Source organism: Cervus canadensis, chromosome 1 (genome assembly GCF_019320065.1).
Source record: "Cervus canadensis isolate Bull #8, Minnesota chromosome 1, ASM1932006v1, whole genome shotgun sequence".
Taxonomy (NCBI): domain Eukaryota; kingdom Metazoa; phylum Chordata; class Mammalia; order Artiodactyla; family Cervidae; genus Cervus; species Cervus canadensis.
The window spans coordinates 6,204,672-6,273,255 of NC_057386.1; the positions used below are offsets into that span (position 1 = coordinate 6,204,672).

At 49.8% G+C, this 68,584-nt stretch overlaps 5 protein-coding genes across 8 annotated transcripts; all 5 read right to left on the reverse strand.

Annotated features, from left to right (window-relative positions):
* Positions 1–1,416: 1,416 nt before the first annotated feature.
* LOC122433947 (protein CD300H-like) lies at positions 1,417–5,007 on the reverse strand. 2 transcript variants are annotated; one of them, XM_043457089.1, is made up of 4 exons: positions 4,704–5,007; positions 3,913–4,236; positions 2,895–3,020; positions 1,417–1,682 (listed from the first exon to the last, which is right to left on the reverse strand). In XM_043457089.1, the coding sequence occupies exons 1-4, from the start codon at positions 4,762–4,764 to the stop codon at positions 1,540–1,542; spliced, it is 654 nt and encodes a 217-aa protein (XP_043313024.1). In that variant the 5' UTR covers positions 4,765–5,007; the 3' UTR covers positions 1,417–1,539. The 2 variants fall into 2 exon arrangements, with proteins under 2 accessions (XP_043313024.1, XP_043313089.1); XM_043457154.1 differs by having other exon boundaries at positions 1,417–1,728.
* Positions 5,008–7,312: 2,305 nt separating this feature from the next.
* Positions 7,313–12,537, reverse strand: LOC122433864 (CMRF35-like molecule 6). 2 transcript variants are annotated; one of them, XM_043456965.1, is made up of 4 exons: positions 12,195–12,537; positions 11,601–11,720; positions 9,534–9,657; positions 7,313–8,231 (listed from the first exon to the last, which is right to left on the reverse strand). In XM_043456965.1, exons 1-4 carry the CDS (start codon positions 12,253–12,255, stop codon positions 8,078–8,080), a joined length of 459 nt encoding a protein of 152 aa, XP_043312900.1. In that variant the 5' UTR covers positions 12,256–12,537; the 3' UTR covers positions 7,313–8,077. The 2 variants fall into 2 exon arrangements, with proteins under 2 accessions (XP_043312900.1, XP_043312808.1); XM_043456873.1 differs by having other exon boundaries at positions 11,391–11,720; positions 12,195–12,520.
* Positions 12,538–15,692: 3,155 nt separating this feature from the next.
* LOC122434135 (CMRF35-like molecule 6) lies at positions 15,693–21,201 on the reverse strand. The gene is made up of 4 exons (XM_043457359.1): positions 20,497–21,201; positions 19,732–20,061; positions 17,873–17,996; positions 15,693–16,570 (listed from the first exon to the last, which is right to left on the reverse strand). The coding sequence occupies exons 1-4, from the start codon at positions 20,555–20,557 to the stop codon at positions 16,423–16,425; spliced, it is 663 nt and encodes a 220-aa protein (XP_043313294.1). The 5' UTR covers positions 20,558–21,201; the 3' UTR covers positions 15,693–16,422.
* A 6,347-nt stretch (positions 21,202–27,548) lies between these two features.
* LOC122434308 (protein CD300H-like) lies at positions 27,549–35,648 on the reverse strand. 2 transcript variants are annotated; one of them, XM_043457623.1, is made up of 4 exons: positions 34,974–35,648; positions 31,692–31,911; positions 30,055–30,109; positions 27,549–27,794 (listed from the first exon to the last, which is right to left on the reverse strand). In XM_043457623.1, the coding sequence occupies exons 1-4, from the start codon at positions 34,998–35,000 to the stop codon at positions 27,722–27,724; spliced, it is 375 nt and encodes a 124-aa protein (XP_043313558.1). In that variant the 5' UTR covers positions 35,001–35,648; the 3' UTR covers positions 27,549–27,721. The 2 variants fall into 2 exon arrangements, with proteins under 2 accessions (XP_043313558.1, XP_043313470.1); XM_043457535.1 differs by having other exon boundaries at positions 27,549–28,268.
* Positions 35,649–52,428: 16,780 nt separating this feature from the next.
* Positions 52,429–60,592, reverse strand: CD300LD (CD300 molecule like family member d). Its single transcript, XM_043457462.1, has 4 exons — positions 60,428–60,592; positions 56,930–57,259; positions 55,505–55,607; positions 52,429–53,428 (listed from the first exon to the last, which is right to left on the reverse strand). The coding sequence occupies exons 1-4, from the start codon at positions 60,480–60,482 to the stop codon at positions 53,293–53,295; spliced, it is 624 nt and encodes a 207-aa protein (XP_043313397.1). The 5' UTR covers positions 60,483–60,592; the 3' UTR covers positions 52,429–53,292.
* Between the last annotated feature and the right edge of the window lie 7,992 nt (positions 60,593–68,584).

The window sequence follows — 68,584 nt, forward strand, 5'->3', positions numbered from 1 at the left end:
CCTGATGCGAAGAGCTGACTCATTGGAAAAGACCATGATGCTGGGAAAGGTTGAGGGCAGGAAGAGAAGGGGGTGACAGAGGATGAGATGGTTGGATGGCATCACCAATTTAATGGACATGAACTTGGGCGAACTCAGGGAGGTGGTGAGGGACAGGGAGGCCTGGTGTGCTGCAGTCCACGGAGCCGTAAAGAGTTGGGCATGACTGGATGACTCAACAACAACATGCAAAGCATTATACAAAAATCCAGTACTTTTCATGATAAGCTAGGAATGGAAAGATATCTATAAGGAAACATTCTGCAAACATTAAAACCAGTGGTAGGGACTTCTCTGGGGATCCAGTGGGTAGTACTCCACGCTTTCAATGCCAAAAGTAAAAGTCGCTCAGTCACGTCTGACTCTTTGTGACCCCACGGACTATACAGTTCATGGAATGCTCCAGGCCAGAATACTGGAGTGGGTAGCCGTTTCCTCCTCCAGGGGATCTTCCCAACCCAGAGATCAAACCCAGGTCTCCCGCATTGCAGGCGGATTCTTTACCAGCTGAGCCACGAGGGAAGTCCCACAAGCCTCAGGGCATGGCCAAAGGGAAAAAAGGCAAATCATGAAAAGGCCTCCCATTAAAAGCAGGAGAAAGACCAGGATGTTCATAAAGGCTCCTGAAAACCTAAAGAGAAGAACGACCATATCACCTGGTCATCCCACTTCCAGGCATGTATCAAAAGGAAGTGAAAACGGTCTCGAAGAATATCCACACACCCACATCACTGCAATAACCGAGATATGGAAACAAACCGAAATGTCTAACAGCAGATGAGGCAGACATGGTGCAGACACGGTGAAATTGATGCCATACATCAGTTATATCTAAAAATACCCGGAAAAAATGAAAATAGAGTGATCTTGGGGACTGCTAAAAATATATGAATGAAAAAAAAATATATGAATGCTCTGAGGGGAGGATAAATTAGGAGTTTGAGGTTAACATATACATACTACTATACATATTGAATAAAATAGTTAATCGACAAAGACCTACTGTATAGCACAGGGGCCTCTAGTCAATACTCTGGAACAACCTCTATGGGAGAAGAATCTAAAAAATGGATATATGTGTACGTATGTATAACAGAATCATTTTACTGTACACCTAAAACTAACACAACATTGTAACTCAACTCTATTCCATTATAAAACAAACATTAAATTAAATTGACAAAGAAGATGCTGGGTTGACAAACCTATATGTGTATATACATACACACTCTGGAAAATCATATGCATATATATGGTAAAACCATGAAGAAAGGAGATGATGAATGTAAAATCCAGAGTTTAAAGGAGGAACTTAGGGCTTCAAAAGTTTTAACGATGTCTATTACTTAAGCTGCAAGATAGACACTCAAGAGTTACAGAGTATTCCTGGTTTAAAGAGTAGGCATTTATTAGGTATATTCTTTTGTTTGCATGATACATTGCAAGAAAAAGTTTCCCAAAAGTTCCCCGAGTGTTCTGAGAGCAACACTGGCACTGAATTTATTGGTCAGAAGTCATTTCCATCCAGCAGAGGGGGCTGTGACCCTGGGCAGTCATAGCAACAGATGTCACCAGTTCTCGGAGCTGCTCAAGGGCCTGTGGACCCAGAGGACGGCACCGAGCAGGCCCAGGAGCAGCGGCACCTTCAGGAAGACCGGGAGCAGGAAGTGGGCGCTGCCCAGCCGGGGCCTGTGGGGGACACGGGGACAGACAGTGAGCAGCATCCTCAGGGGAGGCCCTGGGCTCTCCACGCCCGCCCCCCAGAGCGGAGGCCACGACAACCCACATGAAGATCACCCCTCGACAGGGCAGCCCCCCTCTAAGGACCCCTGCTCCCCTTCTCTCTGCTGAACAATTCCCCGTGAGAATTAGGCCTGTGAGCAGGAGGGTGGACGTCGCCGTGAGAATCTCATGAGGGAGACCAGGGATCCCGGCGGGATCTGGGCAGGAGGAGGATTCCTTCCGAGGCCCTCCGCACGTGGGGTTACCCTATCTGGCGTACAGTAATCAGTCGTGGGGTTATTTGTTTGTTGTCTCCTCTCCTATAAACAGCGTTTTCCACGAAGGAAGGGACTGTTTGTTTTATTCACAGGGAGAAACTCGTACCAGGCTGATACCTCTGAAGATCAGCAGTTAAACATCTGCCGTATACTCTAATATGAAATAAAAATTAAATTTAAAAAAAGTCATATGGTGAACATTAAAAAGGTGACGTAGTAGTTGACGGATGAATGAATGACTCCCTGAGCTCTTCTGCCCTTGGAGGCTGGGGTTCTTTGACGGGATGACACGTCTGACCAGGGTTCAAGGTGGGGAGGGGACACAGTGATGCCCAGAGCTTCTGCCACCTGCTCTGCCCTGGACCGGGTCCCGCAGCCTCCTTTTATGGGACATTTACACTCACTTTTCTCTCTCCCTGGAGCCTTATTTCTGCAGAAACCTGAATGCCAGGCTCCCCAGATCCTGCAGGTCTCCCCTCAAAGGATTCAGCCAAGCATCCCTGATTATCATGTATTAAATAGCAAATCTAATCATCTTCCCACACACACTCTCACCAAACCCCAGTGACTGGTATTGCTCCATAGTACTCATCACAAACCACCATATTTACATAGGAACTCAGTGTGGACTGGCCCAGGGCGTGACTTCCCCCTTAGAGCACAGTTCTCATCAGAGTAGGATCCTGTCCGGGTGGTCTTACCTGCATCCACAGCAGAGCACCAGCACCAGGACCTTCACAATCAGGTGTAGGAATAAACGAGGGGCCCGGAGATGGAAGACCAAATCCCCCACCTGTCCCCTCACCCAAAGGAGAAACCACCCAGGTGCCCTGTCCTGGGACGTGGGCCCCTTACCGAGGAGGGTGGCCGGGATCGGGGGTCTCCTGACTGGATGCGGTGCTCCAGGGAGCACCGCAGGCAGGGTCGTGGGAGAGCCTGGGGAGCCTGTGGGCCTCTCGGCGCTGGTGGCTGCAGCAGGGGCTGAGAGAGAAGCACAAGGCAGGCCCTGTCTCCTTCCCCTGGTTCCCACACGCCGGCCCGATGTGGCTGTGACTCACACAGTCAGGGTCACTCAGGCCACCTGATCAGATGTGCTGTGTCCACCGCTCCCCATGGTCTCACCCAGGGCTGACCAGCACCCTGGGCCCCCCTCCCCCCAGCCTTCAGATGCACCTTGGCCAGGTGGGCACGGTCAGATGCAGAGTGGAGAAAAAGAGGGAGAAACAGGCTTAGCCCGGCAGGGCCGGAGGAAGTCCCCCAGAGCGACTGAGGGAGCCCCGCTCAGGTCGGGGGCACCTTTTTTGCACTTTCCTTGGGGTTACAAGAAAAGCCCCAGAACCCCGGGAGGTCCTTCCAGAACACTGTAGGGTCATTGGTGGCCTCTGGGCCAGCACAAGGGCAGAGTGTGTATTGGATCGTGGTGGAGAAGCCCGCCGCAGGTGCGGGCTCTGGAGCAGGTCCCACCCCTGGGCTCAGCGGGCAGGCCCATCTCAAGTCCTCAGGGCCCCGGGGTCAAGGCCGGCCTGTACGCAGTGGGGCCTTGTGAGAGTGCGCCCCCCGTAGGCGGGACCCTGCACAGGCCAGAAAGAGACACGGGCCTCTTGAGAGTGGATGTGCCCTTGTGAGGACAGCAGGCAGCCTGGACCCCAGAGCGGGATGCCTGCCAGCCTGTGAAGCAGGAATGTGCATGAATGTCTCCACTTGGAGACAGAGATGTGCATGTGTGCAAACAAACATGTCCCAAGACACCACCCAGACAAAGGCTCTCTGCCCACCCGCTCTGGGTCATCCTGGCCCAGCTTTTCTGTCCCACTTCCTTCCTGAGGGTCCGGGTGACCAGCCTGGTGCTGGAGTGAGGGTGGAGGATGCTCACCTGGGGTCACAGACACCTCCACCTGGAAGGTGGGGTCAAATGAAAGTGGCATATCGATCCCACATCCATACGTTCCCGCATCCTCCTCTCTGAGGCTCTCCAAGGTCACTGTGAAGGTGAGGCTTGCAGGATGGTCTCTGATGGACATGCGGCCCTCCCTCACTTCTCTTGATGACCCTCCAGTCTCCACAGTATTCCACAAACAGGGGGCTTTGCACCAGAATTTGATGTTTTGCTTGAATTCCTCCCGGTACCGACACTCCACGCTCAGTGATCCCCCCACGATGCCCGTCAGTCTGCTGGGGCCACTCAGGGAAAAACAGCCTGGAAAACACAGTCGGGTCCGGCTTTCAACAGGTGGGCCTGGGTCAGAAGAGCCCCGGATGCGGGTCCCTCAGCTGCCCATGCGGTCTGGAGGAGGCCAAGGCAGAAAGGGAGCCTTTCTCAGACCTAGGGGAGGAAGACGGAGCTCCCTTCACACCGAGGAAGGGTGTCCTCAGAGACAGAAGAGCCCAGGATGGGAACACCTCCGTGTGTGTGTCTGTGTGTGTGTGTGTGTGTGTGCGGTGCCCCAGGAGGTCACCTCTGACTGTGACCATTGAGGTGTGACCATCACAGGTGGCCCCCTCCCACCAGCACAGTGGACCAGCCTCACCTGCTTCACGCCCTGAACCCTCCTGCTCGCTGCTGAGACAGGCGGCGGCCCCTCCTGGGACCTTCGCACCCCTCCTCCCCTCACCCAGCTCCAGCCCTGCCCCCTCCCCTCCCCCAGGAAGGGCTCAGCCGCGCACCTGGGACCTGGAGCAGCAGCAGAGCTGAAGGCAGCCACCCGGCCCTGCCCCTCGGGGTCATTTCCCCAGCAGGGATGTCACCTGCAGCAGTGCCAGGCCCCGGGCAGGGACAGGGTCAGGCCTCCTCAGAGCAGTCCCTCCCCATCCCCACTTCCCCTCCTCTGGGCCTCTCTGCTTCCTGGTTCCATCCCGGATCAGGTCAGAGGGTCCAGGGGGCATGGGGCAGGAAGCTTAGGGGGAGGGGCACACGGCTGTTCCCAGCAAGGACCCGCTTCCTCAGCTCCGCTCAGCCCAGCGACTAGACACGTGCAGGACCGCTTGATCGGGGAGGCTGCCCCCTCCTCGCCCAACGCACAGTAGGTCCTCTTTCGGTCTCACACGCCCATCCACAGCAGGGACAAGCGGGTTCCTCTTCGTGGCACATCCCCGCCCTCTTCGATACGTCATTTTGTTCTGGTCAGGATGGGAAGTCTGAGGGTGGATGTCATGCTCATCCACCCTCCCCAGTCCTGGTGGTGACCAAGCGGTCACTGTCTCCCCATCTGCAGCTTTAGGCGACCACAAGCCTCTGCACCCACAGTAACCAAAGTCCTCTTCCTACCCTGCAAATCTGCCCCGTGATCCCAGACAACCTCCTACATCCCATCCTGGCTCTGGTTCCCGCCAGGGTACACATCCCTCAGACTGGGGCTGCCCCCGTCTCGGGCCCCTCGCTGCCCACCAAACACAGAACAGCGGTTCCCAGCCTTCCCTGACCCCTTTTTCACGCTCTGCCTCTGGGCAGAGGCTACTCCCCGTTGAGAAGCAGAGAGAGACTGAGGACGGACAGGAGCCAGAGGAGAAGACGCTGGGTGGAGGGGTGAGGAGCTGGGGACCTGAGGGCTGAGAGGAGCCTCCTCCCCCGTCAGTGGCACACAGGGGGCGGTTGTACAACAGGGGCCCGAGGGCAGACTGCCGGGCTTCTCCTGGATCCACGATGAGCAGGGGCCTCTTCACGGTGCAGAGATGAGGGAGGGACCTGCCCACAGAGAGGAGACACACCGCCCCTCCTCACTCACAATGGCATTCTCATGTGACATGCAGGGCCATCGAGTCATATCTTCCTGGGCAGTGGGATGGGGCTAATGGGGAACTGCAGTCCTGCCCTCGGGTAGGTTTTCTCAGCTTCTCAAGATTGTCTGCAGAAACCAGGGTCTCCCATCCCTTCCATGTGGGTCTTAACTCTCCCCACTTCCCGGGCATGGGCAGTGGACCTGGGTCCCAGTTCACAGCTGGAGAGATGCAGTAGAGATGGGTCACTCTGCTTGACCGATCACTGATCACCCCAGCGACTCCTGCCCTTCTCCAGATGAAGCCCCCGTGTTCTGACCAGGCCTCTCCCACAACTCGTGGCAGCATGCAGAGGCCCAGAACTCAGCCACCTCATCCTGACTCCAGATCCACCCCCAGGCTGCCCCTATCCCCACATTGGGCCTCATCCAGACCCTTGGACCCCTATTCCTCCTCCTGACCCACAGCCAACACCCTTGACTGTACAACTTCCCTGACCCTCCCAGTTGAGTTTGGTTCTCTTGTTGTGTGTCCCATTGGACCATTTGAGACCCCCTCTTGGATTGATCTCCTGGGATTTGTGGCTCCCTGTGTGTCTCCATCTGGGCTGTGGCCCCATGAGCTGATGTCACCTTCTTGCCTGAAGCCCACTGTCTTTCCAGCATAGCCTGTGGCAATTCAGCTAAGGGATCAATGACTGAATTCATCTCTCAGGACTCCCCTGCTTTCAGGAAACTAACTTCTCCGACCTTGATTTTCCTTTTTCTACTCAGGCTGGTGAACATGACTGGACCATGATTCTTGGAGAACTTGGCATCAGTGGACCCTGCAAGCATCTGCCCTCTGCTCTGCCCTGGATCCGCATCTAAGATGCTCCCAAGGCAGGACGTTTGCACCCACAGTTCCCTTTTCCTGAGGACACTTCGTCCAGGTGCCCACAGGGCTCACTGCATTACTTTCTTCTGGACTTGGTTAAAGATCACCCTCTTCACGAGGATGATAGGACTCATCCCTTTCTGTCTTACCAATAGCATCTCTTCTTATCTTGTGTTACTAAAGATACCCTTCAATGTGGACTTGGCCATTTCTGCATGTCTGCATACCTGTACTATTGTGTCTGTTATTTCTCTCTGTCCACCAACTGGAATGTGAGCAACAAAAGCTGAGCTCTTCCTTCTGTTTAATCATGGTTGGAAGCAATGCCTAGGTTATTGGTTACTACTTTGGTCCTCTCCCCATATATTTGCTGCATGACAAGTTGGTGCAATTGCCCAGGTCCTGGCTGCTTCAGACAGATGAGTCAAGATTATAACCTGCCTCTCAGACATTTTTGGTGCAGGCAAGTTCATCACAATGCAATTTGAACTGAAACTGTGGGAAGCCTACCCAGGTCTTTGCCTCTACAAGTCGTGGAGACTAAGCTAATGAATAGAAGACTCACTCATGGCCCCTCAATCGATTTAAAAACTTGAACCAGGTTTGTAACCACAGACCTTGAATGATGGGGTGAGGGTGGGGCTTGAGTTACCTTTGAACAGGAGAAAGGAAGGATTCTGTGATAGTTGCATAAATTTCATACTGTTATTTTCTACCAGCCATCCACAAAGGACCTAAACACACTAACCAGTTTGACTGGGCATGGGGAAGGGAATAATCTGATTTTCCATGCAATGCTGGATTCTGTTCTGAATTGACACCAATTGGAGAATCCCACATGGTCCTTCGGTCCATTGGACAGAACAGTGGGGTGTGAAGGTTCGTGCAGAATGGAGTCTTGATTCAGGTCCCGTGCATGCTGGCCCTGTGGACCATCGACTTTCTGCATTGTTGTTCCCTGAGCTTTAGAATGCCTAATTAAATAGACACAATCAGCAACTGGAGGATTCCCCACAGTGGATCCGAGACCTGTGGAGGGTGGATGATCATGTGGAGGGAGGGAGACCTATGGAGGGTGGGTGATTATGTGGGAAACCATGGAACTGCCTGGATCCATCGAAACAGATCCAAAAGCAAGGTTCCCACACTCCTGGGGTTTGAAGACTGCAGAGAGGGCCCCTGAGAGTTCAGTGAATGAGTGATGCTCCGCAGATGAGCTGGAAGCTCTGAACTGGTTATTGATCTGTGGTCACAGTTCAGAAGCACCTATTGAGGAGGTGTGCTTTTGGTTTCAGAGAATGATGGGCAAGGAAAGAAAGCTACAAGGAAATCCACAAAGACAGTATTCTGAGAGAGTGGTAAAGTGTGATACAGGACAGATGGACAGGAGTTCGTTTCCATCCAGTGGTCCGACTGCATCATCGAAGAGGACACGATGAACATGAGGGCTACTGGTTCTCATAAATGGACCGACTCTGCCTGTCTCTGTCTGCAGAGCTCCTCAGAGGCCTGTGGACCCAGAGGACGGCACCGAGCATGCCCAGGAGCAGGGGCACCTTCAGGAAGACCAGGAGCAGGAAGTGGACACTGCCCAGCAGGGACCTGTGGGGAACACGGGGACAAACAGTGAGCAGCATCTTCAGGGAGACCGTGGGCTCACCACCTTGTTTGGCCCGCATCCAGGTTCTGTGGCCTCAAGAATCTAAACAAGGATCAACCTGACACAGAGCAGCCCCACTTCAAGGACTTCTGGACCCTGATCTTCAAGAATTGCCCCTGAGACTTAGGACTGTGGGCATAAGGGTGGATGTGGCTATGAGAATCATGTGAGGGAGACCAGAGATCCAAGGGGGACCTGGGCCTTAGGAGGGTTTCTATCTGAGCCCTCCTCATGGGGGCTTCCCCAGAGGCCCAGAGGGTAAAGAATCTGCCTGCGATGCAGGAGAGACCCGGGTTGGATTCAGGGTCAGGAAGATCCCCTCAAGAAGAGAATGGCTACCCACTCCAGTATTCCTGCCTGGAGAATCCCATGGACAGAGGAGCCTGGTGGGCTAGAGTCCGTGGGGGTCACAGAGTCAGACATGACGGAAACATCTAAGACACTCCTCATGTGTGGGATTTGCGGTCGAGGGTACAGAACCCAATACTAGGAGACTTGGTTGATGTCTGCTAGCCAGTAGAGCATCACCTTCTTGAGCACAGGGAACCTTCTGTCTTATTCAGTGAGTAGCCAGTACCTGCCCAGGGTCTCCAAAGCTCCAGTCCTTAAAAGCCCTTGGCTGGTGAAAGAGTGACCCCCTCAGCTCTGCACCCTCAGAGGCCAGGTCTCTTCAGCAAGATGATATTGATGAGCAGGCTCCAGGTCACAGAGGTTCATCCACACCCAGAGCATCTGCTTCCTGCCCTGCTCTGGGCTGGGGGCCTTTGGTTCACCCTGTTCCTCCGTGTGCCTGGGGCCTTATTTCTGAGGATCCCGGCATACCTGACCCCCCAGATCCTGCGGGCGTCCACTCAAGTGTCTGGAATCAGTTAGGTGCCCTCTCATCATTGTGTGTTAACTAGCAAACTCCACCACCCTCCCACACATGCTGGCCCATCACCCAGGAGACATTGTCCTCCAAGCAATCATCAGCAGGTGGTGTATTTATACCACCGACATGTCGATCTGTTCATCATGTGAGTCCCCTCTTAGAACACGACTCTGTCAGGGCAGGACTGGGTCTGTGTGCTTTGCTGCTGCATCCCAAGTCAACGAGAGATCCAGGCACTTAGTAGGACCCTTACTGATTGTTACAGAATTTGTTGAATAAATTAGGGTCTTTGGTGAAGGGAGACTTGTCTACTACTCCCTGGGCTCACCGAGAAATCACCCAGGAGAGATGTCCTGGGATGGGGGTTCCTTACCGATGAGCTTGGCCGGGATCAGGGGCCTCCGGCCCAGACACGGTGCTCCAGGTGGGCACTGGCAGGGTCGTGGGAGACTCCGGGGTGCTTGTGGACCTCTCGGGGCTGGTGGTTGTCATAGTGACTGAGGGAGAAACACAAGTCAGGCCCCGTTTCGTCCCCTGGGTGCCCCTCTCCGTCCCGGTGTGGTTCTGACTCACAATCAAGGTCACTCACGCCATCTGGATGGACGTGCTGTGTCCACCACCCCCGTGGCCACACCCAGGCCTGACCAACACCCTGGGCCCCCCCCCGCCCCTCTCCAGATGACCCCACCAAGATGGGCACTGGCAGAGGCACATGGCCCTGCTCCCCTGGGGATCTGAGAGTGTAGAGAGGGCACTTGGCTCCAGGTCACCCCAGCCACAGACACACCTCTGTCCTCCTGGCCCACCCTGCCAGGGGACAAACGCAGTGACCCGTATTCTTTAGGGATTAACACAGAGAGACGGGGTGGACAGTGACGGGCAAGGGGAGAGGCTGGAGCGAAGCTCAGATGGAAAGTCCTGCAGCTGAGTCTGAGCTGAATCAGGAGACCCCGTGTCCCTGTCAGCCAGGCCCAGGGCCCCAGGTGGTCCTCTCCGTGAGAGGGCATGATGGAAAGATCTAGAGAAATACCGACCTGGTGGACCCCATGAAATGTGGCCTCTCCTGAGGTTAGTGGACAAAGCCCTTCCCCGACACATCCCGCGGAAACAATCAACTTTCGCTTCCGTTCTTGTAAAGAGAAACACACAAAGGAAACCTCCCTCGTGAGAGAGAAGCAGGGGCCAGCAGGAAGGAGCTCGGGGAGCCGGGGGCGACGTCAGAGCAAGCAGTCAGGAGAGAAAGCATGTGTGTGGACAGAGGATCGTGGCTGGCTTCTTAGGAAACCAGAGCAGCCTTCTGTTATTGAAGACTTATTGGGGCTTCCCTGGTGGTCCAGTGGCAAAGAATCTGCCTCCCACTGCAGGGGAAGGGGGTTCGATCCTTGGTCTGGGAAGATCCCACACGCCACTAGGCATGCACAATGCCTGAGCCTGTGCTCTAGAGCCCATGCTCCGCAGCAGGAGATGCCACCGAGCGAGAAGCCCGAGCGCCGCAGCAAAGAGCATCCCATGTTCACTGAAGCCGGAGAAGGCCCGCGTGCAGCAGTCAAGACCCAGCAGGGCCAAAGAGAAAGAAAGGAAAGTTTAAGGATTCATTTGCGGCACATGGTGGTCTACTGAGGGCCATAACACCTCCTAAGAGCCCTCTTCCTCATCCTTCTTTGCCTAACGGGCTCCTCTGGGTTTCCTCCTTGGGTACCAGGTGCCAGAGGAAGAGGGAGAGGCAAGGTCAGGCTGGAGCGGGGAGGGGTCTCCAAAGCATCCAGAGCCCCACGTGGGCTCCGGGACCCTGCCTCCCCCCTCTCGCAGCTGCTGCAGATCCCCAGGACCACCAGGGTGAGGCTGGGGCCCCAGGAGCCCTCCACGACACTGCAATGTCCTCTGCTGGCCCTGCTGGTCCCTGCCCCCTAGGGCTCGCCAGAGAGGTTCAGGAAGAGACACAGGGTCACCTTCAGAGTGGACCTGACCCTTGTGAGGTCAGAAAGGCAGCAGGCCCCCAGATTCAGGGCGTCTCCCCCTCCCCTTCCACCCAAGAGAGCTTCAGGTGTGAGGGTGTGTCGGGGTAGACACAGAGGAGGTCTCGAAGAACCAGAGGTGGACTTTTGCCTGACGACCAGTCAGAGCCTGGGTCCTGACCACCTATCCCAGAACACCCTCTGCTCCAGGTGCTCCCTGAGGGTCAGGGTCCCAGGTACGGTCAGCATCCCTAGAGCTGATGTCACAGGCTCACCTGGGACCACAGACACCTCCACCTGGAAGGTGGGGTCAAATGAAAGTGGCATATCGATCCCACATCCATACATTCCCGCATCCTCCTCTCTGAGGCTCTCCAAGGTCACTGTGAAGGTGAGGTTTGCAGGACGGTCTCTGATGGACACGCGGCCCCTCCTCACTTCTCTCTCTGACTCTCTGGTCTCCACGATCTTCCACAATAACGTACACGGGAATTTGCACCAGTATTTGGAATTGTTTATGAATTCCTCCTGGTACCGACACTCCACGTTCAGGGATCCTCCCACGATGCCCGTCAGTCTGCGGGGGCCGCTCAAGGACAAACAGCCTGGAAAACAGTCGGGTCCAGCTTTCATCAGGAGGGCCTGGGTCAGAAGAGTCCCAGATGCGGGTCCCTCAGCTGCCCATGTGGTCTGGAGTAGGCCAAGGCAGAAAGGGAGCCTTCCTCAGACCAGGGGAGGAATATGGGGAGGAGCTCTTTCCTCACCGAGAAGAGGGTGTCCTCGGAGACAGAAGAGCCCAGATGGGAACACCTCCGTGTTATGTGTGTGTGTGTGTGTGTGTGTGTGTGTGTGTGGTGCCCCAGAAGGTCATCTCTGACTGTGACCTTTGAGGTGTGACCATCACAGGCGGCCCCTCCCACCAACACAGTGGACCAGCCTCACCTGCTTCACACCCTGAACCCTCCTGCTCACTGCTGAGACAGGTGGCGGCCCCTCCTGGGACCTTCACCTCCCCTCCTCCCCTCACCCAGCTCCAGCCCTGCCCCCTCCCCTCCCCCAGGAAGGGCTCAGCCGCTCACCTGGGACCTGGAGCAGCAGCAGAGCTGAAGGCAGCCACCCGGCCCTGCCCCTCGGGGTCATTTCCCCAGCAGGGATGGCACCTGCAGCAGCGCCAGGCCCCGGGCAGGGACAGGGTCAGGCCTCCTCAGAGCAGTCCCTCCCCATCCCTACTTCTGCTTCTCTGGACCTCTCTGCTTCCTGGTGCTGTCTGTCCTTGGTCAGATCAGATGGGTCAAGGGTCAGGGGACAGGAAGCTTAGTGGGAGGGGAACACGCCTGGTCCGGTGCAAGGACCTGCTGCCCTCAGCTCCTCTAAATCAGGGACTGGACACGTGCAGGGTCTCTCCATCGGGGAGGCTGCCCCCTCCTCACCCAACCCACAGCTGGTCCTCTCTCCATCCCACATGCCCCCCCTGCCCCACGCCCCTCCCACCTCCTACGGTCAGGGACAAGCTGGGTTCCTCCTTCCAGGAATGTCTCCACCCTTTGTGACACATTCTCTTGTGGTCGGGGGTGGATTTCATACTCATCATCCTGTCTGTCTTTGTTGTTGTTGTTTATTCACTAAGCGGTGTCCAACTCTTTGTGTTCCCATGGACTGTAGCACGCCAGCCTTCACTGCCCTTCACTATCTCCCAGTATTTCCTCCAACTCATGGCTATCGAGTCGAAGATTCCATCCAACCATCTCATCCTCTATCACGTTTTCTCCTCTTGCCTTCATTCTTTCCCAGCATTATGGTCTTTTCCAATGAGTCGACTCTTTGTATCAGGTGGCCAAAGTATTGGAGCTTCAGCTTCAGCATCAGTCCTTTCAATGAATATTCAGGGTTGATTTCTTGTAGGTTTGACTGGTTTGATCTCCTTACTGTTGGAGGGACTCTCAAGAGTCTTGTCCAGCACCACAATTCAAAAGCACCAATTCTATGCCACTCGGCCTTCTTTATGGTCCAGCTCTCATATCCATACATCTGTACTGGAAAAATCGTATAGTTTTGACTGTATGAACCTTTCTTGGCTAAGTAATGACTCTGCTTTTAAATATGTTGTCTAAGTTTGTCATAGCTTTTCTTCTAAAGAGCAAGCATCTTTTATTTTCATGGCTGCAGTCACTGTCTTTAGTGATTTTGGAGCCCAAGAAAAAAAGTCTATCTCTGTGTCTATTGTTTCCCCATCTATTTGCTATGAAGTGATAGAATGGGATGCCATGATTTTAGTTTTTGGAATGTTGAATTTTAAGCCAGCTCTTTCATTTCCCTTTTTCACCATCAAGAGGCCCTTCAGTTCCTCTTCACTTTCTGCCTTTGGAGTGGTGTCATCTGCATATCTCAGGTTATTGACATTTCTCCTGGCAATCTTGATTCCAACTTGTGATTCATCCAGCCTGGCATTTTGCATGATGTATTGGTCCTGGTATTGACCGGAGAGGTCTCTCTGTTCCAACCTGAAGCTCGTGGCAACCATGAGACTCTGCCCCCACAAGACCCCAAAGTCCACTTCCTGCCTTACAAATTGGCCCTATGACCCCAGAAAACTTGCTATGTCCCATCTTGACTCTGGTTCCCCCCAGTGTACACATCCCTCGGGCTGTGGCTCCCCCCATCTCGGGCCCCTCGCTGCCCACATTAGACACAGATCAGCTGTTCCCAGCCTTCCTTGACCCCTTCTTCACGCTCCGCCTCTGGGCAGAGGCTACTCCCCGTTGAGAAGCAGAGAGAGACTGAGGACGGACAGGAGCCAGAGGAGAAGACGCTGCATGGAGGGGTGAGGAGCTGGGGACCTGAGGGCTGAGAGGAGCCTCCTCCCCCGTCAGTGGCACACAGGGGGCGGTTGTACAACAGGGGTCCGAGGGCAGACTGCCGGGCCTCTCCTGGATCCACGATGAGCAGGGGCCACTTCACGGTGCAGAGATGAGGGAGGGACCTGCCCACAGAGAGGAGACACCGCCCCTCCTCACTCACAATGGCTCGCTCACATGATGTGCAGGGGCATCAGTCATATCTTCCTGGGCAGTTGGATGGGGATAACAGGGGGCTGCAGTCCTTCTCTCGGGTAGGTTTTCTCAGCTTCTCAAGATTGTCTGCAGAAACCAGGGTCTCCCATCCCTTCCATGTGGGTCTTAACTCTCCCCACTTCCCGGGCATGGGCAGTGGACCTGGGCCCCAGGGCACAGCTGGAGAGATGCAGTAGAGATGGGTCACTCGGCTTGACTGATCACTGATCACCCCAGTGACTCCTGCCCTTCTCCAGATGAAGCCCCCGTGTTCTGACCAGGCCTCTCCCACAACTCGTGGCAGCACGCAGAGGCCCAGAACTCAGCCACCTCATCCTGACTCCAGATCCACCCCCAGGCTGCCCCTATCCCCACATTGGGCCTCATCCAGACCCTTGGACCCCTATTCCTCCTCCTGACCCACAGCCAACACCCTTGACTGTACAACTTCCCTGACCCTCCCAGCTGAGTTTGGTTCTCTTGTTGTGTGTCCCATTGGACCATTTGAGACCCCCTCTTGGACTGATCTCCTGGGATTTGTGGCTCCCTGTGTGTCTCCATCTGGGCTGTGGCCCCATGAGCTGATGTCACCTTCTTGCCTGAAGCCCACTGTCTTTCCAGCATAGCCTGTGGCAATTCAGCTAAGGGATCAATGACTGAATTCATCTCTCAGGACTCCCCTGCTTTCAGGAAACTAACTTCTCCAATCCTGCTTTTCCTTTTTCTACTCAGGCTGGTGAACACGACTGGACCGTGATTCTTGGAGAACTTGGCACCAGTGGACCCTGCAAGCATCTGCCCTCTGCTCTCCCCTGCATCCGCATCTAAGATGCTCCCAAGGCAGGACGTTTGCACCCACAGTTCCCTTTGCCTGAGGACACTTCGTCCAGGTGCCCACAGGGCTCACTGCATTCCTTTCTTCTGGACTTGGTTAAACATCACCCTCTTCACGAGGATGATAGGACTCATCCCTTACTGTCTTACCAATAGCACCTCCTCTTATCTTGTGTTACTAAAGATACCCTTCAATGTGGACTAGGACATTTCTGCATGTCTGCATACCTGTACTATTGTGTCTGTTATTTCTCTCTGTCCACCAACTGGAATGTGAGCAACAAAAGCTGAGCTCTTCCTTCTGTTTAATCATGGTTGAGGTAATGCCTAGGTTATTGGTTACTACTTTGGTTCTCTCTCCATATATTTGCTGCATGAAAAGTGGGCACAATTGCCCAGGACCTGGCTGCTTCAAACAGATGAGTCAGGATGATAACCTGCCTCTCAGAGATCTTTGGTGCTGGCAAGTTCATCACAATGCAGTTTGAACTGAAAAACTGTGGGAAGCCTACCCAGGTCTTTGGCCGTACAAGTCGTGGAGACTAAGCTATTGAATACAAGTCTCACTCATGGCCCCTCAATCGATTTAAAAACTTGAACCAGGTCTATAACCACAGACATTGAATGATGGGGTGACAGTGGGGCTTGAGTTACCTTTGAACAGGAGGAAGGAAGGATTCTGTGATAGTTGCATAAATTTCATACTGTTATTTTCTACCAGCCATCCACAAAGGACATAAACACACTAACCAGTTTGACTGGGCATGGGGAAGGGAATAATCTGGTTTTCCATGCAATGCTGGATTCTGTTCTGAACTGACACCAATTGGAGAATCCCACATGGTCCTTCGGGCCATTAGACAGAACAGTGGGGTGTGAAGGTTCGTGCAGAATGGAGTCTTGATTCAGGTCCCGTGCATGCTGGCTCCGTGGACTGTCGACTCTCTGCATTGTTGTTTCCTGAGTTTAGAATGCCTAATTAAATAGACATATTCAGCAACTGGAAGTTTCCCCACAGTGGATCCGAGACCTGTGGAGGGTGGGTGATTATGGTAGCATGGATCATGTGGGAAAGCATGGAACTGCCTGGATCCATCAAAACAGATCCAAAAGCCAGATTCCCACACTCCTGGGGTTTGAAGCCTGCAGAGAGGGCACCTGAGAATTCAGTGCATGACTGATGCTCTGCGGATGAGTTGGAAGCTCTGAACTCAATATTGATCTGTGGTCACAGTTCAGAAGCACCTATTGAGGAGGTACTCTTTAGCTTTTAGAGAATCATGGGCAAGGAAAGAAAGCTACAAGGAAATCCACAGAGTATTCTAGAGAGAGACGGAGGGTGATACAGGACAGATGGGTCAGAAGATCATTTCCATCCAGTGGTCCGACTGCATCATCGAAGAGGACACGATGAACACTGGGGCTACTGGTTCTCATAAATGGACTGACTCCACCTGTATGCAGAGCTCCTCAGAGGCCTGTTGACCCATAGAATGGCACCGAGCAGGCCCAGGAGCAGGGGCACCTTCAGGAAGACCAGGAGCAGGAAGTGGATGCTGCCCAGCAGGGACCTGTGGGGAACACGGGGACAGACAGTGAGCAGCATCCTCAGGGAGGCCCTGGGCTCTCCACCTTGCTTGGCCCGCATCCAGGTTCTGTGGCCTCAAGAATCTAAACAAGGATCAACCTGACACAGAGCAGCCCCACTTGAAGGACTTCTGGACCCTGATCTTCAAGAATTGCCCCTGAGACTTAGGACTGTGGGCATAAGGGTGGATGTGGCTATGAGAATCATGTGAGGGAGACCAGAGATCCAAGGGGGACCTGGGCCTTAGGAGGGTTTCTATCCGAGCCCTCCTCATGGGGGCTTCCCCAGAGGCCCAGAGGGTAAAGAATCTGCCTGCGATGCAGGAGAGACCCGGGTTGGATTCAGGGTCAGGAAGATCCCCTCAAGAAGAGAATGGCTACCCACTCCAGTATTCCTGCCTGGAGAATCCCATGGACAGAGGAATCTGGTGGGCTAGAGTCCGTGGGGGTCACAGAGTCAGACATGACGGAAACATCTAAGACACTCCTCATGTGGGGGATTTGCGGTCGAGGGTACAGAACCCAATACTGGGAGACTTGGTTGATGTCTGCTAGCCAGTAGAGCATCACCTTCTTGAGCACAGGGAACCTTCTGTCTTATTCAGTGAGTAGCCGGTACCTGCCCAGGGTCTCCAAAGCTCCAGTCCTTAAAAGCCCTTGGCTGGTGAAAGAGTGACCCCCTCAGCTCTGCACCCTCAGAGGCCAGGTCTCTTCAGCAAGATGATATTGATGAGCAGGCTCCAGGGCACAGAGGTTCATCCACACCCAGAGCATCTGCTTCCTGCCCTGCCCCTGGCTGGGGGCCTTTGGTTCACCCTGTCCCTCCGTGTGCCTGGGGCCTTATTTCTGAGGATCCCGGCATACCTGGCCCCCCAGATCCTGCGGGCGTCCACTCAAGTGTCTGGAATCAGTTAGGTGCTCTCTCATCATTGTGTGTTAACTAGCAAACTCCACCACCCTCCCACACATGCTGGCCCATCATCCAGGTGACATTGTCCTGCAAGCAATCATCAGTAGGTGGTGTATTTATACCACCGATGTGTCGATCTGTTCATCATGTGAGTCCCCTCTTAGAACACGACTCTGTCAGGGCAGGACTGGGTCTGTGCACTTTGCTGCTGCATCTCAAGTCAACGAGAGCTCCAGGCACTTAGTAGGACCCTTACTGCTTGTTACAGAATTTGTTGAATAAATTAGGGTCTTTGGTGAAGGGACACTTGCCTATTACTCCCTGGGCTCACCGAGAAATCACCCAGGAGAGATGTCCTGGGATGGGGGTCCCTTACCGATGAGCTTGGCCGGGATCAGGGGCCTCCGGCCCAGACACGGTGCTCCAGGTGGGCACTGGCAGGGTCGTGGGAGACTCTGGGGTGCTTGTGGACCTCTTGGGGCTGGTGGTTGTCATAGTGACTGAGGGAGAAACACAAGTCAGGCCCCGTTTCATCCCCTGGGTGCCCCCTCTCCATCCCAGTGTGGCTCTGACTCACTGTCAAGGTCACTCATGCCATCTGGATGGACGTGCTGTGTCCACCACCCCCGTGGCCACACCCAGGCCTGACCAACACCCTGGGCACCCCCCTGCCCCTCTCCAGATGACCCCACCAAGATGGGCACTGGCAGAGGCACATGGCCCTGCTCCCCTGGGGATCTGAGCGTGTAGAGAGGGCACTTGGCTCCAGGTCACCCCAGCCACAGACACACCTCTGTCCTCCTGGCCCACCCTGCCAGGGGACAAACGCGGTGACCCGTATTCTTTAGGGATTAACACAGAGAGATTGGGTGGACAGTGACGGGCAAGGGGAGAGGCTGGAGCGGAGCTGAGATGGAAAGTCCTGCAGCTGAGTCTGAGCTGAATCAGGAGACCCCGTGTCCCTGTCAGCCAGGCCCAGGGCCCCAGGCGGTCCTCTCCGTGAGAGGGCATGATGGAAAGATCTAGAGAAATACCGACCTGGTGGACCCCATGAAATGTGGCCTCTCCTGAGGTTAGTGGACAAAGCCCTTCCCCAACACACCCCGCGGAAACAGTAAACTTTCAGTTCCGTTCTTGTAAAGAGAAACACACAAAGGAAACCTCCCTCGTGAGAGAGAAGCAGGGGCCAGCAGGAAGGAGCTCGGGGAGCAGGGGGCGACGTCAGAGCAAGCAGTCAGGAGAGAAAGCATGTGTGTGGACAGAGGATCGTGGCTGGCTTCTTAGGAAACCAGAGCAGCCTTCTGTTATTGAAGACTTATTGGGGCTTCCCTGGTGGTCCAGTGGCAAAGAATCTGCCTCCCACTGCAGGGGACGGGGGTTCGATCCTTGGTCTGGGAAGATCCCACACGCCACTAGGCATGCACAATGCCTGAGCCTGTGCTCTAGAGCCCATGCTCCGCAGCAGGAGATGCCACCGAGCGAGAAGCCCGAGCGCCGCAGCAAAGAGCATCCCATGCTCACTGCAGCTGGAGAAGGCCCGCGTGCCGCAGCCAAGACCCAGCAGGGCCAAAGAGAAAGAAAGGAAAGTTTAAGAATTCATTTGCGGCACGTGGCGGTCTACTGAGAGCCATAACACCTCCTAAGAGCCCTCTTCCTCATCCTTCTTTGCCTAACAGGCTCCTCTGGGTTTCCTCCTTGGGTACCAGGTGCCAGAGGAAGAGGGAGAGGCAAGGTCAGGCTGGAGCAGGGAGGTGTCTCCAAAGCATCCAGAGCCCCACGTGGGCTCCAGGACTCTGCCTCCCCCTTCTCGAGGCTGCTGCAGATCCCCAGGACCACCAGGGTGAGGCTGGGGCCCCAGGAGCCCTCCACGACACTGCAATGTCCTCTGCTGGCCCTGCTGGTCCCCACCCCCGAGGGCTGGCCAGAGAGGTCCAGGAAGAGTCACAGGGTCACCTTCAGAGTGGACCTGACCCTTGTGAGGTCAGAAAGGCAGCAGGCCTCCAGATTCAGGGCGTCTCCTCCTCCCCTTCCACCCAAGAGAGCTTCAGGTGTGAGGGTGTGTCAGGGCTGGACACAGAGGAGGTCTCGAAGAACCAGAGGTGCACATGTGTCTGCCGACCACTCAGAGCCTGGGTCCTGACCACCGATCCCAGGACACCCTCCGCTCCAGGTCCTCCCTGAGGGTCAAGGTCCCAGGTACGGTCAGCAGCCCTAGAGCTGACGTCACAGGCTCACCTGGGATCACAGACACCACCACCTGGAAGGTGGGGTCAACTGAAAACGGTACATAGATCCCACATCCGTACGTTCCCGCATCCTCCTCTCTGAGGCTCTTTAAGGTCACTGTGAAGGTGAGGCTCGCAGGTCGGTCTCTGATGGACACGCGGCCCCTCCTCACTTCTCTCTCTGACTCTCTGGTCTCCACAATCTTCCATGGTGACACACACGGGTGTTTGCACCAGTATTTGATGTTGTCTACCAATGCCTCCTGGTACCGACACTCCACGCTCAGGGATCCCCCCACGATGCCTGTCACACTTCGGGGACCACTCAGGGACAAACAGCCTGGAAAACACAAACGAGTCCAACTCCATCAGGTGAGTCTGGGTCTGGGGAGCTCTGGATGCGGGTCCCTCAAGGGCCTGTGAGGTCTGGAGGAGGCCAAGGCAGGAGGCAGGCCCTTCCTCAGACCTAGGGGAGGAAGACGGGGGAAGGAGGCCCCTCCTCACAGAGGAGAGGGATCCATGGAGACAGGATGGGAAAAACTGTGTGTGGGGCCCCAAGAGGACATCTCTGACTGTGACTGTTGAGGTGTGACCATCACAGGTGCCCCCTCCCACCAACACAGTGGACCAGCCTCACCTGCTTCGCGCCCTGAACCCTCTTGCTCGCTTCTGAGACAGGCAGCGGCCCCTCCTGGGACCTTTGCCCCGCTCCCCCCGGCTCACCCAGCTCCAGCCCTGCCCCCTCCCCTCCCCCAGGAAGGGCTCAGCCGCTCACCTGGGACCTGGAGCAGCAGCAGAGCTGAAGGCAGCCACCCGGCCCTGCCCCTCGGGGTCATTTCCCCAGCATGGATGGCACCTGCAGCAGCGCCAGGCCCTGGGCAGGGACAGGGTCAGGCCTCCTCAGGGGATTCCCTCTCGGTGCCCACTTCTCCTCTTCGCCTCTCCACTCCTTGTCCAGCCCTGTCCCTGTTCCCCACAGTCCTCCTGGCGGCCGGCGCTGAGCCGCGCGCAGAAAGCTCGGGGTAAGGAGCAGAAGGATGTGCAACGCCCGCCGGTGACCCCCGGCTCCTCTCTGTCTGGTGACTGGACGTCCGCGGAAGCCTTCCGAGGATGAGTGGCCCACTCAGCTCAGCCCACAGCTGCCCTCTGCGGGTCTCACATGCGCCCCCCCCCAACAGCTGGGCCATGCTGGGCTGTCTCCGAGGCGCGTCCCCACCCTTGGTGATGCATCATTTCCTCTGTGGTCAGGGTGGATGGCTCCGGGGGCAGGTGCCAGGTTCCTGCATCCTCTGTGGCCTGGGTGGTGACCACAGCAGGTCTGTGTCCCGCCGACCTGCATATCCAGGCACCCATGAGAGCACCGCCCCATGGAGCCTCAGGCTCCTCTTCAGTCAACCTCAGATGGTCCCAGGAGGTCCTGTCGGGTCCGAGCGCAAATCCCACAGCCCAGGGCTTCCCTCCGGGTGTGCATCCTGGATCCCCGACACAGATGGAGAGCCGCTGACCCCACCCCTCCACGTTCCTCACTGTTTCCTCTTCTTTTGAGAGTGGACTGAATCGTGAGCCTCAGGACAGAGAGCTGAGTGTAAGCGAGGGCAGTTCAGTGGTGAAAGACGCTCAGGGGGAAGCTGGGACCCCAGGAATCAGGGGCCCTTTACCCTCCACCCAGTGGCGTGGAGGGGGCGGCTATACATCATGCGGGTGGTCTGCCCGAAGACACCGGAGCTGGCCTCTCCTTTGAGCTCGCAGTGATGAGCAGAGATGCCGAGAGCGGGGGTGGTCCTTCCCAGGAGGTGGGCAGGCAGGTCTGTCCTCACTCAGAGTGACTCATCTCATGACGTGATGGTTTAGGGTCAGTTACCCCTGGGATTGACAGGGAGGTCGGTCCAGGTGCAGAGTCATCTCACCCACCTTATGTGTTTCTCGACCTTGTCCTGCACAAGCCAGGTCTACTGATTTCCTCCTAAACACTTTCTTCCCAGATCTGTTCCTCTTCTAGACTTTCTTATCAAGATCAGAGGCCACAATATTCCTGGAACCCAAATCCTGTAGTCCTTGATTTCTCTAACCCTCTCTTTCTCCCTCCTTTCCCCTGGTATTATAATAGCCTTCTCTCCCTACAACACTGTGATTACAGCTGTCTCCATCTCAATCCTCTTCACGCCCTTTCTGTTTGTATGTTATGCCTCGATAAAAGAATTTAAGCACCAGTTAAAAAGAATAAAATAGAGCCGTGTGCAACAATATGAACGGACCTATAGAACGTCACACGGAGTGAAGTAAGTCAGACAGGGAAAGACAAATATCATACGATATCATACATGGAGTCCAGTTTTTTAAAAATGATATAAAGACACTATTAACGAAACAGAAACAGACTCGCAGATTTCAGGAAAAAATTATGGTTTACCAAAGGAAAAATGTGGATGGGGATAGAGATATGTTAGGAGTTTGAGCTTAACAAACACATAGTACTCTACATAAAATGGATAGCCAACAAGGATTTACTGTGAAAAATAGGGAACTCTGCTCAGCATTCTATAATAACCTATATGGGAAAAGGATCTGAAAATGAGTACATGTGTGTGTGTAATTGAATCACGTTGCTATACACTTGAAACCAACATGACATTGTAAATCAAATAAACTCTAATAAACCTTTTTAAAAAGAATTTAAAAACCAAAACATGGAAATAAAAAAGTAATGAACACACATGCAAAATCAAAATGTGAAATTATACTTCGGAACGTTTGCTAGATTTTTTTTGGGGGGGGGAGGGAATTGATCATTTACTGGCCTTTTTCATGTAGTAAAGAGTGTATCGCTAAACCTCACCTCTCTCAGCTACCCTTCCCACAAACCAGAAGGTAAACAAACTGCATGTGTGCATGTTCAGTCGCTCAGTCGTGTCTGACTCTTCACAACCCCCTGAATTGCAGCCCACCGGGCCCTCCTTTCCATGGGATTTCCCAGGCAAGAATACTGGAGTGGGTTGCCATTTTCTTCTCCAGGGGGTCTTCCTGACCCAGGGATCAAAGCCGCATCTCCTGCATTGGCAGGCGGATTCTTCACCCCTGTGCTACCTGGAAAGCCTGAACAAACTGACCAGAAGCATATCATAAGTGATGGTGACAAGGCCCGAACCCAGGTTTCCCTGGCACAGCGGCCCAAGTGTCTCCTCACCATCTGGTGACTCTGAAGGGGAAACAGCCAGCAGCCAGCAAGAGGCAGAAGCACAGTCATCAGACCCAGGAAGCAGAACGCGAGGTTTGTTGGTCACCAGGGTAACCTCAATTGAGAAACCTGATCTGGACTATTTCTTACACCTTCTCCACCCACCAAGATCTCTCCCTTCTCGCTAACTTCCCCTGGGTATCTTCCTTTCCAGAAAAACATTTCTTGAGATGAAAGCAGTTTCTGCTGGCTCCTGGCTGTGCTGATTGGTTAGAAGAATCAACATGGGCAATGACAACAGTAATTCAGGAAACGCATCTGGTTTTCTGTAGGGGTTCCTGTTGTGATGGGTAATTTTATGCATCTACCCGAATGGCCACAGAGTGCCCGGATTGAACAGTGCTGGAGGTGTGTGCGAGGACGTTTCGCAGGGAGATCAGCGTGGGAAGGGGCGGACTCAGTGAAGCAGGTTGCCCCTGACCAATGTAGGTTGCCGTTGTGTAGCTGTGTCCAACTCTTTGCAACCCCACGGACTGCAGCACGCCAGGCTCCTCTGTCCTTCACTGTCTCCCAAAGTTTGCTCAGATTCATGGCCACTGAGTTGGTAAGGCCATCCAACCATCTCATCCTCTGCTGCCTCCTTCTCCTTTTGCCTCCAATCTTCCCCAGCATCAGGATCTTTCCCGATGAGTAGGCTCTCCGCATCAGGTGGCCAAAGTATTGCAGCTTCAGCGTCAGCATCTGTTCTTCCAGTGAATATCCAGGGTTGACTTCTTTTAGGAAAGACTGGTTGGATCTCATCTCATCTCCCAGTGTAGGCGGGCATCCTTTAGTCGGTCCGATGAAGTTAGCCTGACGGGTGGAGGAACAAGGTCTTCAGCCCTTCCTGCCTGGTTGCTTCCTATCCTTGGCACTTCTGCTTCTCAAACTTTTGAACTTGGCGTGAATCATACAGACAGCAGACGGCGGTATTCCCAGGTGAGCCAATTCCTTATAATACATCTCTTCATATGCAAACACCTTCTATTGTTCCGTTTCTCTAGAGAGTGTTGACCAACTTAGGTGTGTATCTGGCCCTGCGGGAATTTCCTTCTTCAACTCTCAAGTCTGCACATGAAGACCTAACTCAGAAAGATTTCCTGTGAGGAACTAATACAGAGATCCCAAACCTCTATGAGGGAAACAAAGCTGATACTCCTGATCCACTCCCCTCCAAAGAAAGGCAATTACTTGGCTTTAAGCTCAGGCTGTAAAAAATCCGCCTGCAATGCGGGAGACCTGGGTTTGATCCCTGGGTTGGGAAGATCCCCTGGAGGAGGGCATGGCAACCCTCCTACAGAGCGACACCCCCAACACACAGACATCCCCCGGAGCTGACGAACTGTTTGTGTTTCAGAGGGCTGCTAGAGAGGCATGTAGAGCAAAAAGCCTAAAATGTCAAGTGGAGCATTAAATAGCATGGGAATCAACCAGAGTGAACTTGATTGGGACAGAGTAAAGGGACAAAGTAGGTGATTAAATAGTTACCCCAATAGGGGTTGGAAGTAGAAAATAAATGGGTGGTGGGTGCGTGAAACCACGAAAGTCGCTCAGTCATTGCAAAGTTGCAAAGTCAGACTCTTTGCAACCCCATGGACTATACAGTCCATGGAATTCTCCAGGCCAGAACACTGGAGTGGGTAGCCTTTCCCTTCTCCAGGGGATCTTCCCAACCCAGGGGTCCGAACTTAGGCCTCCCACATTGAAGGTGGATTCTTTGCCAGCTGGGCTGCAAGTCTTGTAAGTTGATGATTCCTCATGAAAGCAGGTTTGCTTAACCACAAAACCAAGCAGGCTTGCTCAGCAACAAAACCATGCAACAGAAGCACAAGACATGCCTCCCCAAAATAAAATGGTGGTGGCATGAGCCCCACATCCTGTCCAGTGAGTTCAGTAATTAATGCTTTCTGCACACATAGAAAACAATAATTTGTGGACCTAGCTTGACTGTGTGGGGACAAGAAAACTCCACTAAATCTGGAGGAGGAGCTGATGATGGAAACACTACATTTACTCGAGAAAAACAAAGTTCTTCTCCTCCTCCCCACTTTTCCTTTGATTACAAAACTGTAACCCAGTAAGTTCTCGGGTGTGATATCTCTCAGCCACCCTTTTGTAAGCCTCACAAGCATCCTATTCTAATAAATCATTTCTTATCTATCACTTTGCTGTCACTGAATTCTTTGCATTGAGACATAAAGGACTGTGGTACCAGAGCTCTTCAGAGCTCCCTGGATGACATCTAACGGTTTCATATTGGGTCTCTCTTTCACCAGGGAAAAATATAATTAAACTAATAAAAAGTTCTGTGCTTAGTCGCTCAGTTATGTCCGACTGTTTGAGACCCCATGGGTCTCAAACCAGGTTCCTCTGTCCATGGTGATTCTCCAGGCAAGAATACTAGAGTAGGTTGCTATACCCGCCTTCAGGGGATCTTCCCAGCCCAGGGATCGAACCCAGATCTCCTGCATTACAGGCAGATTCTTTACCGCCTGAGCTTAAAGCCAAGTCATTGCCTTTCTTCGAAGGGGAGTGGATCAGGAGTATCAGCTTTATTTCCTTCTGGGTTTCAGGGTCTCTTCAAGCTCCACAGAAACCTGGGGAATAAGATAGATACTTTATAAAATAAAGCTTTTTATTTTATAAAAGTTCTTAGAGTCTTAAAAAAAGGAGAGATGCCAAAAGAGGATTATAAAAATTGCAGTGTATTTTAAATGCACCAAGTTCACAAACTGACTTTCTGTTACACAAATGGCCATAAAGTAGAATTAATTGGGCTATAAAATGACTTCTGGATTAAAACTTAATCTGCTGATGCAAGCTCGTGTGCCTGAGGCACAGTGAGGCCAAACAAACTGAAACGTCGGAGGAAAGGAAGTTTCATTGCAAGAAGAGGAGGCTCATACCCTAGAAAGCCTTGAGCTCCCTGAAAGACTTCAGCAAAGCATTTTTAAAAGCCAGCTTGAGGGAGGTGGTCGCAGGGTCCCCCATGATCCTCTGATCGGCTGATGAGGGAGCAGAGGGTGTCACAGGGGTTCCGTCTACCCGTCCTGAGGACCAGGAGGCCTGGGGCCAGGTGCTCATGGTCATCAAGCAGTCAACATCTTCCCTTTGGTGGGGGGTTTTCATCCCTGCAAAACAGCTCAGGAACTGTGCATCAAATACTGTTACGTAGATACTTCAGAGAGGAGCTGAAGCAGGGCATAAGGGGGAAGGCCTGACCACCCCACACACACCCCAACCCCGGGAAGGCCCCATAGGGTCCTGCTCACTTACACATCTACCGGTGGTTTGATAGGAATAGCAGCTTCCCTCACTCACGGGTAATACAAGGAAACTGACAGTCGTCACCACTTCGAGTTCCAAGAGAGCAGACACGTTTAGCAGGGGGCGCTGGGTCTCTCCACTCCTCCCAGAGAGGAAGACGTCCAGAAGAGCAGTTAGGGAGCGGCTGCTCAGGGAAGCTGTAGTCCCGGACTGGAATCAGACGTGTCCTCATCTTTCTTACCTGGGTCTAGCCCCTCCCTGGGGAACGGGTCTTTAGGACCTTGATCAACTCCAGTCCGAACTACCCACTGGCCCCAGAGCCCTGGTTGCCCCTTGAGCTCTGGCCCTGGAACCCCTGGATGTCTAGGTCCGTGTCTGGTCGGTCCCAGGGTGGGGAGGTCACCCCTACTCAGACACCTCAGGCTGACGAGAGGGAAGGGGCGGTAGGACTCAGTCTGGAGAGGAACGGCTGTCAGGATGCAATGGGTCTTGTTCTGATGCTCAGGGTGGCCAGGATCAGATTCAGCAGCTGAGAGGCAATCCCGTTGGAGCAGAATTGTTCGTATGTCCTTGAAGGAGTGAAGCCCTGCAAGAGGCCACTAGCACCACCTGGTGGTGGGATGAAGAACTGCCTCAAGTGTGCCCTGGTGTGTGCCGACTTGCCTCAGTCGTGTCTGAGCCCACCAGGCTCCTCTGTCCATGGGATTCTCCAGACAAGAATACTGGACTGGATTGCTGTGCCCTCCCCCAGGGGATCTTCCCAACCCAGGGATCAAACCTGCATCTCTTATGTCTCCTGCATTGCAGGCGGTCTTTACCACTAGCACCACCTGGGAAGCCCGAGTGGTTACCTTCTACTTTTGCCCTTGAGGTCAGGAAATAGAGATGCCACATCCACCCAGCAAGGCTTCCGACTGACCTGGGGCTCAGACACGGGGGATGGGCCCCAACAAGGTAAACTATACCTCTACCCAAGCTCCCACCTCCCAGAGAGCAAGAGGCTCTATTTTATGGAGACTGTTTTTGATGCTGGCTGACTTAGAGGGGATCACCCGGCTGGAGAGAGAGGGTCGTCCCAGCCCCTGCTCCTTCTTGACCCAGGCCTTTGCCTCTGTCCAGCCCGTCCACATCCCCCACCAGCCAGAGGCTCTCATCCGAAAGGTCGTCTCTGCCCTCCTGTCACCCCACCCTCTGAATTCGGGTCTGTTTTTTTTTCCTCTATGAGACTTTGTGTGTGTGTGTGTGTGTGTGAACCATTTTTAAAGTGCTTATTGAATTTGTTACAACATTGCTTCTGTTGTTTATGTTTTGGTTTTTTGGCCATGAGGCATGTGGAATCTTAGTTTCCTGACCAGGGATCAAACCCACAGTCCCTGTATTGAAAGGCGAAGTCTTAACCACTGGACCACCGGAGAAGTCCCCACAATGCTTATTATAAACCAGTGTTATATCTTTATTTTTTAAAAAACTTCCATTAGAATATAAACCCATGTTTTAATGATTGCTCTCTCCACGACACCTAGGAACATGCCAGGCTCTTTGTATTTGTATTTGGTGAGTGAATGAAGAAATGAAGAGTTGAGAATCTATACCTGGGGGAAAGAAACGCAGGTGGGTGAGATGGCAGAAAATCAGGCCCTGGGGTCCCCTGACGAGCGGTGCTGTGCCTGGGGCTCCCTCCTAGGGAATGAGGGGTTCTGGGTGCCCTTGTGAAATGCTCTCCCAGGTTCTCCCCAGCCAAGCACCAGGCAGGTAAATATCATATAGACACTTGTATATGTGATATATTTCATTAAACTTTTTTAAGTTTTTTTTTTTAATCGAGTCTCTGGCTATAAGGTGAAAAGCGACATGAAGTTCAAGGTCAGAAGTTCTCTAGTCTGCTCTGGACAGTATATTGATGGCGAGGGGGCAAGGCTGCAGATTGTCTTGGTCAGACTGGTTCTGTCTCCCCACAAATTGCCCGCTGAGTCCTGTTGACCCAGAGGAGGGCACTGAGCAGGCCCAGGAGCAGGGGCACCTTCGGGAAGACCAGGAGCAGGAAGTGGGCGCTGCCCAGCCGGGGCTTGTGGGAGGATGTGGCGACCCGTGGTGAGTTTCTGCTTTAACAGGAGGCCCAGGCCCCTCCCCCATCTTCCTCTGTGCTCAGGTCCCTTGGCCTCAAAACTCAAAATCAAGGTCAAGTCTGGTTGGTATTGAGGCTGCATTGGGTCTTAGTAGTGGTATGCGGGATCTTTAGTTGTGGCAAGTAGAATCCTACTTCCCTGACCAGGGGTTGAACCTGGGCTGCCTGCGTTGGGAGCATGGAGTCTTAGCCACTGGACCACTGGGGAAGTCCCCACTCACCCTTAACAATCGCGTGGGAGAGCATCTCTTCTGTGTAAATGGTTCCGCAGTCTCAACCACAACAGTCTCATCTCCTAGCTCAGCTCACGGCCAGTTCTCTCACCTCCGGGTCCCAGGACCTGCCCTCACTCCAGCTCCTCACAAACACCGCGTCCTCTTCCCATCCTGAGCCTCTGCTTAATCTCTCCGCCTCCCAGGCCCTCCGCCTGGCTCCCAGCCTAAGGCGGCCCTCCAGGGTCACCTCCGAGATCACACTGGGCTCCTGGGGCCAACCCTGCTGGTTCCCGCCTTGTTCCCTCTTGGCCCCTGTTAGCTCCTGGCCGCTTGGACAGTACTGAGCCCCCCAGTGGTCCCCCACATCCTTGGCCTGAGGGCGATCTCTGGTTTTGGGGTGTATGTGGCTTCCTGCACCAAGCAGGCCACACGTGCTGCAGAACCCTCTGCCTGGACACTCCTCCAGGCTCCGCGGTGAGCTCTCCCGCGTCCTTCAGGTTTCTGCTCACACATCACTTTTTCTGAGAGGCCGTCCCTCATCACTCTGTATGAAAACCGCCAGCCTCTCCATCTTCTCCCACCACGAGGACCAGTGTGTGTGGACCACCACCCCAGCTTCCTCACCACGCTGTGGGACCATCCCCAGGGATGCTCCACGGAGTCTCTCTGAGAGGGAGTGAGCCCCGTTGCTATGGTGACACCTCTTTCGCTGGTGTCTACTTCACTGGCGTTCCTTACTTCCCCATTCCCTCACCATTATTCCTGGGATCAACTTGCCAAAACGTGTCTTAGGATCGAGTTTGAACAAACCTAAACTAAGACAATCTCTTGGTTATTTGTTTTCACTGAGCATCTTGGTCACCTTCATCATGCCCCGTCATCTTCCCACACACCTCTTACCCTATCCTTACACACCTGCTTCATTTTCCTCACAGTGATTGCCATTAACTGACCTTTCCTCTATTATCTATCTATCATCTATCCAAGTATCCACCTCTCCATCTATCATAGATGTTATCTATCATATGTCTATCCATCCTGTCACATATCTCTGTCTCTACCAACTATCCTCTGTAGGTATGTATCTATCAATCATCCATCCATATCTATCTATATTCATCTATGTACGTGTCATCCAGCCAGCCAGCCAGCCAGCCAGCCAGCCATATCTAGCTATCCTTCCTTTCACACATCTCTATCAACTGTCCTCTATCTATTCCTATGTGTGTATGTATCTTTGTATCTATCGATCATCCATATCTAGCTATCTATCTATCATCTACCTATCTTCTTATCCATCTTGCCATTGCCTAAAATCTACCCATTTGAAAGAAACTTCCATGAAAGCACAACTTTGCCCATTAGTTCACAGTCATATTCCTAGCCTTTGGATCAGTTCCTGGCACACAGCAAGTAAATTAAATGTTTGTTGAGTGGTGACTCATTAAGGAAGCCCTACCCTTGGGAAGAAGCGTGAAGATGACAGAGGACACAATGAGGCATGCACCTTACCCTTGCTGCTGGCTGAGCGATCCAGAAGTCCACGTAGAGCTGTTGCTACTGGAGGCTGTGATGGAAGGTGGAGTGAAGAACAGTGGAGGGTGAAGAACAGCGTCCTGTCCACAACTCTCCCCAGCCAGTTGCCTGTCACCTGCATGGCTCCCAGTCCACAGAGGACAGGGAACTCACAGAAGGGGCTGGACAGGTGTTCTGGGACCATCACCTCCTCATGCTCAGACCCAGGCCTGACCAACGTATGGGAGTATCTCCACCCAACTCCATCCCAACCTGTTCTGTGTCCAGGTGTTCTGTGTCCAGGACCAGCGTCATTGCCTCTAGCATTAAGCATTTTCCTTTTCCTCACCTTGTTGAAAACAGGAGTGCTTGAAGGTCAGCACAAGAGTTGGACCTCAGGCCCCACCCCCTAGCCAGTGCATCCACATGCCACCCCACCCTCACCCTGTCCACGCTGGCAGAAGACAGCAGAGCGGAAGCTACTGAAGCCCGAGCGTCCTAGAGCCTGTGCTCAGCAACCGGAGAAGCCACTGCCAGGAGAAGCCTGTGCCCCAGAGCTGGAGGGTTGCGCCCGCTTGCCACACCGGGGAAAAGCCCGTGGGCAGCAATGAAGATCCAGCACACCCATAAATAAGTAAGGAAATATTTTAAGATTATTCTGCTAGTGGTCCCCCAGCCCACTTCCACCTTGTCCGGTCCAGGGGTTTGTGGGCTCCCTGCTGCCCACCACTCTGAGGGTTCAGAGTCCAGAAGAGAAAGGAGCAGAAGCAGAGGGAGGCTGAGGAGACAGAGAGGATGCCAGACAGACAGAGACACAGCACTTATGCACAATATGCACAGCATACTGAGTGCAGCCCTTTCACAGCATCATCTTTCAGGATTTGAAATAGCTCAACTGGAATTCCATCACCTCCACCAGCTTTGTTCGTAGTGATGCTTCCTAAGGCCCAGACAGGGGCCAGAGGCTTGGGGGCTCCCTCTCGGGCTTTCCCATGCCTACAAACCACTCCCCTTGGCCCCCAGCCCAGTTGCTGGTGCCTCCGGGGAATGGGTTTTCCCTGGGTCAGCACAGTGGTCAGAGGCCAATGAAAGGCCCAGGGGAGGAGCTGGGGCTGGGGCTTGCCCTTCGGGATCACGTGGTCAGAGGGATGAGCCTGGACCACTCAGGGCTCCTGGATGAGGATCTGGGTTGTTGAGAGGCCCCAGTTCTGACAGCAGAAGCCAGGGGAGAGTGAGAAGAGATTCTTTTGGAGTGGCCCCCACCCTCCCACACACACCCTGTGCCCCGTGAGCACAGAGAGACGGCAAGAGCCCCTAGTCCTGAAGGATCCGGGATAACAGCGGGCCCTTCCCCCCTCTACAGCCTCAGAATCCCCAAGGCCCACAGACATTGTCAGGACCCGGGGCAGTGGCAGGAACCTGGGTGTCCCCCCCTCACTCTCACACCCTCTTACACTCTCACACTCACACACCGGACACACACTCGCGTGCACACGATGCACTTGGCCCTGAAGCTCTGACATACAACCACAAGGCCCAGTTCCTCTCCTCTGGGCTGAGATTTCCTGGGACTCCCCAGCAGACCTGAGCTCAGATTCTTTCACCGCCAGTACCAGAGAAAAGGAGGGTCTTACCTGGGGAGACAATCACTTGAACCTGGAAAAACGGATCAGGCAGGAAGCCGAGGAGTCCTTCTTCCTTCAGAATCGTCGCAGCCCCACACCTGTATTTCCCTGCATCGTCTGCAGTGAGGCTGTCCAAGGTCACTGTGAAGGCGAGGTCCTCCGGATGGTCCGTGACGGACACCCGGCCGCTCTTCACCTGCACTTCGGACCCGCTGGTCTGCACAGCCCGCTGCCAAAGCGGGAAGCACGGCTGTCTGCACCGGTATTTGTGAAATGCCCTGTATTCCTCCTCGTAGCGACACCCCACGCTCAGGGAGGCCCCCACGGTACCCGTCACGGTGCTGGGGCCACTCAGGGACAAAGAGCCTGGAAGACACAGTCAGTCTTGTCTTCATCCTAAAGAGCCTGGGCCAGAGGAGCCTGGGGGGTCAGGTCCTCTGGGAGCCTGGAAGTCACCCTGAGGCCAGAGGAAGGAGGGATCAGAAGCCAAGGAGGCAATGGGTTAGCCCGGTATAAAGGTCAGGTGAGAAATGGTTTTGGCAAAGTGCCAAACTTCTGAAAAAGGATTGTGTATGTAATATACTTGTGTGTGTGTGTGAGTCGCTTTGGTTGTGTCTGACTCTTTGCAACTAACAAGCTAACAAACTGAGTAACAAACGTGTGAAGGAGGCCAGAACTCTGTGACCATTGCTATTGTTTAGTTGCTAAGTCATGCCCAGCTCTTTGCACCCCCATGGACTAGATAGCCTGCCAGGCTTCTCTGTCCATGGGATTCTCCAGGCAAGACTACTGGAGTGGGTTGCCATTTCCTTCTCCAGGAGATCTTTCTGACCCAGGGATCAAACCCGGGTCTCTGTCATTGCAGGCAGGTTTTTTTACCATCTGAGCCAGCAGGGAAGCCCAAATAATCTACTTACTGATCACCTGTCTGTCTGTCCATCCAGCCATCCTTCCCTCCCTCCCTTTCTCTTTCCTTCCCTCTCCCCATCCACCCATCCAACCAACCATTGAGGCAATATACTGTCACCCACAGATTGGGAGCCTTTTGCTTTTGTTTAATGTTCAAGTTAACATACAAAATACATTTTTTCCTTCTTCATTTTCAAAAAAAATTTTGGCTGAGCTGCCCATCTTGCAGCATCTTAGTCCCCCACCCCACCCCAGGGATTGAAACCAGGTCCCTCAGCAGGAAAAATGCCGGGTCCTAACCACTGGACCACCAAGGAATTCCCACTTCTTCACCTTCAATATTGAATTTGGACACTTGATTTCCCAGCAAATCCAAGTGGCCCACTGACCTATATTCCGCAACAGAACGCTGTCTGCTTCTCCCACCAACATTCCCTAGTGCAGTGGTTCCCAAGCAACAGCGATAGGCCTGGCGGGAGAGACCTGGCAATGTCTGAAGACATTTTTGAGGGTCACCATTGTGGACCGGGGGGGAGGAGGGAGAGGGAGGGTGAGAATTGCTCCTGCCATCCAGTGGGCAAAGGCCAGGGATGCTGCTAAACATCTCTCAGTGCACAAGGCGCCCTCCACCACACAGAGCGAGGCGCCCCCAGGTCAGCAGTGCTGAGGTCCAGCTACCTTGCTGGACGGGGCGAAATGCCCCAGCCGGAAGACCTCCATGCTGAGGCTTGGGACTCACGGCGAACAGAGGCAGCCGCGCTGAGCCTTCTCTGTGCATCTGCTGCTGGGCCCTGCAGGCGATGTTCTGTCCAATTCTGACCATAAGGATGGGAGGGAGGGGAAGGGAAGAGGGGAGGAGGGGAGGGATGGGGCGCGGGAGGAGGGCGACTTCTGGCCTGGACTCTTGACATTCGACTCTTTGAGTTGCCTGGGCCCCACCCTTCAAGATCTGGGGCCCTGCTTCCTCAGATGCGGATGGGAAACGTGAGGGACACTTGGAGTTCCATCCAGAACCTCCCTGCCCTCTGATGCTCCGCCAGACCCTGACCCCGAGCCAGCGTGAGTGGCTCCCCCAGCACCCCCTAGAGCAAGCTCCCTGCCCCCCAGGGCCTCAGAAAGAAACCTTGGCTTTTTCTCTCAGACCAGGACTGACCACATTCCCAGCAGTCTCACTTTCCAGGGGCCCACAGAGCAGGAACACCCCCGCCCAGCCCCGCGCACCCCACCACCTGGGGCCAGCCCAGACCCCCAGAGAGGCACCGGGCCCTCAGTGCATCAGGGCCTCCATACATAAAGGGATAGTTACTGGGGACTTAGACGTAACTGACATTGTACTATTAAAAAGCCCGATGCCCTTGGATATAAAAGTATTTGGTTTGAATCTTGACTATGTCCTTTATATACGTGTATATGTATCTTTTTTATTTACTTATTCTGCTGTGCTGGGTCTTACTTGTAGCATGCAGGATCTTTAGTTGCAGCACGTGGGATCTAGTTCCCTATCCGGGGATGGAACCCAGGCTCCCTGCATTGACAGGGCACAGTCTTAGCCACCGGACTTCTGGAGAAGTCCATTGTCTGTGTGTGTCTTTATGAACTGATTTTGAATAAATTATCTGCACCTTTCTGAGTTTGTCTGTCTTTTTCTAAATGTATTTATTATTTTTATTATTTATTTAATATAATAGGTAATATTTATTAATGCAAAAATAACAATTAATTTTATATAATTTTTTATTATTTAAAAAAAAATTTTTACAATGCTGTGTTAGTTTCTGCTATCAGCAACATGGATCCGTTATATGTCTACATATCTCTCCTCCTTCTCAGCCTCCCTTCCACCATACTGTCTCTTGTTTGAATAAGAATTAAGGATTGGATAAGGAAATGACAACTCACTCCAGTATTCTTGTGTGGAAAATCTCATGGATGGAGGAGCCTGGTGGGCTACAGATGATGGGGTTGCAAAGAGTCAGACCTGACTGACCGACTTCACTTTCACTTTCAAAGACTGGGTTAAGTAACAAGAGAAAATCTTGTCTAATTGATTTGTCCAATTAGTATTAGTTCTCTGCTCCCCCCACCCTTCTCTCTGGTGTATCAAGATGACATTCCTGATTTTAATCATCTTGGTAATAATGACTCAAGTGGCCAGATATAAACTTAGGGCTCAGTATGTGCTGTCTGTGTGGGAAGCACGCTTTACATCTCATACCCCTCCTTTCCCAGGGAGCAAATACGCTGAAGTGGGCTTTTTACGGGCACATCTCACCCTCTGCTTCCTTATGCTTCTTCTCCTTCCCATCACCACCCTTTGCTCACACCGTGCTCACACTGACTCGCCCACGTGATCTTCCCCACGTCAGGCCCCGCCCCGCTCACCTGGGACGCAGAGAAGCAGCAGAGCATGGCCCGGTCCCCCGGTGATCTCTCCAAGCTCCTCCAGAGCCTGGAGCCTCCTCACCCAGTTCCACTCACTGTTTCCCTTTTCTGCTTTTCTTGGAGCTTTTCTGCTGCCTCTGTCAGCCTCTTAGAGCTGTTCTCAGTTCGTCAGAAAAATGAGGGAAGCTGGGGCCTTGGGACATCATGAGATAATGATGCTGAAACCTTGTCGAAGGTCATTCTCACATAGCACATTTGCATGTGCAGTTCCAGTTGCTGTTCCTTGTGAAGATGATGCCCATCCCATTCCTTGCCTGCGGTTGATGGGCCCATCCGTAAATCAGTGTTGCCCCGACAGCCACGCCAGTCTCGGTTAAATTCCATCTAGATTTTCTGAGCAAGTCCTCCTCTTTGTAAAGATAGCCCATTTCCTGTGGCTGGCACAGGTAGTCCCGTGTGATCAAGCACTGACTAAGCCTTGTCTGCACACAGTCAGCTGTTTGCAGGGCCCAGTGCAAGATGAAAATATCCTTATTCTTGAAATATTAAGAATTGCAGGGGTGGTCTAGTGGCTAACACTCTGTGCTCCCAATGCAGGGAGCCCAGGTTTGATCCCTGGTCAGGGAACTAGATCCCACATGCCACAACTAAGAGTGACGCAATGAAGATCAAAGATCCTGAGTGCCACGACTAAGACCCAGTGCAGTCAAATAAATAAAGAAATACTAAAAAAAAAAAAAAAGAATTTCAAGATGGCAGCAATGGAGTATCAGCCAAGCATGTGGCCCTTCTAAGTGTGAAGTCTGCTGATGCTACACCGGCTGTACCCCTGTGAGGCTGGCTCTGTCTTGGCCCTTGATGGCATAGATGAAGGGCATTGTGGAGGCCAGTGAGGCTGCCAAGGATGGAATGGAGGGAGATTAGCTGGACATGATGTCACAGAGAAACTCAAGAGTGCAGTTGGGGACCTTGGAGGGTTTTGAGCAGAGGAGTGGCATGATCCCATGTTTGTTTCCACAGCATCGTTCTTGCTGTTAAATGCAGAATAGGGACTTCCCTGATGGTCCAATGGTTAAGACTTCGCCTTCCAATGCAGGGGGTGTAGGTTCAGTTTCTGGTTGGGGAGCTGAGATACCACATGTCTTATGGCCAAAAACCCAAAACATAGAACAGAAACAATATTGTAATACATTCAGTAAAGACTTTAAAAATGGTCCAGATCAAAAAAAAAAAAATCTTTTTAATAAATGGAGAGTAGATCATCCCCTCCCCAAGAAAAAGAAATGCAAAACGGCTAAATGGTTGTCTGAGGAGGCCTTACAGATAGCTGAGAAAAGAAGAGAAGCTAAAGGCAAAGGAGAAAAGGAAATATATACCCATTTGAATGCAGAGTTCTAAACAATAGCAAGGAGAGATAAGAAAGCCTTCCCTCAGTGATCAATGAAAAGAAATAGAGGAAAACAATAGAACGGGAAAGACTAGAGATCTCCTCAAGAAAATTAAAGATACCAAGAGAACATTTCTTGCAAAGATGAGCACAATAGAGGACAGAAATGGTGTGGACCTAACAGAAGCAGATGGAGAAGGCAATGGCACCCCACTCCAGTACTCTTGCCTGGAAAATCCCATGGACGGAGGAGCCTGGTAGGCTGCAGTCCATAGGGTCGCAAAGAGTCGGACACAACTGAGCGACTTCACTTTCACTTTTCACTTTCATGCACTGGAGAAGGAAATGGCAACCCACTCTAGTGTTCTTGCCTGGAGAATCCCAGGGACGGGGGAGCCTAGTGGGCTGCTGTCTATGGGGTCGCACAGAGTCGGACACGACTGAAGTGACTCAGCAGCAGCAGCAGCAATGGAAGCAGAAGATATTAAGAAGAGGTGGCAAGAAAACACCTAAGAACTATACCAAAAAGATCTTCATAACCCAGATAACCATGATGGTGTGATCACTCACCTAGAGCCAGACATCCTGGAATGCGAAGTCAAGTGGGCCTTAGGAAGCATTACTATGAACAAAGCTAATGGAGGTGATGGAATTCCAGTTGAGCTATTTCAAATCCTAAAAGATGATGCTGTGAAAATGCTACACTCGATAGGCCAGCAAATCTGGAAAACTCAGCAGTGGCCACAGGACTGGAAAAGGTCAGTTTTCATTCCAATCCCAAAGAAAGGCAGTGCCAAAGAATGCTCAAACTACTGCACAATTGCATTCATCTCACACGCTAGTAAAGTAATGCTCAAAATTCTCCAAGCCAGGCTTCATGAACCATGAACTTCCACATGTTCAAGCTGGATTTAGAAAAGGCAGAGGAACCAGAGATCAAATTGCCAACATCTGCTGGATCATTGAAAAAGCAAGAGAGTTCCAGAAAAATATCTATTTCTGCTTTATTTACTACGCCAAAGCTTTGACTCTGTGGATCACAATAAACTGTGGAAAATTCTGAAAGAGATGGGAATACCAGACCACCTGACCTGCCTCTTGAGAAACCTGTATACAGGTCAGAAAGCAACAGTTAGAACTGGACATGGAACAACAGACTAGATCCAAATTGGGAAAGGAGCACATCAAGGTTGTATATTGTCACCCTGCTTATTTAACTTATATGCAGAGTACATCTTGAGAAACACTGGGCTCGAGGAAGCACAAGCTGGAATCAAGATTGCTGGGAGAAATATAAATAACCTCAGATATGCATATGACAGCACCCTTATGGCAGAAAGTGAAGAAGAACTAAAGAGCCTCTTGATGAAAATGAAAGAGGTAAGTGAAAAAGTTGGCTTAAAACTCAACATTCAGAAAACTAAGATCATGGCATGTGGTCCCATCACTTCATGGCAAATAGATGGGGAAATAATGGAAACAGTGACAGACTTTATTTTGGGGAGCTCCAAAATCACTGCAGATGATTACTGCGGCCATGAAATTAAAAGACGCTTGCTCCTTAGAAGAAAAGTTATGACCAACCTAGATAGCATATTAAAAAGCAGAGACATTACTTTGCCAACAAAGGTCTGTCTAGTCAAAGCTATGGTTTTTCCAGTAGTCATGTATGGATGTGAAGGTTGCACTATAAAGAAAGCTGAGCGCTGAAAAATTGATGCTTTTGAACTATGGTGTTGGAGAAGACTCTTGAGAGTCCCTTGGACTGCAAGGAGATCCAACCAGTCCATCCTAAAGGAAATTGGTCCTGAATATTCACTGGAAGGACTGATGCTGAAGCTGAAACTCCAATACTTTGGCCACCTGATGCTAAGGGCTGACACATTTGAAAAGACACTGATGCTGGGAAAGATTGAAGGCAGGAGGAGAAGGGGACAACAGAGGATGAGATGGTTGGATGGCATCACTGACACAGTGGACGGAGTGCTGCAGTCCATGGGGTTGGCGTGCTGCCAAGAGTCAGACATGACTGAGCAACTGAACTAAACTGAGTATACCGTTCAGATGAGGAAGAGGGTCTAACGTGAGAACCGGGAGACCAGTTAGTCTGCAAAAGTCCAAGAGTTGATGATGACTGGCTCTCAAATTAAGAGCAGAGGGGAGAGTGGTTAGATCCTGGAGATTGGTATTTTGAAGGAAGGATATTTTAACAGACCAGATATGGTGTATGAGCAAAAGAGAGGGGTCAAGAGTATCGCTCCAGTTTGGGGAACAATGGGAAGAATGAAATCGAAATAAACTGGAGTGGGAAAAGATGGTTTGGGGATGAAGATCCGAGCCTGGCTTGTTTTGTTATTACTGTGGTCTTTAAATTTTCTTGGCTGGGCCACACAGCATGTGAGATCCTAGTTCCTCCACCAGGAGTTGAACTCAGCTCCCCCACATTGGGGGCATGGAGTCTTTGCCTTTGGACCACTAGGGAAATCCCTGATTTAAGTTTGAAGATGTCTGTCAGTCATCCATCATGGACCAAACATCTGTGTCTCTTTCCAACCCCAGTTGTAGGTTAACAGTTTAGATGAGGTCATGAGGGTGGGGCCCTGTTCTGGTAGGATGATGACCTTATTACAAGAGGAAGTTTTCTCTCCCTTTTCCTCCATCTCTCTCTTTCTCCCTCTCTCTCTCTCTCTCTCTCTCAAAAAGATAAAAGCAGAATTTAGTGAATTATAAAACAGAAAAGCAGTAAAACCATGAACAAACCCAAGGACTGACCTTTTGTGGAGTGGAGGAAAATGTGGGGGAAAAAAGACAATACAACAGAGGAATTTAAAAAAGAGAATATTCCCAGATAAAGAGAAAATTAAAAGAATCTCATGAGAGCACTTTGAAAAAAAATATTTACAAGTATGCTCATAAACTGAGATTAGACCAGCAATTTTCTAGGGAAATATACATTACCTAAGCTTACTGCAGATGAAATAGAAATCTTCAAAATACTGTAGAAAGGGCTTCCCTGATAGTTCAGTGGTAAAGAATCCTGCTGGCAATTCAGGAGACACGGGTTTGATCCCCGGTCCCGGAAGATCCCACGTGTCCCGTGGGCCATGACTACTGAGCCTGTGCTCCAGGGCCCCTGCTCACAACAGGAGAAGCCACAGCAATGAGGAGCTCGTGCACCGCCACTGGAGCATAGCCCCCAGTCTCTGCAATTAAAGAAAAGCCCATGCAGCAAGGAGAACAGCCAAATAAATAAATAAAATTATTTTCTTAAAAATGCTATGAAAAAATCTGAGAATGTTACCAAGGAACTACTTATTCCCTCCAGTCCCCACTCCAACCCTCAAAATGATGGACAAACCCCAGTGATTTGTCCTTCCAAAGCTTCAAGGAACAGATACTTCCAACACAATGGAAACCATTCCAGGCCTTTTTGGAATGGAAACCATTCCAGGCCTTTTTGGAATGGAAACCATTCCAGAACATTTTGGGGTGGAAAGAAGGAACATTTTGGGGTGAAGTCAGAGTAATATTGATATGACAACCTGATCAAGAGAACATTTATGAGAAAGAAAATATAGTCCAATCTCATTGATAGGCATTGGTGCAAAGGTTCTTCTATAAAAAAAATCAAAGATAAATTTGGGGAAGTACTTTAAAAGAATGGTACAATATGATTAAGTTTGATTCATTCTAGGAATCTCAGGAATCTAGGAATCACAGGGTGATTCATATGGGAAATGTGTTTGTATTTTTAATCACTTTAAAATTCTATTGAGAGAGAGAAATATAAGTAAATGGAAAGCTGTATCTCTTTCAACCCCATGGACAGAGGGACCTGGTGGGCTACAGCCCATGGGGTCGCAAAGGGTCGGGCATGACTGAGTGGCTGATCACACACACACACACACACACACACACACACACACAACTCTTTCAATGCCGTGAATGTGTGTGTGTGCCGTGTACCCTTCTGTTCCTTCTTGTTTCTGACCTAGAGCCGATCACAGAGTCAGGAGGCTGGGGGGCACATCAAGCCCAGCGACGGCTCCACCTCATTCTACTAGTCCTGTTTAGATGCCAGTCCTCACGCTGTTCTCACCTTCAGTAAATATCTATGCACCTCCTTCTCAGCAGTTAGAGGGACACACGTTTCCTTTATCAAGAAGAACAGTTGTGCTATAGGTCAGTCCGGGACCTAATGTTTTTAATGGTTCTTTCAATTTTATTTTTTAATTGAAGTATAGGTGATTTATGATGTTGTGCCAATCTCTGCTGACAGCAAAGTGACTCAGTTATACACATATAGAATTTATATATTTATATACATATATATATTCTTTTTCCCTTATGGTTTATCACAGGATATTGAATATAGTTCCCTGTGCTATCCAGTAGAATATACTTGCTGTTTACCCATCCTACAAAAAAAGTAGTTTACAGATGCTAAACCCACACTCCCAGTCCTTCGCTCCCAAACCACCCTCCCCCTTGGCAACCACAAGTCTATCCTCGGCATCTGTGAGTCTGTTTCTGTTTTGTAGATATGTTTATTTTTCCCATATTTTAGATTCCACATATAAGTATTATTGTTCAGTTGGTAAGTCAGGTCCAAATCTTTATGACCCCATGAACTGCCACATGCCAGGCTTCCCTGTCCTTCACTATCTTCCTGAGTTTGCCCAAACTCATGTCCTTTGAGTTGGTGATACCATCCAACCATCTCATCCTCTATTACCCGCTTCTCCTCCTGCCTTCAATCTTTCCCAGCATTAGGGTCTTTTCCAATGAGTCAGTTCTTTGCATCAGGTGGCCAGAGTTTTAGAGCCTCAGCATCAGTCCTTCCAATGAATATTCAGGGTTGATTTCCTTTATATATGAAATCATATGGTGTTTGTCTTTGTCTTTCTGGACACAGCTCCCATCACCTGCTGCAATTCATCTTCTCAAAGAGTGACACCCTTTCCTCCTAATATATAAAATGCAGAAGTAGGTGCTGACAGTGGGAAGTGAATCAAAGACAAGTGCAAAGGAGATTCAAGCAGCTTCACTTAAACCTTAAGGACATCCAGGGTGTCCACTCTTGACCTTGGCTTTGCATCCTTGAAGGGTATTGAGCATGTGTTACCACCAAGGATGGGAGGCTGGACCACGTGGCTGCTCCCTGCTCTGCTCCTTCTCATCATCCCAGGTGAGTGGGGCTGGTGCTTTAGACACTGGAGTGACTGAGGTTGGGCAGGAGATCATGAGGGTCTGTCTTGGCTTGCAGATAGGCACCTTCTTACTGTGACTCTGTCTCTGTGTCTATGCAGAGAGAGAGAGTCTGGACCTCCAGGGAATTCTAACAGGTTCTTGAGGAAATCCACACTGGAACTTTTGACTGTGAGCACAGTATCAACCTTCCTGATCATTCAGAGGAGTGTTAGCACCTGCCCAGGACCCCAGGCAGCCTCATTCCTCTGGCCGTCTGCCCACTCAGGCAGAGTTAGCAAACATGTCCACTGCTTGAAGTTATATCCACTAGAAAAAAAAGTTCCCCTCTTCCATGCTTGGATTATGCTGGGTTTCTCAACGTTGACACTGTGGACACTTGGGGCCAGATCATTCTTTTTCATAGGGACCTTCCTGTGTTAAGCAACATTCCCGGCCTCTACCCACCAGATGCCGATTACACCTCCTCCCCCAGTGATAATCAAAAATGTCTCCAGACCCAGCCTAATGTCCTCTGGGAGCAGGGGAAGGGGGGTGATGGCAAAACACCTCCGTGAGAACCACTGCTTTTGGGTCGCCCCTACATTTATCCAAGTGCTGGAGCTATTCACTTACAGGAGGTTCAGCACACCACACAGAACCATCTGATCCAGCTGTGTGCCTTCCTTCTGCGGTTCACTGATGCCCCAGATCACAGGATCTGGTCTACTCATGAATGCGACCAGCTGGTGCCTCCAGGACCTGCCTGGTCCCCATCTGATACAGAGAATTTCCTCTTGACTCTTGATCTGCAGTGTTCTCAGGATAGGAGTTGCCTTGGCACACAACAGTCTGTAATGTCTCATAAACACTGTAGCAGAAGAATGCACATTGTGCCAGGAGAGAGCTGCTGCATGTGCCACTGAAGGACGGACAAGAGTCCCAGCTGGTTCCAGGCAGAGGGGCCTTGACGGGGATGCTGGGCAGAGACTAGTGTAAAATGAGCAAGGACGCAGGGGCCTGACTGCATTGTTGCAATACTGCTGGAGTACCTAGACTGTTGTGTGAGCTATGAGAATATCTCACCCTGTGAATATCACGGTGAGGTGATGTGCTTAGTTGCTCAGTTATGTCTGACTCTCTGTGACCCCATGGACTGTAGCCCGCCAGGCTCCTCTGTCCATGGGATTTCCCAGGCACAAATAGTGGAGTGGGTTGCCATGTCCACCTCCAGGGGATCTCCCCAACCCAGGGATCCAATCCAGTCTCCCACATTGCAGGTGGATTCTTTAATATGTGGGGTTTTTTTCAAGACTTTTTAAATAATGTAGACCACTTTAAAGTCTTCATTGCTTTAAAATATTGCTTCTGTTTTATTTGTTTTGTTATTTTGGCAAAGAGGCCTGTGGGATCTTAGCTCCACAATCAGTGATCGAACCCACATCCCCTGCACTGGAAGGTGGAGTCTTAGCCACCAGGGAAGCCAGGGAAGCCCCAGTGTGCTGCAATTTTATTTGCTAAACCTGATAACTCTATCCTCTGGGGTACTCAAGCTGGGGCCCCCACACATGGCCCCTCTGATATTCCCTTGTGTCAGCAGAGTCTTTGGGAAGTCTGGGGTGGGCCTCCCCAACCTCATTTTGTCTTTGAATACAGCCAATGTCCCACCTGAGCTTTAGCTACATGAAGGCAAAATCTTCAGCTGGATGGCAGGACAGGAGGCTGAAATATTGGTCTCTCTCCTATGTGCCCCTCCTCTCTCAGAGGGCAAGAGAGAGTCTCAAGGTTTCATCTCTAACAGATTAGAAAAAAAGACTTCTCAGAGAATATCGCTTGACATCCTTGTGGAATCTTAAATGATACAAATGATTTTACTTAAAAAACAGAAAGAGATTCCCAGACTTAGAGAATGAATGTATGGTTGCAGGGGAAAGGATAGTTAGGAAGTTTGGGATAGACATGTACACATTGCTGTATTCAAAATGGATAACCAGGGGCGGTCATAAGATAGCAAAGGAATAGGACAGGGAGACCACTTTCTCCACCATATATTCCTAAAAAGATCATTTGAACGCTGAACAAATTCCACAAAACAACTTCTGAATGCTGGCAGAGGACATCAGGCACCCAGAAAGGCAGCCCATTCTCTTCAAAAGGAGGTAGGACAAAATATAAAACATAAAAAGAGGGACAAAAGAGTTAGGGATGGAGACCCATCCCAGGGAGGGAGTCATGAAGGAGGAGAAGTTTCCAAACACCAGGAAACCCTCTCACTGGTGGGTCTGCAGGGAGGTTTGGACTCTCAGAGGGCAACATAACTGGGAGGGAAAAAAAATCCCACAGATTGTGCACCTAACCAGAACTCCCAGCAGAGAAGTAGCCCAGATGCTCGCGTCCACCACCAGCAAGCGGGACCTGAACAGGGAGGCATGGGCTGCATGTTAAGGGTAAGGACCAGGCCTGAATGCCCTGAGGACAATCTGAGGGAGCTAATGTGAGATAGCAACCTAAACTGTGGGATAGCCAGAGAGAGAAAAAAGAGACAGCGAGACAGAAAGAGAGAGAACTTTCCCGCGAAAAGCTCTAAGGCACAAACTGGCCCACTCACAGAACAAAGGACTGAGCGAACACCAGAAGAGAGCTAGCCAGCTGCAGACTGGCCCATCCCCCGCCAGAGGCAGAGAGGCAGGCGGGTGACAGCCAGAGCCGGAAGGTGAGGGGCAATCTCGGCACCAGAGATGGCATCCTCCACCAAACTGTGAGCAGGCTCCCAGTTGCTAACCAACTCTTCCTGGGATCCTGGATGGTTGACATCCTCCAGGAGAGTTGCAGTCAGAGATCAGCTTCCCAGAGAAGACACATGGCACACCTGAGACAGCGTTCTTGCAGTGCACCCAGGAAACCCAGCCTCTGGGACCGGGGAGATGATAAGATGCATCGCCCACCTGGGGAGAGCACGCTCACCAAGCACCTGGGCACCTGAGCTGCTCGGACCTGGGAAGGACACAAAATGCAGGCCCAACCGAGTCTGTGCCTTTGTGGAGTACCTGAGAACCTGAACCTGAGCGGCTTAGACCTGGGATGTGCATGTAACCCAGGGCCCGCTTTAGACAGTTCCCCTGCAGAGCAACCTGGAGCCTGAGCAGTGTAGACTGGGAAACCACACACACCGTGAGTGGGAGCAAACCCAGTGTGGCCCAGACACAGCGAGCACTCCCCACGCATGCCAGTGATGTTTGTTTGCAGCATTCCTACCTCCCCACAGCACGACTGAACAAGTGAGCCTAAATAAATGACCACCCTTGTGTCAGGATGGAAATTAGATGCTGAACAGACTTGCAAACAGAGGGAGCCAAAATAAAGAAAAGGGAACAGCTTTGGAAGTGACAGGTGCAAAATATTAAAACCTGTAGTTAGCATTGACTACATTGGAAGGGGCCTATAGACCTTGAGAAAAAATATAAGCTGGAACAAGGAACTATCTGAAACTGAACTGACCCCACACTGCCCTCAACAGCTCCAGAGAAATTCCTAAATATATTTTACTATTATCATTTTTAAATTTTTTTAATTTTTAAGTTCTTTATTACTCCTTCAATTTTCATTTTTAAAACCTACTATTACCTTGCAAAAAAGACCTATTTTTAAAGCAAATTTCATATATATATATATTATAATTTTTTCAATTTTTTTTAATACGGTATTTTTGAGAATCTAACCTCTAATCTAGATTTTTAATTTTCTTTTTGGTATTTGTTATCAATTTTGTACCTTTAAGAATCCAATCTTCACTACCCATTTTTAGTTAGGAGTGTGATTACTGGTTTGATTGCTCTCTCTTCTTTTGATTCTCCTTTTTCTCCCCCAGATCACCTCTATCTCCTCCCTCCCCCGTCTCTTCTCTACTTAACTTTGTGAATCTCTTTGGGTGTTCTGGGCTGTGGAGAACACTTAGGGAACTGATTATTGGCTAGATTGGTCTCTCTCCTTTTGACTCCCCCTCCTCTCCTCCTGGTCACCTCTATCTCTATCCTCCCTCTTCTCTTCTCCATTTAACTCTGTGAGCCTCTCTGGGTGTCCCTCACTATGGAGAATCTTTTCACCATTAACCTAGATGTTTTATCATCAGTGCTGTATGGATGGAGAAGTCTTGAGGCTACTGTAAGAATAAGACTGAAAGCCAGAGGCAGGAGTCTTAAATCCAAAACTTGAGAATGTCAGAAAACTCCTGACTCCAGGGAACATTAATTGACAAGAGCTCATCCAAAAGCCTCCATACCTACACTGAAACCAAGCTCCACCCAAGAGCCAACAAGTTTCAGAGCAAGACATACCAAGCTAATTCTGCATCAACGCAGGAACATAACCCTGAGCATCAAAATACAGGCGGCCAAAAGTCACACCAAACCCATAGATATCTCAAAACTTACTACTGGACACTTCATTGCACTCCAGAGAGAAGAGATCCAGCTCCACCCACCAGAACACCGACACAAGCTTCCTGAACCAGGAAACCTTGACAAACCACTCGTCAAACCCCATCCACAGGGAGGAACCTCCACAATAAAGAGGAACCACAAACTTCCAGCATACAGAAAGGCCACCCCAAACACAGCAATCTAAACAAGATGAAAAGGCAGAGAAATATTCAGCAGGTAAAGAAACATGATAAATGCCCACCAAACCAAACAAAAGAAGAGGAGATAGGGAGTTTACCTGAAAAAGAATGCAGAATAATGATAGTGAAAATGATCCAAAATCTTGAAAACAAAATGGAGTTGCAGATAAATAGTCTGGAGACAAGGATTGAGAAAATGCAAGAAAAGTTTAACAAGGACCTATAAGAAATAAAAAAGAGTCAGTCAATAATGAATAATGCAATAACTGAGATCAAAAGCACTCTGGAGAAATCCAACAGTAGAATAACTGAGGCAGAAGATAGAATAAGTGAGGTGGAAGATAGAATGGTGGGAATAAATGAAGCCGAGAGGGGAAAAGAATTAAAAGAAATGAGGACAACCTCAAAGACCTCTGGGACAATGTTAAACACCCCAACATTTGAATCATAGGAGTCCCAGAAGAAGAAGACAAAAAGAAAGGCCATGAGAAAATACTTGAGGAGATAATAGTTGAAAACTTCCCTAAAATGGGGAAGGAAATAGCCACCCAAGTCCAAGAAACCCAGAGAGTCCCAAACAGGATAAATCCAAGGCACAACACCCCAAGACACATATTAATCAAATTAATGAAGATCAAACACAAAGAACAAATATTAAAAGCAGCAAGGGAAAAACAACAAATAACACACAAAGGGATTCCCGTAAGGATAACAGCTGATCTTTCAATAGAAACTCTTTAGGCCAGAAGGGAATGGCAGGACATATTTTTTTTTTCCCATTTATTTTTATTAGTTGGAGGCTAATTATAATATTGTAGTGGTTTTTTGCCATATATTGACATGAATCAGCCATGGATTTACATGCGTTCCCCATCCCGATCCCCCCTCCCGCCTCCCTCTCCATCCCATCCCTCTGGGTCTTCCCAGTGCACCAGCCCTGAGCACTTGTGGCAGGACATACTTAAAGTGATGAAAGAGAAAAACCTACAACCCAGATTACTGTACCCAGCAAGGATCTCATTCAAATATGAAGGAGAAATCAAAAGCTTTACAGACAAGCAAAATCTGAGAGAATTCAGCACTACCAAACCAGCTCTTCAACAAATGCTAAAGGATCTTCTCTAAACAGGAAACACAGAAAAGGTTTATAAACTCGAACCCAAAACAACAAAGTAAATGGCAATGGGATCATACTTATTGGTAATTACCTTAAGTGTAAATGGTACCCCAACCAAAAGACAAAGATTGGCTGAATGGATACAAAAACAAGACCTCTGTATATGCTCTCTACAAGGGACCCACCTCAAAACAAGGGACACATACAGACTGAAAGTGAAGGGCTGGAAAAAGATATTTCACGCAAATGGAGACCAAAAGAAAGCAGGAGTCGCAATACTCATATCAGATAAAATAGACTTTGAAATAAAGGCCATGAAAAAAGACAAAGAAGGACACTTCATAATGATCAAAGGATCAATCCAAGAAGAAATCCAAGAAGAAGATATAACAATTATAAATATATATGCACCCAACATAGGAGCACTGCAATATGTAAGGCAAATGATAACAAGTATGAAAGGGGAAATTAATAACACAATAATAGTCGGAGATTTTAATACCTCACTCACACCTATGGATAGATCAACTAAACAGAAAGTGAGCAAGGAAACACAAACTTTAAATGATACAATGGACCAGTTAGACCTAACTGATATCTATAGGACATTTCACCCCAAAACAATCAATTTCACCTTTTTCTCAAGTGCACATGAACCTTCTCCAGGATAGATCATATCCTGGGCCATAAATATATCCTTGGTAAATTTAAAAAGTTGAAATCATCTCAAGCATCTTTTCTGATCACAATGTGGTAAGATTAGATGTCAACTACAGGGAAAAAAACTATTAAAAATACAAACATATAGAGGCTAAGCAACATGCTTCTGAATAACCAAGAAATCACAGAAGAAATCAAAACAGAAATCAAAATATGCATATAAAAAAATGGAAATGGAAACACAACAACCCAACACCTATGGGATTCAGTAAAAGCAGTGCTAAGGGGAAGGTTCATAGCAATACAAGCTTACCTCAAGAAACAGGAGAAAAATCAAATAAATAACCTAACTCTACACCTAAAGCAATCAGAAAAAGAAGAAATGAAGAACACCAGAGATAGTAGAAGGAAAGAAATCATAAAAATTAGGGCAGAAAGAAACAAAGGAGACCATTGCAAAAATCAACAAAGTTAAAAGCTAGTTCTTTGAGAAGGTAAATAAAATAGACAAACCATTAGCTAGACTCATCAAGAAAAAAAGGGAAAAGAATCAAATCAACAAAATTAGAAATGGAAATGGAGAAATCACAACAGACAACACAGAAATACAAAGGATCATAAGAGACTACTATCAGCAGCTATATGCCAATAAAATGGAAAACTTGGAAGAAATGGACAAATTCTTAGAAAAGTATAATTTTCCAAAACTGAACCAGGAAGAAATAGAAAATCTTAACAGACCCATCACAAGCATTGAAATTGAAACCATAATCAGAAATCTCCCAACAAATAAAATCCCAGGACCAGATGACTTTGCAGCTGAATTCTATCAAAAAATTAGGGAAGAGCTAACACCTATCCTACTCAAACTCTTCCAGAAAATTGCAGAGGAAGGTAAACTTCCAAACTCACCTATGAGGCCACCATCACCCTAACACTGAAACCAGACAAAGATGCTACAGAAAAAGAAAACTATAAGCCAATATCACTGATGAACATAGATGCAAAAATCCTTAACAAAATTCTACAAACAGAATCCAACAACATATTAAAAGGATCATACATCATGACCAAGTGGGCTTTATCCCAGGGATGCAAGGATTCTTCAATATTCACAAATCAATTAATGTAATATACCACATTAACAAATTGGAAGATAAAAAACCATATGATTATCTCAGTAGATGCTGAGAAAGTCTTTGACAAAATTCAACAGCCATTTATTATAAAAGCCCTCCAGAAAGCAGGCATAGAAGGAACATACCTCAACATAATAAAAGTTATATATGATAAACCCACAGCAAACATTATCCTCAATGGTGAAAAATTGAAAGCATTTCCCCTAAAGTCTGGAGAAGGAAATGGCAACCCACTCCAGTATTCTTGCCTGGAGAATCCCAGGGACAGAGGAGCCTGGTTAGCTGCCATCTATGGGGTCACAAGGAGTCTGACGCAATTGAAGTGTCTTAGCAACAGCAGCAGCCCCTAAAGTCAAGAACAAGACAAGGGTGCCCACTCTCACCACTACTATTCAACATAGTTTTGGAAGTTTTAGCCACAGCAATCAGAGAAGAAAAGGAAATAAAAGGAATCCAGATTGGAAAAGAAGAAATAAAACTCTCACTGCAGATGACATGATCCTCTACATAGAAAACGCTAAAGACTCCACCAGAAAATTACTATAGGTAATCAATGAATATAGTAAAGTTGCAGGATATAAAATTAACACACAGAAATCCCTTGCATTCCTATACACTAATAATGAGAAAACAGAAAGAGAAATTAAGGAAACAGCTCCATTCACCATTGCAACAAAAAGAATAAAATATTTAGGAATAAATCTATCTAAGAAAACAAAAGATCTATATATAGAAAACTATAAAACACTGATAAAAAAAACCAAAGATGACAAAAATAGATGGAGAAATATAACGTGTTCATGGATCAGAAGAATCAATATAGTGAAAATGAGTATACTACTAAAAGCTATCTATAGATTCAATGCACTCCCTCTCAAGCTACCAACAGTATTTTTCACAGAACTAGAACTAATAACTTCACAATTTGTATGGAAATACAAAAAACCTCAAATAGCCAAAGGTATCTTGAGAAAGAAGAATGGAACTGGAGGAATCAAACTCCTGACTTCAGGCTATACTACAAAGCTACAGTCATCAAGACACTATGAAACTGGCACAAAGACAGAAGTATAGATCAATGGAACAAAATAAAAGCCCAGAGATAAATCCATGCACCTATGGACACCTTATCTTTGAAAAAGGAGACAAGAATATACAATGGAAGAAAGACAATCTCTTTAACAAGTGGTGCTGGGAAAACTCATCAATCACTTGTAAAAGAATGAAACTAGAACTCTTTCTAACATCATACACAAAAATAAACTCAAGATGAATTAAAGATCTAAATGTAAGACCAGAAACTATAAAACTCCTAAAGGAAAACATAGGCAAAACACTCTCTGACATAAATCATAGCAGGATCCTCTATGACCCACCTCCCAGAGTAATGGAAATAAAAGCAAAAATAAACAAATGGGACCCAATTAAACTTAAAAGCTTTTGCACAATGAAGGGAACTATAAGCAAGGTGAAAAGACAGCCTTCAGAATGGGAGAAAATAATAGCAAATGAAGCAACTGAAAAAGAATTAATCTCAAAAATATACAAGCAGGTCCTGCAGCTCAATTCCAGAAAAATAAAGGACCCAATCAAAAAATGGGCCAAAGAACTAAACAGATATTTCTCCAAAGAAGACATACAGATGGCTAACAAACACATGAAAAGATGCTCAACATCACTCATTATCAGAGAAAGGCAAATCAAAATCACAATGAAGTACCATCTCATGCCAGTCAGAATGGCGGCTATCCAAAAGTCTACAAGCAATAAATGCTGGAGAGGGTGTGGAGAAAAGGGAACCCTCTTACACTGTTGGTGGAAATGCAAACTAGTACAGCCACTATGGAGAACAGTGGGGAGATTCCTTAAAAAATGAAATAGAACTGCCATATGACCCAGCAATCCCACTTCTGGGCATACACACCAAGGAAACCAGAACTGAAAGAGACACGTGTACCCCAATGTTCATTGCAGCACTGTTTACAATAGCCAGAACATGGAAGAAACCTAGATGTCCATCAGGAGATGAATGGATAAGAAAGCTGTGTTACATATGCACAGTGGAATATTACCCAGCTATTAAAAATGCATTTGAATCAGTTCTAATGAGGTGGATGAAACTGGAGCCTATTATACAGAGTGAAGTAAGTCAGAAAGAAAAACACCAATATAGTATATTAATGCATATATATGGAATTTAGAAAGATGGTAATGATGACCCTATATGCGAGACAGCAAAAGAGACACAGATGTAAAAACCAAACTTTTGACTCAGTGGGAAAAGGCGAGGGTGGGATGATTTGAAAGAATAGCATTGAAACATGTATATTATCATAAGTGAAACAGATCGCCAGTCCAGGTTCAATGCATGAGACAGGGTGCTCAGGGCTGGTGCACTGGGATGACCCAGAGGGATGGGATGGGGAATGAGGTGGGAGAGGGTTTCAGGATGGGGAACACATGTACACCCATGGCTGATTCATGTGAATGTATGGCAAAAACCACCACAATATTGTAAAGTAATTAGCCTCCAATTAAAATAAATCAATTAATTAAATAATAATAATAAATGGATAACCAACAAGGACCTCCTGTCTAGCACAGGGAACTCTGCTCAATCTTATGTGGCAGCCTGGATGGGAGGGGAGTTTGGGGGAGAATGGATACATGAATATGCATGGCTGAGTCACTTTGCTGCTCACCTGAAGCTATCACGATATTGTTAATCAGCTATGCTCCAATACAAAACAAAAAGTCTTTTAAAAATGAAAAAGAGGCTACTTTCCCATCTGCTCCTGGTGCAGCCCCCTCCCCCAAGTACAGAGTGGCAAAGTGAGTAGCCTCCCTCTCTGGTCTTAAGGCAACCCAAAGTAAAAACCCAGGGAGGAACTTGAGAAGAAGAAAACCATTGACCTTTTCTAAACTAGCTCCCTGAGGCCCTGCCCTCTTCCTCCACAATGAACCACAGGAAGAACTTAATTGATAGCCCAGGATTCTTAGTCTAGAGATCTTTATAAAAAAAGAGTCCTCTCCAAGCCCCACTCTCTCCAGCCTACCCTAGCTCACAGCCGCTGATCGGTTCTAACTCCAGGGTCTGACTGATGGATTACTCCACCATCCCCAAAATGCATGGAGGATCTCCTTGCAGACCCCAAGTGAGAATCAGACTGAATACATTCGAGAGAGGGAAGAGAATGGAGAGATTAACGGGGCGGGGACTTATGGTGACAAGGAGAGGCTGTGAGGTCGCTCTCATCTTCAGGTATGGTGAGGGATGGCACTGGGACTAGAATCTCATTTCACACAAACACAAAATACATCAGGGCAGGGACACCAGAGTCTTCTGCCACTTTTTAAGAAAATACTTTATTTGGCTGCATCGCCCCCGGGATCTTCCTTGAGTCATGCAGAATCTTTCGTTGCACTGCACGGTCTTGGTTCCCCAACCAGCGATCGAACCCACAGCCCCTGAATTGCAAGGTGGGTTCTTACCCACTGGACCACCAGCAAAGTCCCTCTGCCCACTTACAGCTTCATATCTTCACATGCAGTTAGTGCATTATCAGTGTTTAGCATAGTTTTTCTGTTTTCCTGGGGTCTAGAATTTCCCAGGTGGCTCAGTGGTCCACCTGCAAATACAGGAGATGCAGGAGGCACGGGATCAACACCTGGGTCGGGAAGATCCCCTGGAGGAGGAAATGGCAACCCACTGCAGTATTCTTGTCTGGAGAATCCCATGGACACAGGAGCCTCGTGGGCTAGAGTCCATGGGGTCACAAAGAGTCGGACACAATCCAGCACACACACAGAGAATCTCAAACCCATGATTGGCTGAAACCCTGCCCTGCATACAATGCAAAAACAAGTGCATTATGTTGTGTGGGGCACAGACTTGAGATCATGTATGTCCTCCAAGGAACAGGGTCCAGAAGAAAGGCATCTGCTCTTCCATTCCTTCCTATAGTTTCTCCTGTGTTGGAGGCCTCAGGACGAAGAAGGTCAGAGGCTGTGCAGGGAAGGGTGAAACTAGATCCAGGCCCGAGCATCACAGCAGCAGGTTTCCAGGGGCTAGGGGACTGATTCTTGAGGCAGGAGGCCACACTGCCTCGAGAACCACCATGGTGCCGCTGACCACCATCATTGCCTGAAAAAATGCCTTTTTCTTCTCCTTGAGGATCTTTCTCTCTGGATAACATTGAAGACCATGGGGGCTACTTGTTTTCCTGGGGCTTCCCCCCAGAGCTCCTCAGAGGCCTGTTGACCCAGAGGACGGCACCCAGCAGGCCTAGGAGCAGGGGCACCTTCAGGAAGACCAGGAGCAGGAAGTGGACGTTGCCCAGCAGGGGCCTGTGGGGACACGGGGACAGGAAGTGAGTTGCCCCCAGGCCCCCTCCTCCCAGCTCTCCCAGGTCCCAGGTTCCAATAACCTACATGAGGGCCAGCCCAGGACCCCAGGGTGACAATGGCCTTCACCCCCAGACTCTCCTTCATGTCTCACTGTTCTGACCCTTGCTGCTCTCCTGGGCAGGAAAGGACTAGTGTCCTCATCAGGAGAGGAGCTTAGAACACAGACACACACAAAGGGGAACACAGGATGCCACATCGAGGAAGACAGCCATCTACACGGCTAAGGAGGGAGACCTTGGAAGAAAGGAACTCTGCTGACACCTTGACTGCAGACCCTGGCCTCCAGAGTTGTGAGAAATGAACGTTGTGTAAGCTGCCTGGCCTGTGTTACTTTGTCATGGCAGCCAAGCTAATACCAGAATCATCCCTTATTCTTCACTCTTCACAGAAATTTGTCAAGTAAAGTCATGAATCAATCACTTTTAAAAAGTACGTAAATTATGTAATGTAAGTACCTGAAAGGCAGACCGCTGGATATTTGGATAACCCTCATATCCCCTCGTATTCCTAAAAAAGGGATGGGCAGGCTTCTCTGGTGGTCCAGTGATAAAGAATCCACCTGCCAATGCAGGGGTCATGCGTTGGATCCCTGGTCTAGGAAGATCCCACATGCTGCAGAGCATCTAAGCCCTTGTGGTACATCTTCTGAAGCCCATGCACCCCAGAGCCCATGCTACATAAGAAGAGAAGCCACTGCAAAGAGAAGTCCACCAACCACAACTAGAGAGAGCCTGCGTACAGCAATGAAGACCCAGAGCAGCCAAAAATAAATAAGCTAATTACTTGGAAAAACAGGAATAGGTAGGGGTGGGTGCTCAATGCTTAATTGTTGGATAAATGAGTGAATTAGCCATCTCATGTGCATCAAAGGCCCTGCCTGACATTGACGAGTGCCTTCAATCCATTCAATGAAGATATTCCTTAGTGATCACTTATTCACAGCAGTTCGGTAGAAAGAAACTTGCCAAACACAGAGCAAAAGTGACAGGGGAAGGCAAGTGTTCCTGGAGGAAGAAGGTGGGGGGATGGGCCACAGATATTCCGTGTGAAGGCCCAGTAATAGGAAGCGGGGCAGATCTAGAAGCAGGGAATGCCAGGGAGAGAGAAGGAGGAAGTGAAAGGGACCTCGCAGCGTACAGAAAGCCCCTCTGGCTGCAACAGCCGGGCAGGGCACTCAGGGTCATGGGTGAAACTCAGTTTGTTCCTCTGTAAATGGGGAACATGCCTCTGTCCATTCCTGCTCATGAGTGGCGTAGGCAGGGGCAAAGAATTAACAGAATAGTGACAGGAAAACCTCTGTGAGCCGCCAGGAGACATGATGTCACTGCTGTTGCCATAGCAGAAGTTAGGGAAAGCAGGACTTATCAGGCCTTCCCTGCTCTCCTAGAATCTGGACCAAGAGCCCCGCTGTGGCCCACACACACCAGCTGTGCCATCCGCACTGGCTGCCGTCCCGACCGAGTCCCAGACTCAGAGTCGCAATGTCTGAGCTCCACAGGAGAGGCTCCTTGTCTGTGTCCCCGGAGCCCCACACAGCGCAGGCCACATAGAGGTTCACTCCATAAAAACGGGACGGATGAACGTTGGAAGCAACACGCCTGCCAAAGTCACTGAGCCCAGGACGAAAGGTCTGGGGACTCTGAGGACACTTGCAGCCCAGGAGCAAGTGGGAAGAGAGCCCAGGTCCTTGCCCTCTCGACAGAGCCTGAGGTTCGGGAGACAAGCTCTGGCCGGGACTCTGAAGGGGGCCTCCATTGGAGGGCTGGGCCACTGGTAGGTACAGCAGCAGCAGACCTGGACGACCTGCTGTCGGAGTGGGGTGGTCACAGTCGGGGACCAAAAGGGCCACAGCTAGAAAAAGCCACGCACAGCCGTGAAGACTGAGCATATCCAAAAAAATAAAATAAATAATTTTTTTTAAAGGGATGGGCGGGAGTGGGTACGCAGTGCTTATATGTTGGTTAAATGAGACAATCGGACATCTCATGCCGATCAAAAGCCTTAATTGGTACTTACAGTTGCCCTTTATTCTCTCCTGGGGCAACTGCTGCCGTTAACATGTCGGCGTTGGAGGTGGCAGGCGTGGAGGTGGCAGGCGTGGAGGTCAACTCTGTAGGTGCTGTAAGAAGTACAGACCAGGTTACACACCACTCTGGCTGCTCACTGCCCGCCACCCTAAACATGACTGAGTCTGGGGATTTGGGAAGCATGGGCCTCCCTGCCCTGAGGAGTCTGGAGCCGGGCCAAGGGAGGGGCCGACAGCCTGGACTGCTCATGTCACCCTGGTCTCCAAGAGACTCAGAGCCTCAGAGGCAGCGGGGCTGGAACAGGTCCAGGGAGGTCAGAGAGGCCCACGATCACCTCAGGACAAGGGCAGCTGGAGGGCAGCTGAATCCAAACGCTCCAGCTGCTTACGCCGGGGCCTCGGTCAGTGCCTCCCCCATCTACTTATCCATGAGGACGGGAGTACACTGGGGGCTACCAGGCAGCTGACATAGCCAAGGTCTGGGACATCAAAGGTCAGGACCAGCCCTGAGCAAAGTCCCGAGGAACAGCCTGCACTTGGAGGACGTTATTAAGCTCCCACCATGGGCATAGTTCCTCTCAGGAATGTTGTCAGGATTGAATGAGATGACGAACCTGCTCTGCTTTGCAAGTAGAATGAGCCTCACAGGTTCCAGGTGTATGTGTAGGGGAGCTATTGACTGTGTGCCCACCCCTCTTTGCCAGAGGTTCCCAGTAAGCTGGTGTTGCCTGGTTCGAGAGTCAGCAGAGGCAGAGCCCAACAGACAAAATCTGTCAAAACATGGTGCCTCAGCTGATAAGCCCAGGAGTGTTTGCCTTCTAGAAGGATTTAGGAAGAGTGTCATTCAACGCAAACATGTAAATGGCTCCTGATGGGGTTTCATGCATCAGAAATGCAGCCTTCTGACTGTGGAGCCCTTTCCAGACCCCGAAATTAAACACAGCATCCCCCACTGGGCTGGGTCTTTCCCCTGAGATGGGATATGGACCACGCGGGGGGCATGGCAGCTCTGAAGACCCAAGCCTGAATTCTGAAAGAGCAGGAACACCCCCAGGGCAGCAGGGGTCCCAGGAAAGCACTGGCAGGAATTGGGGGCTCCAGGTCCCACAGAGGAGGGTCCCTTGGCCCACGGGCTGACACTGGGGCCACGACCTTCATCTCCTTGGGAACAGACTCGGCTCTGACTGTGCAGAGGAAAGCAAGGTGCCGGGAAAGCCTGATCCCGTCCCGGAGGAGGCCCTGGAGCCAGGAGAGCGTCGAGGGGAAGCCCTGCCCCTCCCAGGCCAGGTGGTCAGCGGGGGCTCTGTGAGACCTCAGGACTCCCCCACCCCTATGACATTCCCTCTGAGGGCCAGCTGGGTCCCTGGACAGAGCAGGCTCTGAAGAGACACGTCCACATGGACACAGACTCTCACCTGGGTCAATGGTCACTTCTACTCGGTTCCCCAGGTCAGTTCCAAATCTCTCAATCGCACACCAGTAAGTGTCTGAATCATCTAGCCTGAGCTTCTCCATGGTCACGGTGAATGAGCGGTCTTTCCAGTTGTCCTTGATGGACACGCGGCCCTTCTTCACCCCCTTCTCTGATCCAGTGGTTTTAATGATGATCCGACAGCTGCCCCAGTCGGCCCCCCGGCACCACCACTTCGGGTAGGACTCATACCCCGGGTCGTATCGACACCGCACGGTCAGTGATGCCTGCTCCACACCTCTCACTGCTCTGGGACCCGAGATGGCAGATGAGCCTGGAAATACAAATCCATGCACCTGTCACCTCCGGCCCTGGGGGCAGGGCCACAGCCTCCTGCACTGTGAATAGTTCAACCAGACACAAGGGTCTCCTGAGCGGAGAAACAGTCAAGAAAGAAATACACCTTCCACAAGATGGACCTTTTGCCCTTCAAAATACTAGTCAAAGCCACCAGGAAAATCCCATAAAACCACAGCTGCAGATCTCAAAGAAGCGCAAACATTGACACAGAGCAAGAGCAGCTTCCTGTAATTAACCCCACTTCCCCTGTTTGTGGCCAGTAAGTCTTTCCATTCCAGCCATGTCCATTTGCAGTCATCCCTGTGTTACTCTGCTCTGATGGGGAGGAAAGGCCACGGGACCCATTGCCACAGAAGATGACTCTGCACTGACGACCTCAGGAGGTCCAGCTGACACACCCCCTTAGCATGTCTGTGGGGAGGCTGTTCCTACTGGTTACGATGTAGTAAACCGGTAAGCTGTAGTAAACTGGGTATGATGTAGTAAATGTGCCGGCAGGGGCCTCCTTGAAGCTGACCAAAACAGTGGTTGCTACTGGAGCTCCATGTGCTACGGACTCCATACAGGACACATCCCATTATGTTCACTGAACTGTGAATTCCACTCCCAAATTCCTGGGAGAAGTGCTTTTGTAGGATAAAAGCAAGGACAGGACAGCACTCACTGGCTCATTATTTTCAGTCTAGGTCCCTCTAGTCAAAGCTATGGTTTTTCCAGTGGTCATGTATGGATGTGAGAGTTGGACTATAAAGAAAGCTCAGCACTGAACAATTGATACTTTTGAACTGTGGTGTTGAAGAAGACTCTTGAGAGTCCCTTGGACTGCAAGGAGATCCAACCAGGCCATCCTAATAGAAGTCAGTCCTGCATGTTCATTGGAAGGACTGATGCTGAAGCTGAAACTCCAATATTTTGGCCACCTGATGTGAAGAACTGACTCATTGGAAAAGACCCTGATGCTGGGAAAGATTGAAGGCAGGAGGAGGAGGGGACGACAGAGGATGAGATGGTTGGATGGCGTCACTGACTCAATAGACCCAAGTTTGAGTAAACTCCGGGAGTTGGTGATGGACAGGGAGGCCTGGCGTGTTGCAGTCCATGGGGTCACAACGAATCGGACATGACTGAGCGACTGAACTGAACTGAACTGAACTGAAACTTGCATAAAGGCACTCAGAGCACTGGAAATAACTTAAATCAGACCTCCATTAAAAATTATTTGAATTTACTGAAGTCAACGCAAACCTGGAGCTTCCCAGTGGCTCAGGGGTAAAGAATCCACCTGCAATTCAGGAGCTGCAGGAGACAAGTTCCATTACTGGGTCAGGAAGATCCCCTGGAGGAGGCCTTGGCAACCCACTCCAGTATTCTTGCCTGGAGAATCCAATGGACAGAGGAGGCTGGCAGACTACGGTCCATGGAGTCACAAAGAGTTGGACATGACTGAAGCAACTTGGCATGCATGCATGCAAATGCAAACCCATTCACAGAAACGCTGACCACTTCTTTACAGTCAATGAACATTCATACAACCTTTCCATGTTTCCTGTCTAGAGAAGATCCTTTAGCATTTGTTGAAGAGCTGGTTTGGTGGTGCTGAATTCTCCCAGATTTTGCTTGTCTGTAAAGCTTTTGAATTCTCCTTCATATCTGAATGAGATCCTTGCTGGGTATAGTAATCTGTGTTGTAGGTTATTCTCTTTCATTACTTTAAGTATGTCCTGCCATTCCCTTCTGGCCTGAAGAGTTTCTATTGAAAGATCAGCTGTTATCTTTATGGGAATCCCCTTGTGTGTTATATGTTGTTTCTCCCTTGTTGCTTTTAATATTTGTTCTTTGTGTTTGATCTTTGTTAATTTGATTAATATGTGTCTTGGGGTGTTTTGCCTTGGGTTTATCCTGTTTGGGACTTTCTGGGTTTCGTGAACTTGTGTGACTATTTCCTTCCCCATTTGGGGGAAGTTTTCAGCTATTATCTCCTCAAGTATTTTCTCATGGCCTTTGTGTCAATGTATGGCAAAAGCCACCACAATATTGTAAAGTAATTAGCCTCCAACTAATAAAAACAAATGAAAAAAAATATTCAGCGTGATTGTTCAGCATGAGTTTGAGATGGAACTAGAAGCATGTGGAACACAATCTAACAACTTCAAACAACAGGTTTTTTGAAAGCACATAGAGAACATTTACAAAAATTGACCATTAAAGAGACTGCCGCAAAATAGGTCACTGAAATTTTCCAAGGACTGAAGTCATTGAGAATCTTCTCTGGATATAATTCCACTAAGCTAGAAATTCATAATAAAACAGAAGTTAAACATTTCCACACGCTCAGAAAATGTCTAAAGAGCAAAATTAAAATGAAAGTGCTATCGCTAAGTCGAGTCTGACTTTTTGCCACCCCATGGTCTGTCATGGAATTCTCTAGGCAAGAATATTGGAATAGGTTGCTATTCCTTTCTCCAAGGGATCTTCCTGACCCAGGGGTTGAACCAGGATATCCTGCCTTAGAGGCGAATTTTTTTTTACCATCTGAGCTACCAGGGGATGCCCAAATCAACAAAATAGTGAGGGAAAAAAATCACAATAAAAACTTTAAGGACTTCCCCAATGGTCCAATGCAGGGGCATGGGTTCCACCCCGGTCCAGGAAGATTCCCCACTCCATGGATGGGGTGGGCAACTCCATGCCGGACCCCAGTGATGGAGCCTGCGTCCCCTGGAGCCTGTGCTCTGCGACCAGAGAAGTCACTGCTATGAGAAGCCCGCGCACCACACCAAGAGAAAGACCCTGAGCACCCCCACAACCCACTGCAGCCAGAAATAAAGCTTTTAAACAGCTCTTCAGGAGTGGATTCCTTCATTACTCCCATTTTCCTTCATTCATCTGCTTGTGTAGAATGACCAAGGTTTAAAAACACTGTCCTACAGCGGGGGACACTTTGGTTTGGTTTGGTTTCTTGTTTCCCAGCACCTAATATAGAACCTGTGAGGTATTAATAGTAAACGTGATATTTGATTAACAACTAAGTGTCTGGATGAAGAAAAAGACCCAGCTGCGTTCCCTGCCATGTTCCCCCAGGACAGACCCTCAGGATCTCCTGCCTCAATCACTCCAGGGTCTGAAGCCCCGACCCACTCACCTGGGATGATGAGAAGGAGCAGAGCCGGGAGCAGACATGTGGTCCTGCCTCCCATCCTCGGAGATAACGAGCTCTCAGTGCCCTTCAAGGACCTGGAGCCAAGGTCAGAAGTAGACACACCAGATGTCCCTCAAGCCTCAAGAGATGTTTCCTGAATCTCCTTTGCACTTGTCTCTGGTTCACTTCCCACTTCAGCACCTACTTCTGCATTTTACATATTAGGAGAAAGGAGAGTCATTCATTGAGAGGATGAATTGCAGCACATGATGAAAGCTGTGTGCAGACCTCTGTGCCTCTGGGGAGAACAAGTGGTCCGGGTCCGGGTGGGTGTGCCCACGAGGAGCCGAGACATCACTGCTGGCGGGAGAGGGCAGAGCTGGTGGTAGGTGAGGAGAGAGGACCCCAGAGCAGGGGTCGGAGGCCGGAATGGACTCAACAGGGTCTGTGCTTTGGGGAGAAGGCGGAGCTCGGGGCTCAGGTCCAGCCTCGCTGCAGAAACAGCCCCACCCTTACCTCCTGCAGGCAGCAGCCCCACCTGCATCCCAGCCACCTTCCTGCCCTGAGCCTGACCCCTTCCCCTCCCTGGGGTCGGCTCCCTTTGAGGGCCTGAGTCACTGCAGAGCAGAGGCCGCCCTGGGGGAGGATCAGAAAGGAGAAGCCCCTTTTCCTTTCACCCATTTTGTCCAGAGGCTTCCTCTCCCACGTCTGCACCTGCCCCCCGGCTCCTGGCTGCTGGTCACCGCCCTGCACGGGCACCGCTTATTCTTCTGTGTCCTGGGTGACCCTCCCCACTGCCCTCAGGGGCCCCTTGTGTCCCCTGCTCCCTCTCCCCGTCCTCTCTGGATGGATTCTTTGTCTCTCCTTTTCTCTGTCATATTTTAGCAGGTGAGTTTCTCTGAGCCTCTGACCCCTTCTTTCTCACTCTGTCCTGGCCAGTTCTGTTTATTTCATGTCATATATGGTCTTGTGGCTTCCATGCTGCTAAGAGTTACCCAGAGGTGAACAGGGCCCAGCTCCCCAGGCTTGGCAAGTGTGCTGAGTGCCCCATGCTGTGTGTGTGTGTGTCTGTGTCTGTGTCTCTGTCTGTGTCTGTGTGTGTGAGCCCCAGGTCAAAAGACTCCTCCTCGGTCATCATGAGATTCCACCCCTGGGATCTGTGCCTTGAGATCCACTCCCAGGCACGCCCTCTGGTCATGACGAAACGAGCTCCTTCTCTTCTTCCCTGGTAGCCCAGCACTCCCAGGGGCCATGCCCACACTCAACTTCACCCATTGGTCTGGGGTCGGGAGGGCAGGTGGACAGATCCTGGGGGCGGGAGCGTGTCCCAGCTCCCTCTCAGAGGCTCCCATCTGCTGCAGGGAAGCCACTGTCTTCTAACGGGTGTTCAGGCCTCTTCTGCCCACCCTGAGGGTTCAGGGCACCTGGGCAGGCGGTGAGGAGCTCAAGTGCACTGGTCTCAGGGCCTCACTGTCCCTCCAGGAAATTGTGTCTGAATCACTGGTTGTGGCTGAGGATTTAACCCTGGCTGAAATTCCACTTCTCTTAAAACTAGCTCCCGGCCATTTCTCCAAAGAAGACATCCTGATGTTCTGCATAGGACATGAGAAGATGCTCAGCCTCCCTAATTAGTAGAGACATGCAAATAAAAACTTCAATGAGATATCACCTCACACTGGTCGGAATGGCCATCATTACATTTAACAAATGCTGGAGAGAGGGTGGAGAAAAGGGAAACATCCTACCATATTAGTGAGAATGAAAGTTGGTGCACCTACTATGGAAGTTGAGTGGAGGTTCCTTAGAAGACTAAAAATAGAATTACGACATGATCCAGCACTCCTACGCCTGGGCATAGACGTGGACAAATCTCTAGTCCAAAAAGATGCACACACCCCTATGTTCACAGCAGCTCTGTTCACAATAGGCGAGACATGGAAACCACCTAAATGGCCATGAGCAGATGAGTGGATGAGAAGAGGTGTGTATATATCCACATACACACACACTGGGGTACTCTCAACCATAAAAAAGAATGAATAATGGCACTTTCTGGAGAAGGAAATGGCAACCCACTCTAGTATTCTTGCCTGGAGAGTCCTATGGAGAGGAAACCGGTGGGCTACAGTCCATGGGGTCTTATGGGTCAGACACGACTGACAGACTAACACAGTGCCATTTTCATCAGCATGGGTGCAACTAGAGATTATCCTACTAAGTGCAGTAACTCAGAAAGACAAAGACAAACACTATATGATAGCACTTATATGTGGAATCTCAAATATGGCATAAATGAACATATCGACCAGACAGAAACAGACTCATGGACGTAGAGAACAGACTTCTGGTTGTCGAGGGGGAGGGAGGAGGGAAGGGAAAGGCTTGGAGTCTGGGATTAGCAGACGAAAGCTGTTACATGGGGATGGATAAGCAGCAAGATCCTACTGTATACCACAGGGGACTGTCTGCAATATCCTGTGATAAATCACAATGGAAACAAATATTTTGAAAAAGAACGTCTCTATGCGTATAACTTCTGCCCTTTCTAAAACCAGCTTGAACATCTGGAAGTTCACAGTTCACCTACTGCTGAAGCCTAGCTTGGAGAATTTTGAGCATTACTTTACTAGCGTGTGAGATGAGTGCAATTGTGTGGTAGTTTGGGCATTCTTTGGCATTGCCTTTCTTTGGGATTGAAATGAAAACTGACCTTTCCCAGTCCTGTGACCACTACTGAGTTTTCCAAATTTGCTGACATACCAAGTGCAGCACTTCACAGCATCATCATTTAGAAGTTGAAATAGCTCAACTGGAACTCCATTACCTCCATTAGCGTTGTTTGTAGTGAAGCTTCCTAAGGCCCACTTGACTTCTTATTCCAGGATATCTGGCTCTAGGTGAGTGATCACACCATCGTGATTATCTGGGTCGTGAAAATCTTTTTTGTACAGTTCTTCTGTGTACTTAAAATTCTCCAAGTCAGGTTTCAGCAACACAAGAGCCGTGTACTTCCATATATTCAATCTGGTTTTAGAAAAGGCAGAGGAACCAGAGATCAAATTGCCAACATCTGCTGGATCATTGAAAAAGCAAGAGAGTTCCAGAAAAACATCTATTTCTGCTTTATTGACTATGCCAGAGCCTTTGACTGTGTGGATCACAAGAAACTGTGGAAAATTCTGAAAGAGATGGGAATACCAGACCACCTGACCTGCCTCTTGAGAAAACTGTATGCAGGTCAGGAAGCAACAGTTAGAACTGGACGGGGAACAACAAACTGGTTCCAAATAGGAAAAGGAGTACATCAAGGCTGTATATTGTCACCCTGCTTATTTAACTTATATGCAGAGTACATCATGAGAAATGCTGGGCTGGAAGAAGCACAAGCTGGAATCAAGATTGCCAAGAGAAATATCAATAACCTCAGATATGCAGATGACGCTACCCTTTTGGCAGAAAGTGAAGAAGAACTAAAGAGCCTCTTGATGAAAGTGAAAGAGCAGAGTGAAAAAGTCGGCTTAAAACTCAACATTCAGAAAACTAAGATCATGGCATCCGGTCCCATCATTTCATGGCAAATAGATTGGGAAACAGTGGAAACAGTGGCTGACTTTATTTTTCTGGGCTCCAAAATCACTGCAGATGGTGATTGCAGCCATAAATTATTTTTTTTTTATTTTTTTTTAATTAGTTGAATTTTATTTTATTTTTTTTAGTTCTTTTTAATTTTTTTTATTTTTTTTCATTTATTTTTATTAGTTGGAGGCTAATTACTTTACAATATTGTAGTAGTTTTTGTCATACATTGACATGAATTAGCCATGGATTTACATGTATTCCCCATCCCAATTCCCCCTCCCACCTCCCTCTCTACCCGATCCCTCTGGGTCTTCCCAGTGCACCAGGCCCGAGCACTTGTCTCATGTATCCAACCTGGGCTGGTGATCTGTTCCACCCTAGATAATATACATCTTTCGATGCTGTTCTCTCGAAACATCCCACCCTCACCTTCTCCCACAGAGTCCAAAAGTCTGTTCTGTACATTTGTGTCTCTTTTTCTGTTTTGCATATAGGGTTATCATTACCATCTTCCTAAATTCCATATATATGTGTTAGTATACTGTAATGGTCTTTATCTTTCCGGCTTACTTCACTCTGTATAATGGGCTCCAGTTTCATCCATCTCATTAGAACTGATTCAAATGAATTCTTTTTAATGGCTGAGTAATATTCCATGGTGTATATGTACCACAGCTTCCTTATCCATTCGTCTGCTGATGGGCATCTAGGTTGCTTCCATGTCCTGGCTATTATAAACAGTGCAGCCATGAAATTAAAAGACCGTAACTGCTTGGAAGGAAAGCTATGACCAACCTAGATAGCATAGTTAAAAGCAGAGACATTACTTTGCCAACAAAGGTCCATCTAGTCAAGGCTATGGTTTTTCCAGTGGTCATGTATGGATGTGAGAGTTGGACGGTAAAGAAAGCTGGGCGCTGAAGAATTGATGCTTTTGAACTGTGGTGTTGGAAAGGACTCTTGAGAGTCCCTTGGACTGCAAGGAATTCCAACCAGTCCATCCTAAAGGAGATCAGTCCTGGATGTTCATTGGAACAACTGATGCTGAAGCTGAAACTCCAATACTTTGGCCACGTGATGCGAAACGTTACTCATTTGAAAAGACCCTGATGCTGGGAAAGGTTGAGGGCAGGAGGAGACGGGGACAACAGAGGATGAGATGGTTGGATGGCATCACCAACTCAATGGACATGAGTCTGGGTATACTCCGGGAGTTGGTGATTCACAGGGAGGCCTGGCATGCTGCCATTCATGGGGTTGCACAGATCGGACACGACTGAGGGACTGAACGAAACTGAGCTGATATGTATAGCTGAGTCACTCTGCACAGGAGAGGTTCGAACAACATTGTCAATCAACTGTACTTCAATTAAAAAAATAAAATGAAAAGAGCCATTATGAAAATTAGGTCCTGACCTGATCTATACACGATTGCTTCTTCCCATAAAGAAAACCAGGGTCCCTTTAAATGCTAAGAAGAAGGTATATAGATGTTCATCAAAGGCATGGGCCAGAATGTCAGAGCAACACTCCTCCTAACAGTCAAAACTTGACACCACTCAGACACCCACCGACACAAAGGATCGGGACTTCGCTGGTGGCTCAGTGGGTAAGAATCCACCTACCCATGGAGGGGACATGAGTTTGACCCCTGGTCCGGGAAGGTTCCGCATGCTGTGGAGCAAGCAACCCCGTGTGCCCCGGCTACTGAAGCCCAGGGCCTGAGAGCCACAGCTGCCAAAGGCCCCGCCCCCGGAGGCCCCGCCCCCGGAGGCCCCGCCCCTAGTGAAGACCCCCGCCCCGGAGGCCCCGCCCCTGAAGACCCCCGCCCCCGGAGGCCCCGCCCCCGGAGGCCCCGCCCCTCGAGGTTCCGCTGGGCAACAAGAGACGCCACAAGTGAGAAGCCTGCCCCTTGCAACTAAAGTAGGCCCTGCTCACCACAAGTAGAGAAAGCCTGAGTGCAGCAGCAACGACTCACCCAAGCCAAAAAATAAATAAATAAATCTTTTTTTAAAAAAGGAATTGAAGAAGAAGCATGGGGGCGGCTGGGCAGGGAAGGCAGTCCGTGTTTCTTCTCATGCTCCCTCTGACGGGCCCTGGAGGCTGACCCAAGCCGACAGGGAAAACAAAAGCCTCAGCTTTCCAACCAGAGGACCAGGAAGCAGCGGGAGGTCTCTGGGAGCTGCGAAGGGGTCAGGGAGTTGAGGAAGAGGACGCAGCTCCAGAAAGGGACCCTGGACAGTCAGCTCACCCTCCAAGCTGCGCCAGCCGGGCGGGACCCTGAGCGAGTTCCCCAGTCTGAGACCTGGGGAAAGGCCACCCCGTGTCACGGACTAGCCGCTGGGTGGCGCACACGGGCCAGGTCCGAAAGCACCTCAAAGCCTCTGAAAGCTGAACTCAGTTGGATCCGCAGTCCTGGGAAGCCTTCAGCAGGTGAAGCTCTTGACTGCCTGACATTAAAGAAGAGGAATCCTCATTTGAGGACCCTGGGAGGAAAGTGGTGGAATTGCACTGTATGTTTGTGGTGGTGTTTGCAAGAAATGATGCCTGCATTAAACATTCATCAAAGTATACATCAGCAATACGTGAACCATGAGCTTCCAGACGTTCAAGCTGGTTTCAGAAAAGGCAGAGGAACCAGAGATCCAATTGCCAACATCCGCTGGATCATCGAAAAAGCAAGAGAGTTCCAGAAAAACATCTATTTCTGCTTTATTGACTATGCCAGAGCCCTTGACTCTGTGGATCACAATAAACCATGGAAAATTCTGAAAGAGATGGGAATACCAGACCACCTGACCTGCCTCTTGAGAAACCTGTATGCAGGTCAGGAAGCAACAGTTAGAACTGGACATGGAACAACAGACTGGTTCCAAATAGGAAAAGGAGTGCGTCAAGGCTGTATATTGTCACCCTGCGTATTTAACTTATTTGCAGAGTACATCATGAGAAACGCTGGGCTGGAGGAAGCACAAGCTGGAATCAAGATTGCCGGGAGAAATATCAATAACCTTAGATATGCAGATGACACCACCCTTATGGCAGAAAGTGAAGAAGAACTAAAGAGCCTCTTGATGAAAGTGAAAGAGGAGGGTGAAAAAGTTGGCTTAAAGCTCAACATTCAGAAAACTAAGATCACGGCATCCGGTCCCATCACTTCATGACAAATAGATGTATTTATGGCTGACTCTATTTTTCTGGGCTCCAAAACCACTGCAGATGGTGACTGCAGCCATGAAATTAAAAGACACTTACTCCTTGGAAGGAAAGTTATGACCAACCTAGACAGCATATTAAAAAGCAGAGACATTACTTTGCCAACAAAGGTCCATCTAGTCAAGGCTATGGTTTTTCCAGTAGTCATGTATGGATGTGAGAGTTGGACTATAAAGAAAGCTGGGCGCTGACGAATTGATGCTTTTGAACTGTGGTGTTGGAGAGGACTCTTGAGAGTCCCTTGGACTGCAAGGAGATCCAACCAGTCCATCCTAAGGCAGATCAGTCTGGGTGTTCACTGGAACGACTGATGTCGAAGCTGAAGCTCCAATACTTTGGCCACCTGATGCGAAGAGCTGACTCGTTTGAAAAAACCCTGAATCTGGGAAAGATTAAGGGCAGGAGGAGAAGGGGACGACAGAGGATGAGATGGCTGGATGGACATGAGTTTGGGTAAACTCCGGGAGTTGGTGTTGGACAGGGAGGCCTGGTGTGCTGCAGCTCATGGGGTCTCAAAGAGTCAGACCTGACTGAGCGACTGAACTGAATGAATACAAAATATTGAGTTGAGTTCCCTGTGCTATAAGTAGGTCCTTGTTGGTTATCTATTTTATATATATAGTGTGTATATGTTAATCGCAAACTCCTAATTGATCCCTCCCCCTCCTTCCCCTTTGGTAGCTGTAAGCTTGTCTTTTTAGTCTCTGCATCTGTATCTGTTTTAATATGTTCATTTGTATCATTCTGTAGATTCCACATATAAGTGATATCATATGATATTTGTCTTTCTCCGGCTTAATTAACAGTATCATCATCTCTAGGTCCAACCATGTTGCTGCAAATGGCATTGTTTCATTCTGTAATCTGCATAGTCTTCATTTAACACACCAACTCCAGCTTCTCAATACATCTGGAGAAGCTCAGGGAAAACAAGGCAGACACTTACTGATGTGGGGCTGAGAGAATCAAAGCGGACCCTGGGGTCTGAGTTAAACTGACCCCTGACCCAGATAAGGACTCTTCCTTTCTGCATCATGTTGCTGGGGGATTGAGGTTTCAGGATCCCCTTCATTCTTATTCAAACTATAAAACTGAATCCCCAAACCCTTCCCTGAGACCACGTGTATGAGTGTGAGTGAGGGAAGGAGTGAGTGTGTGACATCAGAAGAAGATGCCTGTCTTAGCCTCTCAGGGCAGGACATGCTCAGCTCAGGTAGAAGAATTTGAAAAAGACCATGTCCCCATGTTGGTCATTGATGGCACCCGCTCTGCCTTCCTCGGAACTAGACAAACCTGACAGTCCTCTTTCAATGGAACCTCCAATTTTTACTATAGGTATTTTCCAGGGATATTTCATGGGATATA

What these genes read in the sequence shown, in the direction of transcription:
- LOC122433947 (XM_043457089.1), bottom strand. Translation starts at nt 4,764, where the DNA reads ATGACCCCGAGGGGCAGGGCCGGGTGGCTGCCTTCAGCTCTGCTGCTG. An exon ending in GGAGGTGTCTGTGACCCCAG is followed by an intron (nt 3,021 to 3,912) that starts GTGAGCATCCTC and finishes CTTCTCTCTCAG; the next exon opens with CCCCTGCTGCAGCCACCAGC. An exon ending in GATCCCGGCCACCCTCCTCG is followed by an intron (nt 1,683 to 2,894) that starts GTAAGGGGCCCA and finishes GTCTTCCTGAAG; the next exon opens with GTGCCGCTGCTCCTGGGCCT.
- LOC122433864 (XM_043456873.1), bottom strand. Translation starts at nt 12,255, where the DNA reads ATGACCCCGAGGGGCAGGGCCGGGTGGCTGCCTTCAGCTCTGCTGCTG. An exon ending in GCTGCTGCTCCAGGTCCCAG is followed by an intron (nt 11,721 to 12,194) that starts GTGAGCGGCTGA and finishes ACTGTTTTCCAG; the next exon opens with GCTGTTTGTCCTTGAGCGGC. An exon ending in GGAGGTGTCTGTGGTCCCAG is followed by an intron (nt 9,658 to 11,390) that starts GTGAGCCTGTGA and finishes TTTCTCCCTCAG; the next exon opens with TCACTATGACAACCACCAGC.
- LOC122434135 (XM_043457359.1), bottom strand. Translation starts at nt 20,557, where the DNA reads ATGACCCCGAGGGGCAGGGCCGGGTGGCTGCCTTCAGCTCTGCTGCTG. An exon ending in GCTGCTGCTCCAGGTCCCAG is followed by an intron (nt 20,062 to 20,496) that starts GTGAGCGGCTGA and finishes TGTGTTTTCCAG; the next exon opens with GCTGTTTGTCCCTGAGTGGT. An exon ending in GATCCCGGCCAAGCTCATCG is followed by an intron (nt 16,571 to 17,872) that starts GTAAGGGACCCC and finishes TGTTCCCCACAG; the next exon opens with GTCCCTGCTGGGCAGCATCC.
- LOC122434308 (XM_043457535.1), bottom strand. Translation starts at nt 35,000, where the DNA reads ATGCTCTGCTGCTTCTCTGCGTCCCAG. An exon ending in TCAAGTGATTGTCTCCCCAG is followed by an intron (nt 30,110 to 31,691) that starts GTAAGACCCTCC and finishes CTTCCATCACAG; the next exon opens with CCTCCAGTAGCAACAGCTCT. An exon ending in TCGCTCAGCCAGCAGCAAGG is followed by an intron (nt 28,269 to 30,054) that starts GTAAGGTGCATG and finishes ATCCTCCCACAA; the next exon opens with GCCCCGGCTGGGCAGCGCCC.
- CD300LD (XM_043457462.1), bottom strand. Translation starts at nt 60,482, where the DNA reads ATGGGAGGCAGGACCACATGTCTGCTCCCGGCTCTGCTCCTTCTCATC. An exon ending in AGAAGTGACCATTGACCCAG is followed by an intron (nt 55,608 to 56,929) that starts GTGAGAGTCTGT and finishes TACTTCTTACAG; the next exon opens with CACCTACAGAGTTGACCTCC. An exon ending in GGAGAGAATAAAGGGCAACT is followed by an intron (nt 53,429 to 55,504) that starts GTAAGTACCAAT and finishes GTGTCCCCACAG; the next exon opens with GCCCCTGCTGGGCAACGTCC.